This window comes from Phyllostomus hastatus, unplaced genomic scaffold (genome assembly GCF_019186645.2).
Source record: "Phyllostomus hastatus isolate PE091 unplaced genomic scaffold, TTU_PhHast_1.1 phas_scaffold_21, whole genome shotgun sequence".
Taxonomy (NCBI): domain Eukaryota; kingdom Metazoa; phylum Chordata; class Mammalia; order Chiroptera; family Phyllostomidae; genus Phyllostomus; species Phyllostomus hastatus.
The window spans coordinates 3034801-3106889 of record NW_025334017.1 but is presented as its reverse complement, the minus strand read 5'-3'; the positions used below and the strand labels follow the sequence as shown (position 1 = coordinate 3106889).

General features: G+C 36.5%; 1 protein-coding gene across 1 annotated transcript; it reads left to right on the top strand.

The window, feature by feature from the left end:
• The first annotated feature begins 32669 nt into the window (after positions 1-32669).
• On the top strand, positions 32670-64153 carry LOC123833198 (short-chain dehydrogenase/reductase family 16C member 6-like). Its single transcript, XM_045861330.1, has 7 exons — positions 32670-32709; positions 35663-36009; positions 39623-39754; positions 44756-44855; positions 45310-45454; positions 61628-61753; positions 63718-64153. Exons 2-7 carry the CDS (start codon positions 35689-35691, stop codon positions 63836-63838), a joined length of 945 nt encoding a protein of 314 aa, XP_045717286.1. The 5' UTR covers positions 32670-32709; positions 35663-35688; the 3' UTR covers positions 63839-64153.
• The last annotated feature ends 7936 nt before the right edge of the window (positions 64154-72089 follow it).

Below are 72089 nucleotides of genomic sequence, written 5' to 3'. Positions count from 1 at the left end.
CTGTTAGCTAATGGGCCACAAAACTCTGGAAAGCAAACTCATTTCTTGCCTGGCCCTTTATCATTTAATTAAGAGCATTCTTAGCAAAGCAGGTTTCACAGAAGTTTATGTATTCTTTCTCAGTCCTGATTACCCAGGGAACCTACCTTTTCAGCACAGGGCTACACCACCCTCTGTCATTGTTTCAGGATTAAGTCAGGCAAGGGAAGCAAGGCGGTTGAGAGATAGGAGACTTCTCACAGACAGAATGAGGACTCAGGCTTTGTCAAAGCCAAGGAGTGAGAGTCCATAACCCCCTTTTGCTGTAGCCCCCCCAAGTCCTTTCTTGGGGGCCTCCCACGTGATCATACCTGTCTTAGATCATTCCCCCCTTGGGGCATCTTACCCGTCATTGGTTAACTGATCAAGTATTGGTGGCCTGTTATGGAAAAAGGAGCAGGAAGATAAGCTTTGTCTCCTTAGAGGCTTCTGGTCCGAAGGTTGCTCACTCAGCCTTAGCCATGGGGGTGGTTACAAGTCGTGAAACCAGGCAGGGCGGCTCCCAACAGATATCCTTAGTTACTCTTTTGCTTTTCAAATGTATTTTTCAAGTTATAGATCTGAACTATCTTCTGCTCTGTGGTAAATGGCCTTAAATCATGAAATAAGTGCCTAAGTTTTTTAAAATTCTAAACTACCCTCAGGAGTCATGTTTTAAATCTCCCTATTAAAATCTATACAAAACTGCCAATGACCTTGCCTTTAGATTGATCTAAAAATTACATTGCTAGCCAAATACTGGGTAGGCTGTATGTTGTTCCTGCATGGCCAGGAACAGTGTTTGGTAGACCAGGCCTATGCAACTGGTGCCTTTTATTCTCCTGGGTCTTCCTGCAGGCTCCGTGGGATTAGCAGAACTGGCAGGTCCTTCCAGGACCATCCTCGGCAAGGTGAGGGGGACAGTCCATTTTTAAGGGGATTCATAAGATTTTTTATTTTATTTATCAATTACAGTTTATATTCAATATTATTTTGTATTAGTCTCAGGTATACAGCACAGTGGTCAATCATACACTCCACAAAATATTCCCTGTGATATTTAGCACCATATGTAGTTATTACAGTATTCTTGACTATATTCCCTGTGCTGTACATTACATCCCTGTGACTATTCTGTCACTACTAATTTGTAATTCTTAATCCCTATGTTTTTCACCCAGCTCCCCAAGCCCCCTCCCACCTGGCAAACCTCATTCTGTTCTCTGTGTCTATGAGTCTGTTTCAATTTTGTTTGTTCATTTTGTTGTTGTTGTTCTTTAGATCCCACATGTGTGGTAAGTGAAATCATATGGTATTGTCTTTCCCTGTTGGACTTACTGCACTTAGCTTAACACTCTTTGTGTCCATCCATGTTGTCACATATGGTAAGGTTTCATTCCTTTTTATGGCTGAGTAATATTCTATTGTACACATGTACCACGACTCTTTTAGCTACTCGTCTATTTAAGGGGAATTCATAGGTTTTGATGATCGCATCCTTTCAAGAAACTACCTGATGCAGACAGGCACCGTCTTCCCTCTACCAGTAGATACTTTCCTCTCACCTCACCCCTAGGGGAAAGAGAGCACTCATTCTTCTCTTCCCAGAAGAACCCTGCAGAACTGGAGGGCCTCTGGCATACTCTCTGCCTGCCACAAATTTGCCTGACCCATTTTAGTAGCAATCTACAAAGAAATTGAAATGGAGAGGGGAGTACAGACATGAACTGAAAGAGCCAAGCTTCCAGAATTCCTCCTTTAATTTATCAGTCGAGTACATCAGGCCCCTGATAACATTACTTTGTTCAGTGGTTCATTACAATGTTGATGAGATACTGTAGAAATTCACCTCTTGTTTATATCAATTAGCCTATGGTAACACTGGTTTATTACACATTGTTTCACTCAAAGTCACAGAACTTATCAACGACCTCAAGTGAGGACTTATAACAGAAGAAGAGATCTTTTAGGGATAGAAAAGGGCTAAGAAAGAGGATAGGTCATCAGGAAGTCATGCAGTTTGAAATCAGCATTGAGGTGATAGAAGACCAAGCTCTTGCTAAAGAATTGGCTGGTAGAGCAAACTTCGCATGAATGCGAAATGGGAAGTGGAGGACTTACCCAAAAAGACATTTATTTTTCTTTTCATTGCTTAAGTTATTTGTGGAATAAATATTTATGGAGCATACACTGTATGCCATATACTATTCTAGGCCCAGGAGCTATAGAAAATGAAATGCCCAATTCTCTGCTGTCTCAGAACTTAGATTCTAATGTGCAGAGTGAAACAATAAACAACAAACAACAAAGACAGAAGGCAATTCTGAGTAGTTCTAAGTGTTATAGCACTTGTCCTTCAGAGGCATCTGTGGCTTGCCCAGCTAATCACCCAGATGAGGTTAGAAGGGATTATAAGGATGCTGCTGGAGAACACAGCAATTAACACTTAATATATAGTTCTTATTATATATTTATATATATTTATTCTCAACTATATATATTTTGAGAATAAAATTATCTCATTCTCTCCTCATCTATCATCCTCCTCCAAACACACATATAAAAAAAAGAAACAAACAAATGCAGAACTATATGGTGTTAAAAGTGAAATTCCTCTTTCATCTTCAATATTTTCCACAGAAGTAACCACTATTAAAAGTTTGGTGTTTACCCCAAGAATTTATGTGTCATTAGTGAATATACACACATGCATGCATGGACACACACAGTTTGATTTTTGTTAACATAAATAAATAATGTTACACATACTATTCTGCTACCTTTTTTTTCACTTAATATTTCTGGGCACTATTTCAGCATCAACACAAAAATCTGCCTGTTGTTCTTTAACTACTGCATGGTATTGTTTAACATGTATACATTGCTTCTTTTAAAACAACCCCACTAGCTACTAATTTTTTACACTATAAATGACACTGCATTCTTTTTAATAAGTGTATTTGCACTCTATACCCTATAATATATAAAAAGTGTGTGTGTGTAGTTATTGTCAAGCAGAGTACCACAAAATTCAAGGGGAGGACTCTAATCCAAATGGTTTTTAATTTTTTTCATCTCATGGCACACATAAACTAATTACTAAAATTCTACAGCACACCCAAAAATATATTTTTTGCCAATATGACACTGGATGACTGTTTCACTTTTTTATCTGACAATCTAAGGGAAAAAAGGCCAGTTTACCTGACTAAATAGTCAAGTGTTACATTTTTTAAAAATTTTTGCACCACACCTGTTGCAAGTCACCTCTCTAAACACTTCTGCCCATTGCACCAGTATCAGAGTCACCAATGAAAACACAATGCAGTCAATCACTGCATGGAAGGAAAATGGTCTATTTACAAATAGAAGGAACAGGGCCCAATCAGCTTCAATAGCAGGCACCAGCCCATGAACAGCAGGTCTCGCCCATTGGTGTGCTTGCCTTGGCCAGCACAAGGCAATTCACCTACCTTTACCCCTTTAGTGTGGCAATAGAAAGAACTCTGTCCTCTCCCCTCAGAGGATAGATTTAGCAGTAGGGTTGGCCAGGTGTCATATTACACACACCACACTTTAAGCAGAGACAAAAGAACACTCATTAGACATAAAACAAGGAGAGCTTTTCCCACACAAGGTGATGCACCCAGCACAGGCCTGTTGGCTCTTCATCACTTGGTAAGGAATCCAAGCTCACGGCCCATTCTTATGCAGCTGAGTGGGAAGGGGGTCCAAAGACCCCTCCTGAGACTGCATTTCCTAACAGTAGCGTATATAGCAACTATTCCATCAGATCAACTCCTGAAAGTGGAATTGTTGGGTCAAAGGATATGCATATTTAATATTCTATGGTTATTGCCATATAGCTTTCAAAAATATCATACCAGTTTATTCCCATCTACAACATATATGAAATCTGTTTGATTATTTGTATTTCTTATTGATTCATGGGTAACCTTTTAACATATTATACTAAATAATTCTTTTTTCTGTATATATTGAACTATGTAATTTAAAAGTTGAAGTTTTTCATTATTGTATATCTTAAGCTATAAATGTAATGCCTCAAATTATAAGTCTCTGGAAAAAAGTTCTGAAATTAAATTTTTCTTAAAACTCTAGGAACCATATAATTGCATTTTATGTGGGAAGTTACTCCAAGTAGAAAACAAGTCTAAATGTCTTCTGGTGATAGGCTTAATGTTAAATCATCCTTGGTATGATAAATCACAAAAAATGTTGAATCTTTTGAAAGTTGGAATACATCACGTGGACATTATTTGTACACAAATAATCTCGTAAAACAAGCTGTCAACCACTACTTCATGCATTCAAGTTTTGACCCAAACAGCTTTCCAGAACTGTACATGGTCTAGTAGCAGCTGCCATAACGAATAGACAGCACAAAGCCTTTGAACAGAAAGATACTGAGCCCTGAAAAGAGAGCCAAGAGAGACTGTTGGATGTGATCTAGAATCTCTGAATTGGACCCTGTAATCTTCCCAGAAGCAGCACAGGAAGATTTGTCCAGTTGAAAGTCTTCTATACCTGAAAGTCTCCAAATGAAAAAAAAAAAAACTAACTAAATTTTATATGATTTAACTTCTTGCTCTACAGGGTCTTAGAAGATAGTCTAACAAATTCAAAGCCTCTATGGAATTTTATCAGGGTTTAAACAACCCTAAAACAAAACACTTCACTTCAGGTCAATCGAGCATTATAAGTCAATTGCACTAGAAAGCTAGTTGCTGGTTTATCCTACTATGATGACTCCCAAGTGTCTACTGGAAGACCCCTCCCTGCTTATATTTCTCCTTACTTAGACTCTCCAGATTTATCAGGTTCTTTTATTATAGCTCTCATAGAACACTCTTTTTTGTCTCATTGTTTGGGCTTTTTTCCCCTTCATAGCCCTTGTTTCCTTTTGTAACTATTTTGTTGAGTTGTGTGATTGATTTCTGTCTCAATAAGTAGGAAGTAGAAGCTGTCTCTGGTTTGCCTGCCATAGGCATTCAAAAATATTTTCATTACAAGTCCATGCTCCCACCTAAAATCATAGCAAAGATATGTAGATTTTTAATTTATAGGATACAATTATGCCCAAGAAAAGATGAACCTATGTGCAGCCTAGAATTAGAATAGAAACACAACTGCACTTAGCAGGAGCTGAAATGGTGGGCTCTTCGGCTCTGAGTCTCGAGTCTGGTAAAGGCAACCTCTTACTTCACTCCTTCATGGTAACTGGGACAAAGTGGCAAGGTACAAGAGCCAGGTACATTATCTTACCTATCTAATTAAAAACACGGCAAAAAAGTCAAGAATGCTGACCAGGACTACTGTTTTCTTGAGATAGTAGGAGTTAGTAGAAACAGTTGAAGAACCAGGATCTAGCAAAAGCCACATACCAGCTTAACCACTAGATTTGCAATATGATCAACTTCATTATGGGGAAGTGGCCCCAACTCTCCAATGCCAATTCTATTTCTGAACCAAAGCTGCTAACAAGTAAGAATGAGGAGAGAAAGAGAGAAATATATTTGATATGAGTAGCAGTATAAAATTTGAAAATATGTAAGGAAGATAACTTTAAGAAAGTCAACAAATGCAACAATAATTATTCAACTCATGATGAAATGCAAATATTAAGATCAGCTAAGAAGAAAGTTTAAGACAATATTTCAAGGTTTTCAAAGAGATAAAGGCAAGAAGGCTATCCATTTAAAAATGGAGCAGGAAATTATGAAATTAAAATGTGTTAGCAATAAATGAGAAAAATAAACAGCATAAATTCTAGAGCTCAAAATTGCATTAGCTAAGAGAGTGTTAATAATGAGGAATTCATCCACATTAAAAGAAAAAATATTTTAAAAAAATATTTTGGGAAAAACTGATAAGAATAGATTGAATAGCTTCAACAATTATCTTTTAGAAGTTCCAAAAGGTGAGAAGTTCCAAAAGGTATTTGTAAGTATTACAAACAATGAAAGGAAAAAAAATCGCACCCACCAGAATGCCTATAATGAAAATGATGGCAATAACAAGTATTCTCAAGGACATGGGAAAGTTGGAACCCTCATATTTTCTGGAAAACAGTTTGACAATTCCTCACAATGTTAAATGTATGATGACCATATGACTCAGCATTTCTACTCCAAAAAGTGGAAACAACCCAAATATCCACCAGTTGATGAACAGATAAATTAGATGTGTTATATCTACACAATGGAATATTATTCAACCATAAAAAGGAATGAATCAGAGATACATATTGCAATGTGGAAAAACCTTGAAAACATTAAGCAAAGTGAAAGAAATAAAATGTAAACTGTCACATATTGTATAATTACATTCATATTAAATATGCAGAATAGATAAATCCATAGCATCACAAAGCAGATTAGTTTTTGCCAGGGACCAGGCAAGATGGAAGACAAGGAAGGACTGCGGATGGTTCTGAGGTTTCTTTCAAGGGTGATACAAGTGTTCTGCTATTGGATAGTGGTGATGGATACACAACTTGGCAATGCACTGAAAGCAACCAAGGTGTATACTTTTTAAAAGTAAATTTTATGGCATGTCAATTATGTCTCAAAAAAGCTGTTATTTTAAAAAATTCAATAGCCGAAATTTAATGGCATTGAAGAAAGACTTCAATCCAAAGATAGAAATCATGAAGAGGATACCAAGCAGGTTACATAAAAGTAAATCTATATCTAACTACACATTAGGGAAATGTAAAACATCATTAGTAAAGAGAACTCTAAAAAGGTCTACAGGAGATAAAAGACAAACTACCTACAAAGAAAGAGCAGACAGGCTGAAAATGTTGTATCAGCATTATATATGCTAAAAGACATTGGAAAATATCTTTTAGAAACAAAGGACAGTTGGGAAGGGTTGGAGAAGTTCAAGCCAAAATCTTATATTTAGTTAAATTAGTATTTAAGACTAAAATTGAGACATTTTGAATGGTACAAATATTAGGAATATTTATAACTCTGTGGAAGATATACTAAAGGATATCCTTCAGCAAGTATAGAAATGGGTAAGGAAAAGATAAAAGGAAAGAAATAAGACAAATCCAGAAACAAGTAAACAAAAAAGTTGTTAAGTATAATTAACATTGTGATTCTTTTAGAACTTATCTCTTCTTTGCTCCTAAAATGTTAATATTAATTAGCATGGACTATTTGAAAAAGTAAGTAATATATTTTTTAAAGTGAAATAAAAATTCCAGATAAAAGTGACTAGAAAAAAAAGAGGCAGAAAATTCAATGAGTGAATAGTGTTGTGTTTCTAACAGTTTTCAAAAATAGCAAGAGGAAAACAAGCTATTCAACTCTTTTTATAGGTCTAGTAAATCTGTATCAACTTTCTTACTGTATAATTAATATACAATGAGCTATACATATGAAAGGTAGAAATTTTGATAAGTTTTTATATATATATACAACTGTGAAACAATTACCATAATCAAAACAATAAAGCTTATCATCCTCTAAAAAATTTTCTAGTGCCACTGTGTGATATTTTTTCCTTTATAACCCTGCCTATCCCATCCACCATGTTTCTTTTAGTAGGCATTAGTTTGAATTTTCTAGAATTTTATGCGAATGGAATTATACAGAATAGTCTTAATATATTCTTTTTGTCTAGTTCCTTTCACTAAGCATAGCTTTTTAATTTTCATGCTCTGAAATGATTGCAAATAAAGCTATCAGGGACATTCATATACAAGTCTCTGTATGGACATTGATTTTATTTCTCTTGTAGGATAAATTCCTACAAGAAAAATGACTGGGTAGTATCAGTAATGTATATTTAAGTAAACTCTTAAAACATTTTCATAAACTCTTTTCCAAAGTGATTGTATTATTTTACATCTTTCAGATCTAGTAAATGTAGATTTCTTTGGATTATTTCACATGGACAGTGATGTTATCTGTAAATAAAGATATTTTGGGCTCTTACCTTCAAATCTTTATGCATGTTATTTCATTTTCTTGCTTCATTATACTGGCTACAATCTCCAAGGATTGGTAATAAACATACTTACCTTGATCCATATCTTAGAGGGAAAATATTGATATTTAGTCTTTCGGCATTAAGTATGATGTTAGCAATAGATTTTACATAATTATACTTTATCATATTGAAAAGGGTTTCCTTATTGTCCTAATTTGCTGAAAGTTTTTAGTGGGAAGGATGTTTTATTTTGCCAAAATCATTTATATTCCCTTCTAAGAACTGTTTTATCTGCATCTCAAATTTTGATGTCATGTTGTCATTTTTATTCAGTTCAAATTTTCTTTGAATTTCCCTTCTGGTTTGTTTTTGCTTCTACTTTTGTTTAATAGGTATGTTATTTAAAACCTGAGGATCTTCAAGATATCTTTTTGTTACTGACCACTAAGTTAATTCTATTGCGATCAAAGAACATATTTTATATGACTTGAAAATTTTATATTACTCAAGACTTATTTTATTACCCAATATAATGGTAAATGGTATAATGGTAAGTATGGTGTATGTTGTACACTTGATGAATAAAGCATCTCTAAGTGTCATTTACATCATGTCTGTTGATAGTGTTGTTAAGTTAGTATATCCATACTTATTTTCTCTTTCTTTGTTCTATCAGTTAGTGAGTGGGGTATTGAATTTCTGATATAATTTGGCTTTGTCTATTCCTCCTTGCAGTTCTGTTGGGTTTCACATCATTTATTTTTGAAGAGCTGTTAATTAGGTATATAGCATTTAGTGTTATTATACCCTCTTAGTTAACTGGTTTCTTTTTTTACTATGAAATAAACCTCTTCAGTCCTTGTTCTAACATCCGTTCTATATTATTATTATAGCCATACTTGCTTTTAAAAACTAGTATCAGAATAGTATATATTTCCCCTTATCACTACTACCCAATAGTAAATAGTAGAACTTTTACTTGCAATCTATTTGTATCTTTATATTTAAAGTATTTATCTTATAGACCAAACAGATACTTGGACACTATTTTTCTTTCTTTCTATATTTTATTGATTATTCTATTACAGTTGTACCAGTATTGCCCTCTTTGCCCCCCTCTACCCAGTATCCTCACTTCCTCAGGCAATCCCCACACCATTTTATATATCCATGGGTCATGCATATAGGTTCTTCCACCACTCATTTCCCATACTGTACTTTATATCCCCATGGCTATTCCATAACTACCTATTTGTACTTCTTAATCACCTCACCTCTTCACCCATTGCTCCACAAACCACCTCCCATCTGGCAACCTTCAAAATGTTCTCTTCAGTCCATTATTCTGTCTGTTCTTTTTGTTTGTTTGGCTTGTTTTTTAGTTTCAGTTGTTGATAGGTATATATTTATTGCTATTTTATTGTTCATAGTTATGATCCTCTTCTTTTTCTAAAATAAGTCTCTAACATTTCATAGAATAATGGTTTGGTGATGATGAACTCCTTTGGTTTTTTTCTTGTCTAGGAAGCTTTTTATCTGCCCCTCAATTCTATATGATAGCTTTGCTGGGTAGGACAAACTTGGCTGCAAGTCCCCACTTTTCATGACTTTGAATATTTCATGCCAATACCTTCTAGCCTGCAAAGTTTCTTTTGAGAAATCAGCTGACAGCCTTATGGGAACACTCTTACAGGTAACTAATTGGGGGGATTATTTTTTTCTTGTTGTTCTAATTGGTTGTTTTTCTGCTTCTTCATGTTTCAAATCATTGATTTGATCCTCAGTTTCATCCACTCTACTCTTGATTCCCTATAAATTGTTCTTTGTTTTGACTAGTGAACCCTTTGTTTCTGACTGGATCCTTTTTATGCTGCTAAATTCCTCACTAAGTTCCTTGAGCACCCTTATAACAAGTGTTTTGAACACTGCATCTGATATATTGCTTATTTCCATTTTGTTTAGTTCTTTTTCTGTAGTTTTTGTCTGTACTTTCATTTGAGCCATGTTTCTTTGTCTCCTTATCTTGGCAGCCTCCCTGTGTTTGTTTCTATGTGTTAGATAGAGCTATTATGAGTTACTGTCTTGATAGCATGGCATATTGTAGTAGGTATCTGGTAGGGTTCAGTGGCACAGCCTCTCCTATTACCCAATCTGGGTATCAAGGTGTACCCTTCCTGTGGGCTGAGTACACCCTCCTCTTGTAGTTGAGCCCTGATTGCTATGTGCCAGTCAATTGGAGGGATTTTCCCAGGCCAGTCAGATGCAAGGACTGGCTGTGATGGCTGACCACCAAACTCTGCCCTCCATGGAGGATCAGCAGTGCAGGGGCAGAGCGATGGTGCTCTGACATAGTCTGTAGCTGTCCACTGGGTAAGCAAGTTCTGGTGTTTCCCAGGTGGTACAGGCCAAGGCCAGCCCCCACCAGTGTTTTTCCCAGGGCCACCCACCTGAGCTATTAAGCAATCTGAGATGGCTGCTGCTTGTGCTGGGCTTGGAGATTCCCAGGTGAAGCCAGGCTATGAATCTAGTCTGGCTGCTGCTAGTGCCAGGCCTGGGATCACTTAGCAAGAGATATAGGGGCTGGGATCACTGAGGCTGGCTGTTGCTTGTTTGAAAGGATTTAGGAAGTTGTGAAGCATTAGCCAAGACAAGCCATTCATATGGAAAAGTTACTGTTAACAGCTTGGGTGAGCCCAGATGTTGGGTGGGATGGAGCCTTGGGAATCTCCAGGGCAGGGTGAACAGTGTTAGCCAGGTTGATGGAGTTTCAGATATGGCACCTGCCTGCTGGCTCTATGGCTCTGTGTGTGGTCGGGGGGGAGGGGTTGGTTTAGAAAAGGGACAATGGCCTCTGCCCGCCTTTCTGTCTGGAAGAAAGATGCGTGCCCAGCTCTTGCATTAATGCCAGATACTTCACTTCCTCCCTCTCTGCCACTGGTGCCTTTCAAGCTGCTGGCCCAGTGCTGGAGCTGAGGAGTGAGTCTGAGTAAGTCCATGTGTGGGTTCTTTAAGAGGAATTGCACAGGACTCCAGAAGTTTCTTCCAGCAACTCCATCCCCACTGGTTTTGCAGTCAGAAGTTATGATGACTTATCTTCCTAGTACTGGAACCCTGGGCTGAAGGGCCTGGTGTGGGGCTCAGACTCTTCACCCCTGAGGTAACCCTCCCAATTTTTATCTGCAACATGTGAATGTGGGCCAATTCATTCCACATCTGCGTCCTTCCTACCAGTCTGGATGGGTGTGGTTTCTTTAATTCCGTAGTTGTCAGACTTCCATTCACCTTGATTTCTGACAGTTCTACATGATGATTGTTCTATAGTTTTGCTGTAATTCTGATGTGGTTGTGCTACCAGGCAAGCCACGTTTACTTATGTTGCTATCATGACCAGAGGTCTGTGTTTCTTTTCATTTGGGATGTTTAGATTATTTATATAAATGAGTTTATATTTGCCATATTGCTAGTTGTTGTATAGTCGTCTCATTTGTTCTTCATTCTTTTTCTTTCACTATCTACTTTTGGGTTAACTGAGAATCTTTAATTATTTTATTGCTTTTTTGGCTTATTAGCTAATCTTTGTTTTATTTTATCTTTAATAAAACATCCTTTTTTCATTGCTTTAGGGTTTATAGATGTTTCTTTAACTTGTCACAGTCTACTTTCAAGTAATATTATATCACTTCACATATGGAATACATGTCTTCCATACCTGTGCTTTGATTGCCCTCCTCCTAACCTTTAATGTTATTGTTGTCATACATTTTATTTCTACTTATAAACCCCACAACATACAGTTATTTTTTGTTTTACATGATATTATCTTTTTGAAGATGGTTAAATATAAGAAAGAAAAGTATTTATTTCCCTAGAATTCATTCTTTTGTGTAGAGTTATATTTTTACTTGGTATCATTTTCTTCTCATATGCTAGACTTCCCTTAGAATTCACATTTCTTATTGTGCAGGTTCAGTGGTGATGAATTCTTTCACCTTTGGTATTTCTGGAAAAGTATTTTACCTTCGTTTCTAAAAGATATTTTAACTTGGTTTAGATTCTAGTTTGATGGGGTTTTTTGCTTTCTGTGTTTTATAGATATTGCTTCACTGCTAAACTGCATGCTTCTTTCAATAAGTATGCTGTCATCCTTACTTTTGTTTTTCTTTTATATAAGATTTCTTTTTTCCTCTAGCTATTTTTAAGACTATCTCTTTATTAATTGTTTTTAGCAATTTGATTGTTACATGTCTTGGTGCATCTTTCTTCATTTTTCTTGTGTTTGTGGATTGTTGCATTCATTGACACTATGGGTTTATATTTTTCACCAGGTTTGGACAATTTTTGGTCAATGTATATTCAAATAATATGTTTTGTTCCTTCCCTCTTCCTTTCAAGACTCCAAATATACATACGAAGTCTGTGCAGAAGATACCAAGCCATGTAATATGAAATATAGAGATATTTATTGAAGAAGATACAAGAAACATTGTACATAGGACAATGATGACTCAGTCCCCTTCAAAGTTGGTGCCCTGGGACCTCACACAGTTCTCCTGATCATCATCAGATGCCCCATTGTATTTTGCTGAATCTCATCAATGGTCTGAAATCTCTTCCCTTTCAAGGGTGATTTTAGTTTTGGGAAAAGCCATAAATTGCAGGGTGCCAAATCTGGGCTGCAGGGGGGCTGAGTCACCTGGACGATTTGACATTTTGCCAAAAAGCCTGCATAAGATGTGATGCATGAGTGGGTGCGTTGTGATGATGAAGCTGCCAATCACAGACTGCCCATAGCTGTGGCCTTCTGAATCATGTGAATAGTTTCTGTGGAGGAGTGTTCAAGCTTAACACAAAATGTGATGCAGATTCATTGTTTGCCTCACTCATTCATTGTTTGTCATTCTGAATGCAATGGCCACATAGTGTACATGGTCACTCAGCGGCTTCTATTATCCCCACTAACTAATACAGTGAAGTTGTCATTATTCATGCATGTGCATTCCAGTCCACTCTCCTTGACTGCCATGGGTGTTGCACAAACCATTCTCAGTATGGTAACAATGGCTGGACTATTTCCAGACAGACCTTGTATGCACTCCTATGTTCATTGCTGCATTATTAACAATCACCAAGATTTGTAAAAAGCCCAAGTACCTATTAATAGGTGAGTGGATAAAACAGCTGTGGTACATTTTCACAATGGAATACTACTCAGCCATAAAAGGAAGAAAATCTTTTTGCAACAACATGGATGGACCTGGAGAGCATTATGCTAAGTGAAATAAGCCAGTCAGAGAAAAACAAGTACCATACGATTTCACTTATGTATAGAATCTAATGAACAAAATAAACTAACAAGCAAAATAGAAACAGACTCATAGAGATGGTCAGAGTGAAGGAGGATTGGGGTCTGAATGAAGAAAGGGAAAGGATTAATCAAAGGGGAAAAAAAACCCTCCTAGATACAGACAATAGTATATGGTACTTACCAAAAGGAAGGGGAGTTAGGGGGAGGTAGCAAAGGATAAAGGGTGATTGAAGAAGACTTGACTTTGAGTGATGACCACAGAACACAATATACAGATGATGTAATATAGAATTGTACACCTGAAAACTATAATTTTATCAACCAATCATCACAATAATTTCAATTAAAAAATTTTTAGATTTCATTTTTTAACACACTGAGTTGAAATTAGGTTTATAAATTCTCATGTATATTTGTATCTGTTTCTAGGTTTTTATTATGTTTCTTGGTTCTTCCATACTGTTTTGGATATTAAGACTTTGTATTTTAGTTTGTTGTCTTGCAGGCTCACTCTTTAATATTTGCCCTTCTTTTCCACTATTTTGTCATTGATTTTTTTTCTTAACTTTAGAATCAGCTTGTTTAGCTGCAAAAAGGTAACTGGTTGCTGTTTTTACTGGGATCAAGTGAATACCTTAACATAGGAAGGACTGACGTTCTTATGTTAGATCTTCTTATGTAGAAACCTGGTATTTCTTTCTTGATGTTCAGGTCTAATTTTGCATCCCTCAGCAATATTCGTAAGTTTCCTAATACAGATTCCTCACATTTTAATCCTTTTTTAAACCTCTGCAAGTTTGTCTGTGCTATTAAAAATTAGGGCCAAAGTGGTCTCTCACTCATGTAAAAACCAGTGCAGGGAAGGTGGCTCTGAGACTTGACTCGGGAGTCCAGATCCCTTCTGTGTTTTTGTGTCACCCTCCGTGAGGTGACCTCACAGTTGACCTCTCACTAGAATCATTCACATGGACTTCCTAGCCTGTCAGTGTTCCTGTGTGCCACACAAGGGAGGTAAGCAACAGAAATAGATGAGTATTATATTCTCTTCTAACTAGTTGTTTATATGTATATTAGGGTATTAATTTATCTGTTAATTTTATATCTTATCGTAATTTTTTTACTGTAGCGTTTTAGTTGACAACATATATATTACCTGTAAATAGGCATAGTTTTATCTCCTCCTTTTCAATTCTCACACTTGTGATTTCTCTTGTCAAATGCATTGACTGATGCCTCCAGGGCAGTGCTAAATAGCAGTGGTAATAGTGAGCATTCCTGCCTTGTGCTTTTCCGTTAGATTTTATGACTTACCAAGAGTCCTTACCTGTGAAGGCATGCCTTTTGTCTAAATCAGAGATCACCTGCAGTCATTCTCCATCCCACACCATGACAAATATTGTTATCTGGTGTCTAGTGAACCCTGACATGTTCTGTCAACATGTACTAGAGACTAATCACTTCCAACAACTGTTGGAAGTAAACTCTTTGTGCTATCCCATACCTGAACCAAAATGTAGCTTTAAAAATTATTAGTGAGTCATATCTTTAACCCAGAAGACATACTGAAGTATAATTTTGAGTATGATACACCTTCTAGATTTATTTAAAGCATATTAACTCATGGTGTTGTTCGGGTGTTCTGTAATAAACATGATATTCTTGTGGATTTCTATGACTGAATATATATAAGACTCAGTTATACCCTTGAAGGAAGATTCTCTCATTAGTATCCCCTTCCACCATGCCTCTACACCACATCCTGTGTCCTCTGTTCAGTCACAGCTCAGATTCCATCTCTTTCGTACAGCATGCATGACACCACTTACTCTAAATAATGTGCATTGTCCTCCCAACTAATTTGTAAGCTATTCATGTATTCAACACATATTTTTCAGATACCTACTTTGTTGAGACCTATGTGATAGGCTCTAGGATATAGCTATGACAAAGCACAAAGGATTCTTTTTTCTTACAAGTCTAGTGGAGACAAATAGAAGACAACTAATTGAGCAAAAATATTTAATTTAAATTATCTATGATGGAGAAAAAATGCAGTGTAATTGGAGAATCCAGATGTTATGTAGTGAGATGCATATACTTTGTTACCCTGTAGCATTTCTCACACAATAATGTAATAGGTATTTATTAAGTGATTAATCAGCACATCAGGATTTATGTCATCCATAAAGCATATAAAACCAAATTCTTGTTTTTAAATGAAGGGGAAAAATTATCACAGATTTAAAAACAAATACTAGGGGAGTTTCTTATACTTAAAGAAAATTTTAGCATATGTAGCTATGTGGCTTCCTTTTAACCTCTGAAATATACTAAAATATGCCCCATGATTCTGAAATGGAATCATAAGACAGTGGTGGAATTTTGAAGTTATTTAGTCTTTTGCTGTAAGTGTGACAATTAGATTAAAGTTCAGTAGTCAGATAAAGCCACACATGAAGAAAGAACATTCACTGTTATGTTGTGTCCTAGAAAACTTGATAAAATGATTCATGTTCTGAGATGTTCTGAAACATTGTTAATTGCACAAGTCACTTTTGAAAAATCTTACAACACAATAGGTACAAAGTTGATTATAACAAATGTATTTTGCTTGAACTGGTTAGACTAAACTACTAATTGTAGCAGAGAATTGAATAAAATTCATCTTCAAGAAATATTTTTAGTTCAGAGTAGAAATGTATATCTGATCCACTTTAATAAAATTTATAAAGGAGCTTGTCAGAACACCAGGCTTTGTATTTACATAGTATTCTATTTTATGCAGAGCACAAAGAACTGATAAAACTAAAATAAAGTCATTGATTGTAAGAATCCACAAAGTGAAGCCCTGGCTGGCGTAGCTCAGTGGATTGAGTGCGGGCTGCGAACCAAAGTGTCACAGGTTCGATTCCCAGTCAGGGTACATGCCTGGGTTGCAGGCCATGACCCCCAGCAACCTCACATTGATGTTTCTCTCTCTCTCTCTCTCTTTCTCCCTCCCTTCCCTCTCTAAAAATAAATAAATAAAATCTTAAAAAGAATCCTCAAAATGACCATGATTGCTACCAGCCCTCCCTAAATGACCGATCAATAATCCTGAGCGTGGGGACATCTTTCATGGCGACACTGGTGGCCCAAAGATGGAGCCAGTCCCCTCACGCAGAGCCTGGCACTCTTTCCACCACAATGCATCTGAAGAATTAACTTAACAGTTAAGTACCTATAAAATTTAAAGCATACCTGTAGGTAAAAACAACTCTAACAAAACAATACCCTTTTAAGAGAAACAGGGGTTGTGGAATGTAACATTCTACAGCAATTGAGATCTGATAAATTCCAAAGGCTTAAGGGCACTGGAGAGTTATGTTTCATCAAAATAATCCACTAAAGTCTCAGCATGTGTGTTTTTATTTAAAAATGTGACCTTTTTTCCTAGTGAAGTATTCCTCCCATTGGCCAGATTCAAATGTTGGTATAGTGCATTTTGATGCCCTCTAAGAACTAAAGGGTTGACCCAGCATGGATGTCTAATGAGGGGCCTTGTTCATTATAATGACAATGTATTTTGAAATGGTCACGATTCTGGGTGTATCAGGGAATTCAAGTCCAGTCTGGCCCCACAGTGGTCTCACAAGTCATATTTTTCTAGGCTCCTAACAATCATGATGATGCAAATGGCTAGCCATCCACAACAATCTGGTGTCAGCATAGCTGCCAGCCCCACATGGGAGCTGCTTCTCTGCTGTCCTTTCTTCTCCTCCAGTCTTGAAGGGTTTTCTTTCTTTGTTTCTTTCCCCAATACATCACTTTTATTTTTATATTTTTGTGTATTAGGGATTTCTAATTTTCTCATCATTGCATGCTAGATACCAGCAACTATGGCTAGGACCCCAGCTAGGAAACACTCGGATTAAGATCATTCAAGTGGAGCTGAATAAAGAGACCATATACAGAGGCACAGCCAGGGTTTGAGAAAACCACGTAGGAAAGTGCAGAATCCAGTGGCTGGAAACAGCAGGCAGGTTTGCCCCAGGTCTAAGAGAGTAAAGGAGGGAGAATTACCAGAACAGAAGGCATAGAGCAACATGCGGAGGACTGCCTTCTGGAATCTGAGATCTTTGTCTAGGGGTCCAGTTAGCCTGTAGAACACTGGAGGGAGGAAGCCTTTGGTGCTTCTGCTCAGTGAAACCCAACAGGAAGCTGGGAGCAATGCATCCCATTGATGTAATCCTTTTAGGTAGCCTCCTGCAGCACAGAGCAAAGTGGAGAAGATGGAAGGGAAGATAGGAAATATTCAACGCAGAGGCTATTTCTCAGAAGTCACTCACAAGCCTGTACAAAACCTGGTCACTTAAGAGGCAAGTTGTGGTCACCTGGTTGAGCAAAGCTTGACTCTTTTCTGAAAATGGCTTCCGAATTCTGGTACACTTTGCTTTGCCTCAATTCCCAACTTTTCTGGTCCTCCTTTGCCCTCCTCTCCCAATATTTGCTAAGCAAGCTTGATTTTGGTATTGTGACCTGGTATTACCACTTTGAATACTTTCTCCAGTAGGAGTGACTTAGAAGAATGGCCAATAAATGCTCTTTGTTAAAGAAACAGGTGGGTGTAATTAGTTTGGGCCTGTTTTAAATAATCTGTTCAACCTGTCACTCTGGTTTGGTCAGCACTCCTGCTACCATAACCCAGGTTCGTCATTGGCTGAGGGCTCTCACTGCTTTTCTTGGATTATATGTTTCATTCTGACCTTATCCTAACTGGGTGAGACACACCCTAGAAGACCAAAGTACTACAAACATTAACCTTTCTACCTTTTCTTTTTTTCTATTCTTTTAAGAATTTTTACCTCCTCCCCCAGATTCCCAATTTTGGAAGCATATTTTCAGTGAAGCAATTACATTAATGAGTCTTTATATGGCAGATGGTGTGGCTCATATTTAACCCTTTTCTACACATTTTGGAACCATCTTAGTACTTAATTCTTTCTCTTGCCAGGAAATCCTTTCTGAACTTTCAAAGTTCACAAATGTCAAAGCGTCTCTTAAGAGGTGAAAGACTGGGACATAGACTGTAATATACAAGCCTCACATCTTTTCATACTGAATTTCTCGTTTTAATGAACTAGGTGAAAGTTCTAGGGTAAACATGGTGGATTGGTTCATGGACTAAGCTAAGCTCCAGTTGTTCTTTCAGCAATTCCTAGACCCTGTAGATGTGTATCACGGAAGGTTTAGAGTTCATGGTTGATGCCATTCAACATTAGATACCTTGACTGTTGTTTTAGGAAGAGCAGTACAAGGACTTAGAGAGTATGCTTGTGAATTAAGGTCACCTATCATTTTTGAGATATGTTGAGATATCCCTGACTGAAGCCAGAGAAGGAGAGGTGTACTGGTCTCCATAGGTATCTCTAGATGCTGTCTGTGTTCTTTTTTTTTCGCTATGGATAAGAGTCCTGGAAGTAGACTACCTAGGTTAGAAAGCTGGCATTCAAATTATTAATTACATAATCCATAATATAGGCAAATTGTTTAATTAACCATGTTTGGAACAGAGGTAAAATAATAAAAAAAAAATTAACAAACCATCAGTGAGCTGGAGAACAACTTCCAGGAGACAAATATCCAAGGCATGTCCAGCAAAAGTCCAGCCATTGTTAATATAATGAGAATGGTTTATGTGACATCAATGTAACCTGGCAGCTAAGGAGAGTAGGCTGGCATGTACATGTGTGAACAATGATAACTTCACTGTAGTAGTCAGTGGGGATGGCAGACACCATTGAGTGAGCACGTGTACTATGTGGTCATCACATTCAAAATGACTGAGCAAATAGAGTAACAAATCTGCATCCAATTTTGCGTTAAGCTTGAACATTCCACCACAGAAGCTATTCACATGATTCAGAAGGCCTCAGCTTTGGACACTGGGGATTGGCAGCTTCAGCACAACAATGGGCCTGCTTATGCACCACATCTTGTGCAAAGCTTTTTGACAAAACATCAAGTCACCCAGGTGATTCAGGCCCACTACAGCCCAGATTTGGCACCCTGTGACTTCTGGCTTTTCCCAAAACTAAAATCACCCTTGAAAGGGAAGAGATTTCAGACCATTGATGAGATTCAGCAAAATACAATGCGGCATCTGATGATGATCAGGAGAACTGTGTGAGGTCCCAGGGCACCAACTTTGAAGGGGACTGAGTCATCATTGTCCTATGTACAATGTTTCTTGTATCTTCTTCAATAAATGTCTCTATATTTCATATTACATGGCTGGATGCCTTCTGGATAGACCTCATATATTATTTTCACTTAATGTTTTGGGCTTCCTTGTATATATTCCCAGAAGTGGAATTGCTGGGTCATAAGGCAGTTCCATTTTTAACTTTTTCAGGTAACTCCATAATGCCTTCACAGTGGCTGCACCAATTTATATTTCCACCAACAATACATGAGGGTTTCATTTTCTTCACATCCTTACCAGCACTTGTTGTTTGCTGATTTATTGATGATAACCATTCTAACAGGTATGAGGTGATATCTCACTGTGGGTTTTAATTGCATTTTTCTAATGATTAGTGACATTGAGCATGTTTTCATATGCCTATTGGCCATCTCTCCGTCCTCTTTGGAGAAGTGTCTATTCAGATGCTTTGCCCATTTTTAATCAGGTTGTTTGTTTTTTAGTGTTGAGTTTTGTAATACTTTATAAATTTTGGATATTAACCCCTTGTCAGATGTATTATTGGCAAATATGTTCTCCAATTCAGTGGGTTGTCTTCATTTTGTTGATGGTTTCCTTTGATGTAGTCCCATTTGTTTATTTTTTTGTTTGTCTGTTTCCTTTGCGTGAGGGGATATAACAGAAAAATATTGCTACAAGAAATATCTGAGATTTTACTGCCCATATTTCTTTCAGGACTTTTACGGTTTCAAGTCTAACATTTAAGTCTTTAATTTTTTAAAAATGACTTTTTAAAAGAAATACTGTTGGTATAACTGATAATCATGTTAAATGATAAAACTGAACCCACACTTGACACCACAAACATACTAATTGGAGACTGTTAAGCCAAAGGGTAAATGCAACTCTGTATTATTAGATATTTCTGAATCCTCTCACATGGGGTTTATTCTACTTGATGTAAATGAGCAATGATCTAAAAGTGAAAAACAGAAAAACTATACAGTTATGACAAGAAAACATGTGAATTTCTTTACTTTTAAACTTGGATTGTGGAAGGTGTTCTAATTATGATTTAAAATTCAGAAACCACCAAAGAACACCTTGATAAATTCAAATACTATAAAAATTTTTATGCGTGACCAAAAACATCACAATCAAAAGAAAAATAGCAAGCTAAGAAAAATGTATTATACTTGTCACAGTTAAAATGCTAGTAGACCTCAAGAAGTAAAACCAATATCCTATAGAAAAATAGGCCAAGAGCATAAATAACAATTCACCAAAAAGGAATTATAAATGGTACCCAACTCATAATCAGAGAAAGGAAAATTAAAACTTCTCTTGGACCCTGGTTTTCATTTACCAGATTGTTAAAAATCTGAAAAGTTAGCAACACAGACTGTTGGGCACACTAGGAAAGCAGCCCCTTCACACATGAGAACAGAAGGAGTACCAACTCCAGACACAGGCATTTGATAACAAAGGCATTTGCATTTACCTGTTGACCACCAAGCCCATGTCTAGTATCTTTCCTATAGGTCTGCCTGCAAAAAGACAGACTAAAATTTACTTAAAGATTCTGGCTTCAACATTGTGTGTAGCACTATCCACACAATAGAATACTATGCAGATGAGAAAACAGCGCAAAGTCTCTATGTACTGATCTGTAAATGTCACCAGGCTATATTTCTAAGGGAAAAAAATCAAAGCATCAAGCAATATATTCAATGCTATCTGTGTGTATGGAGCAAGTGAGAATGAAGAACATGCATATATAAATACACACATGCAAACACCAGTGTTTGTATTTGTAAAAATAGGCACAAGAATGAGAAATAACAAAATACTAAAAATTATATGTGTAGGTATACAGTCACCCTCTGTATCTGCAGGGATCGGTTCCAGGACACCCAGCCCATGGACACCAGAATCCTCAGATAGCCAAGTCCTTAGTTTCCTAGGAAGAGCATAACAAATGATCACAAACTGAATGGTACTTATTACAGATACAACAGAAATATATTCTCTCTCAGTCTGCACGCCAGAAGTCTGAAATATGCTGTCAGCAGGCCCACGCTCCCTCCATGAGTCTTTGGAGGAGAATCCATTCCTTTCCTTTTCCAGCATCTGTTGAGACTACTTGTTCCTTGCCTTGTGGTCACATCACTCGAATTTCTAGCTGGGTCACATTGCCTCCTCCTTTTCTCAGCTGTTCACCTCTGTGTGTCTGTCTGTCCTCCTCTGAGTGCCTGTCTCAGAACTACTTCTCCCTGTCTCTTAGAAGCATACAGGCACACCTCATTTCATTGCACTTCGCTTTTTTGAACTTTACGGATATTGCACTTCTTACAAATTGAAGGTCTGTGGCAACCCTGAGTCAAGCAAGTCTATTAGTGCTATTTTCCAATGATGTTTACCAGCTTTTAGCAGTAAAGTATTTTTAGTTAAGGTATATACATTGTTTTTAGAAGTAATGCTATTGTACACTTAATAGACAATAGTATGATGTAAGTGTAACTTCTGTGTACACCAAAAAATTCATGTGACTCACTTTATTGCACTATTTCCTTCGTTGCGGTGCTCTGGAACCGAACCTGTAATGTCTCTGAGGTATGCCTATACATTGTAATTGCATTTAGGGCCCAGCCAGGTTAATATAAGATAATTAACTCTTCTCAACATCCTCTCTTTAATAATCTGCTTTGCCAAATTAATATTCAAAGGCTCCAGAAATTTAGATAAACATATTTGGGGGCAGCCACCTTTCAACCCACTACATATTCTAAAAAAGACTTGTCTGATCAACAATAAATATGTGATGTTCATCATTACTACCTGCCCTAACTAAACAATAGAACCCAGGTACAAATTTCATGGCAGCATCTTACCTGCACTAGCAGGGCCACCAGGTTACTTCACATTTATTCATTCACACCAGCTGCTGAAATGGTGAAACCAGACCACACTGGCATAGAGGGTTCTTCTTCAGTCTCCTTGTAATTACTATTTTCTTCAGTGTAGCCACTAACTTCAAAACTTTGGCCTCCATGCCAGCCAAACTGGTTGAGGTTTTCTTTATTAATAGTCTTTATTTCAAGCTAGCAGTAAACACTCTGTTTCAACTATATGCAGCTTTCTATTCATAGTGCAGTTTAAATGAAAAGATGTTAAAACATCTTTGTCTTGTTTCTGTATTCATAAACTGTTTCCATATGGTTTGCACCAGGCTCCAAGGAGGCCCAGGTCTCATCCTATCTTTACTGTCATCATATTCAAATCTTCTAATCACATTTAATTTTCTTTCAATGTTACCAGTTTTCATTTCTTTGCTGTACTTTTATATTTCCTGGCCAATTTCCTCTTTTAATTGTGTATTTATATAAAATATCAAATGGGTTTATCAGTGAGAGGCTGAATAACATATACACAGTGACCCTTCACCAGAAGACTAGAAAAAATGGCATGCTCTGCTATTTGTGTGATGATTTGCAGATTAAAAAGCTAGAAGGAAAATTTGAATTTTACGCAATAATTCATACTTAATATAGCATTATAACTGAAATTTAAACCATGCTTTTGGGGACAAGTGTGACAACTAAAGTATGGTAACTAAAATCCATGTATCTCAGAATCACACTAAGAGCAGTTTGACTATATACACCAGAAAGTCAAAAATTTAAGACAGACAACATCAAGTGTTATTTAGGATCTGGGACAACTGTAACTCTCATACACTGCTGACAGGTCTATAAAATTATATAATTTCTTTGTAAAAGTCTTCAGCAATATACACATACTCTTTAATCTAGCAATTCCATTCCTAGGTTTTTACCCAACATAAATTTACATTTATGTGCCCCAAAAGACATGTACAAAAATGCCCATAGCATTATTTGTAGTATCCAAACCTGGTAATAACTCAAGTATCCATCTATAGTAGAATAGTTCATTGATACATCTGAATGTTACACAGCAATGAAAATTAATAAACCATTGTTACATACAACAATGTGAAAATCATGAACATAATGTTGAGCAAAAGAAGACAGAAACAAAAAGTACATGTTGTAAAACTCCACTGACATGAACTTCAAACACAGCCAAAACTAGCCAATGCTGTCAGGCCAGTGGGGTATGGGAGAGTAGTGATTGGAAGGGGCACACAAAGGATTTTCATGTGCCGGCAATTTTCTTTTTCTTGACTTTGTGTTTTAAAAAAAAATCCATTGAGCGCCCTAGCCAATGGCTAAATTTGTTAGAGCATTGTCTCCTACACCAATGTTGTGGATTCAACCCCCAGACAGGGCACATACCTGGGTTGCTGGTTCAGTTCCACACTGGGTTGTATAAGGGAGGCAATTCATCAATGCTGCTCTCTCATCAATGTTTCTTTCTCCCTCCCTCTCTCTCTCTCTCATCAATAAATATATCCTTGAGTGAAGATATTTTTTTAAAAAAAAGAAAAAAACCACTTGGCTATACATTTGTGATTTGTGTACTTTCCAGTAATAATAGCATAGTTCAATAAATAAGTGTATTATTTTAAAAGGATGGTGCCATATAGAAAATATTAAGGCACCAGCTGGAAGGCACCCAACATGTCAAAGTTGTGACAATTTCAGCATCAAAAAATAATGAGTTGAGGGGAGGGCTGGGTGGGTGGGTTGGGATGGGAGTAAAAGATAGAAAATTGTACTGCAACAACAATTAAAATAAAAAATATTTTTTAAAATAATGAGTTTAGCTGATTTAGGTGTACTTATTCAATAAAAAGTTGTGAATTTATGATAACCCTAAAATAATAAATTTGAAGTACTGATGCACATGACAACTTGGATGAATTACTGAGGATATATGACAAGTGAAAAAAAGACAAACACACAAGGTTATATTCTATGTGATTCCTTTTATATAACATTTTTGAAGTAATAACATTCTGGAAATGAAGAACAGATTAGTGGTTGGGAGGGTCTGGAGATCAGGAGGACATGCTGGGGTGTGGGATTATGATGGGTGTGATTACAAAAGGACATTTCAAGGGACTCTCAGTGATGGAACTATTCAGTATTCCAGACTGTGGTGGTGAATTCACAATCCTATACATATCAGAAAATTGTATAGAACTAAGTACACATTCATAATAAGTACAAGTAAAATTAAGGGAATCTGAATGAGATGAGGTGGATTGTACTGATGTCAATATCTCAACTCTGATATTGTATCACAGTTTTGCAAAATGTGACTAGTATAAGAAACTGGGTAAGGCGTGTATAAAGGAATTGCTCTATATTATTTACTGTAATTGCATGTGAATCTACCATTACTTCAAAAAGTTTAATTATAAAAAAGAATGAACTTGTGCTAGCCAGGTTGCTCAGTTGGTAGAGCATTGTCCCATACACCAAGAGGTTGTGAATTTGATCCCCAGTCAGGGCACAAGTTGAGTCATCTTTCTCTTATCCATCCATCTCTCTCTCTCTCTCTCTCTCTCTCTCTCTCTCTCTCTCTCTCTCTCTCTCTCTCTCCCCCCTCCCTCCCTCCATCTCCCCCCTCTCTTTCCAAAGTCAATAAACATTCCTCTGGTCAGAATTTTTAAAAAGAGAGAGAGAGAAAGAACTTCAAAACAGGTACTATCTGTGAAAGCAACTCTTTACTTAAAAAATCAGTAACTAAAGAGAAATAACTAAGCATTTCCAATAGGCACTGGAAGGGAAGCAGAGTTTGCCATCTGAAAATATGCCCTTTGGGATATTGATTTTCAGCTGGTTGTTAAGGAACAAAAGGAGGAAAAACCTTTGATCTCCCTGCTGACTGACTGAAAAGAATTTAAATAGAAAACCTGCTCCAGGAAGGGAGAGACCATCACAGACAACTACAGCTTAATACAAACTCATGTGTAATAGATGGAAAGGAACCTAGCAAGGCCCATCTGGGCAAAGTCTTCTCAGTGTCCCATTGTTAAAGATAGCCCAGCAAACATTTATTTCTCAAACATGTGCTTTGCCATCCCACTGTGAATTGCCTTCCTGTCCATTGAAGTCTCCAGGACCTTTTTTTTCTCTTTAGTTTCAGAATGACCTATACACCTCAACTGCCCAATCTGTCATTGGGTCTCATTTTTTATTTCATCCCTAATGTGCATTTGTATAATAAACTTTGGACATTTTGTCTGTTAATCTGTCTCTGCTAATTTGATTATTACACCAGCTAGCAGAACTAACAAAGTAGGAGGAAAATTGTTTTTTAAGCCCCCAGACATGTACATCAAGGAAACCAGATGAAGACAGATCTTTGCAGAAGAGAGCTAGCTACCAATGTAGAAGGAATGATTGAATTAGGAAATCATCACACAGTGACACCTAATAAGGTTATTGACTCATACAAAGATTATGTCCGTCTTAAATGTATTAGGTGTATATTCATTACTCATAAATAAGGAACTGTTACTGGCTAATGAAGTAACCAGATGCTCATTACATTAATCCAGCAATCTCAGCATTACAATTTAAATTAATCAGATATTTAAATGTCCTGATGAGATGCAACACAAATTACACATTACTGATCATTTGTCTAAATATAAATGTTGATCGTGTACACTTAAGCTTTTACATCTACTGTCTAGTTTTTAAGAGATATAGGAGTTAGAAGAACAAGCTAAATTGCACCATGAAGAAGAACCAGAAAAATTCAAAGATGTGACAACCTACAGGATCGCACCTGAGCCTCTTCCACATGCCAGTGTCAGGACCTTAAAAATAAAGGAGTTTATGACAGCGACATGAAAACCACAATTTCTGGTGCTCCCCTATAGTTTCCAAATTCCCTTGCTGTTAGGTTGGGACCGTGTAGCCAGTCTGGCCAAAGGCCTATGAGTGTATGTCAACACTGGGCCAAGGCAGTGTCCCTCCTCCATATCTCTCTTACAGCCCACCATCCAGATCCAAATAGATGGCCAAATTCAAGGTGGGAGGGCCACCCCGCCTTTGTTGACATAAGGAAGTGAAATGTCGGGCTTTGTCAACTGCAATATCCAGCATTAATGATTCTCCACCAATACAGGAACTGTGCTAGTTAAAAGGAACTCAAGCATAAAGCAACAGATGTAGTGCATGCTTCTGGATTGGATTTCAATTTTGAAAAACTTCTGAAAAAAATATTTGGGTGTCAACTGGAGAAATTCAGTTACAGACTGGGTGTAAAATTTTGACATGCAAAGTTGGACATTAACTTAAAAAGCAAGTTACAAAACACTTCGTAGTATGATATTTATGTGTGTGTGTTGTGTGTGCATGTATGTGAGAGGGAAAGGGAGGGGAGAAAGAGAGAGGAAGAGAGAATACACACATCAACAGTTATAATATTGGGTTGACCAAAAAAGTCTTTATGTTTTTTATTGTAAAATAAAATACATTTTTCTTTTCACCAATAACTTTACTGATTTGGATATTTTGAGTATGTTGGCTGTCTCCCATGTGGTATAACATTGATTGTTCTGATAGTCCTGATTTGATTGCTATCCATTTCAACTGGTCTACCTGATTGTGGACCATTGTCCAGCAAAAAATCTCAAGCACAGAACTTCGCAACTTTTGACCTGTTTGATCAGTCACAGCACCTTCTCCATACACTGCACAAATCTCTTTTTTTTTGCATTTCAGCTGTGTTTTTACCTTTCTTTAAATAATAAAGCATAATATACCAAAAATGTTGCATATTTTCTTCCATTTCAACATTAAAATGGCTATACAAAAATTCACCAATTTTGATGTTTTATTAAATGCATGCTGATATGACAGCAGTCACAATACAATCTAACAAAATTGTGTCAAATGAAGTTAAAGACAACTAAGCACTACTAGAGCCATTGTATGGAAAAAACAAATGACCTTTTTGGCCAACCCAATACATGGAAGTGTGAACAGTGATAAACTTTAGGTGTTAGGAATATAGTTGTTTTATTTTCTATTTTTACTAATCCACAATGAAACAGTAACTGCTTTTCTAAAAACAGTTTACATAAAAAGGTTATTTTTAATTGAAAAAAAAGCTTACTGGCAAGACTGAGGCATTATGCTTGGTCACAAATACAGATAGGGTATGCGTAAACTAAGTTTTAATCAAAGGACAAATTCAGAAACAACAGAGCTAAAGCCTAAGAAAAATACCAAAAAGAAAAAATCCAAGAAGCCTTGTGTTGCTAAAATTGCTTAATATCAGAATCAGCCTTTTCTGGAGGCAATTACAGTCTTCCCCAGCAGCTTGCCCTATTCTCATTTGGCAGGTCTTCCATGGGTTTAAAAGGCCCAAAATCCATTCTATCTCTGTAACCTATATGGTACCATAAGCACATGCAATGATCAAACATTTTTAATGTGGCTGCTGCAACTGAGAACTGAATACAGTCATACCTTGGTACTCATGGGCTTCAGAACTTGTCAAACCTTGTACTTGTTTCATTTTGATAAGAAAAAAATGTTTCAGCATTCGATGCTTGCTCAGGACTCATTCATTGCACTTGCTAGAACTTGTATGAGTTACTACGCCACCCCTTCTTGTTTTTCCCACAAGAGAAAATCCTTCATCATTCCATACTCGTCAGTTTCAGCATTCACACAAGTTCAACAACAAATTACTGATGAGTCCCGAGGTACTGTTATGGAAAAGATGACTCAGATGGCCTGGGAGTTTGAGAAGTGGGGTTTATTCACGCATGTGGACCCAGAGGAGATAAATTCCAAATTCTGGGCACCAAGCTTAAGCTGGAGTTTGCTTATATTCTTGTTACAAGGCAAAAAGGGGGTAGGGGGAGTGGGGAACAACTGCTAAAAGCAAGCATACAGAAGCAGAAAGTGAAGATTAGTATATGACCTTGAGATAACTGCTTATCTGGGAAAGGCTGCTGTCTGGGAACGACTACTGGTCAGCTCCTACCTAAGAATGGCTACTGCTCAGCTATGTCCTGTCACAGTACCACTGTATTTTATCTTTTATTCGATTTGATGTCAATTACAATTTAAATTTTAATAGCCATAGATGCAGATCCCAACCCTTCCTTACTTAAGGATGTTGAACCTTAACCCAACCACTGAGAGAGCCCACTGTGTGGGGTGGAAAGACAGCGGAGTTCTCAGGGATGTTAGCTCCTCTTTGACCGGACAGGCTCAGCTGGGTTTGGACTTACCGTCTCTCGAACTTTTCTGCCCTCTGATACGTCATCTCCTGCATCCCTCCCTCAGTGCTAGGGCAAGGGTCCTCATAATGAGTCTTTAATAGTGTTGCTTCTGGAATTTTCTTCACATGTAATTTCTCCTCCTAAAACATTACTTCTGTAATATCACTTTCCAGGAAAAAGGGAAAGGAAACAATTACATCCGAAGGCATTCATTCCACTGCTCTTTGAGTCTGGAGCCTTGGCCCACTGATGATCCCTGATCCCAGCAGCTGTAACTGACAAATTCTCCAGGCTGCATTCTAGGTAGGAGTTTCCATGCCTCCAGGTTTATTGCCCAAACAAAGGAGGAGAAAACAATACTTCTTCAGAACAACAAAGAGTCAGTCCAATTCAAGGCTTTGAGTTTCAAAACAGGGCTTTGGAGGCTACAATTGAGACATGAATTTAGGGGATAAAACTTTTTTTGAGCTTCCCAAAATTGAGCCTCATGAACTTTGTGTAGGAAAAGAAGAGGCTTGGTACCATGCAAGGAAGACGGACCCACTACAGGGGAGAATGTGACAGCTACTTTTTGAGGAAAAGGCCTACAGAAACTTAGAGGAGAGTCAGTTAGGAAACCACTGATGGGCGTAGGAGACAGAGTACAAGTTTGACCTGGCCCCTGAGGTGGAGAACCTAGTGAAAAACTTGCGGGGAGCACAGTGGGTGAAGCTCACAAGAAAAAAATGAGAGTTGCATCAGCAGCAAAAACTATGGAGAAACTCACCCACAAAGGTGTTTATTCATTCCAAGAGGAGCGAAGTCCACCAATAGCAAAGGTGATAAAAGGAGTCCAGAAAACCCATAGTGCTTTGCTGTCCCTCTTCTGGTCAGCAATGGTTAGAGGCAAGAAAGAGACCCCCTCAGTAAGCTGAGGCAGTTTCTGGTTTCTCTAAGTACTTGTTATATGCAAGGTCTTGAACTAAGATTTATGGGAAACAAAAAAATGATGCAGTAACAATCAGTCTTCATGTAGCTTTCTGTGAGTCCCAGGGGAGTACAAAGTATGGTAAATCCACATGGACAAGAAAGTCATTCTTCTCTTTAGAATTCCCCATTATGAGAGAGATTGTTTTTAAAGCAAAATGTTTCCTGTTACAGAAGAAGGCCAATTATTATATGTGGAAAGAATGGTAAATAAGAAAATCACCATTTTGCAAGCCCCAGCATAATCATCAATTTGGGCAAGGGTCATGGGTGGATGTTAAAATCATTGGGTGTGCTACACACCTAAGAATGACTAAAATACGAAACACTGAGGACATTCAGTGCTGAGGAGGATGTGGTACAACAACTTTCATTCACTGCTGATGGGAAAGGAAAATGCAACAGCTGCTTTGGAAGAATGTTTGGCAGTTTCTCACAAACTACATATACTCTTATACAATCCAGCAATCATGCTCCTTGGTATTTGCCAAAAAAATTTGAAACCATGTCCACAAAAACCTGTACACAGATGTTTTTAACAGTCTTCATATCCTTCAACAGGCAAATGGATAAACTGTGGTACATTCAGACAAATAAATAGGTATATTCATAGATAAATAAATTGTGGAATATTGCTCAGGTACAAAAACAAATGAGCTCTCAGGCCATGAAAAGACATAGAGAAAATGTAAATGCATATTACCAAAACACCAATCTGAGGATAGGAAGATGAGGTACATATATATGATAGAATATTACTCAGCCATAAAAAAGAATGAACTCTAACCATTTCCTACAACATGAATGGGCCTAGATGGTATTACACTAAGTGAAATAAGTCAGACAGAGAAAGGCAAATACCATTTGATCTACTTATATGTAGAATCTAAAGAACAAAATAAAATAGGCAGAACAGAAACAAATTCATAGATACAGAGAACAAAATGATGTTGCCAGATGGAAGGGGGTTAAGGCACTGCCAGGTGAAAAAGGTAAAGGGATTAAGAAGTACAAATTGGTAGTTACAAAATAATCATGAAGATGTAAAGTACAGCATAGAAAATATGTTCAGTAATATTATAATAACTATGTATGATGCCAAGTGGGCACTAGACTTATCAGGGGGATCACTTTATAAATTACATAAATGTCTAACCACTATGCTACATACCTGAAGCTAATATAAAATAATATTGAATGTCAACTATAATTGGAAAGTAAAAAAAATAATTAAAATAAAAATATTTGATGATTGTGATTAATTCAGTTCAGGATACCTGGGTGTCAAAAAGTAAAAGAGCATTTGATTACTCCCAAGTTCAGTGAATTATTGTACTAGTTTGCACAGATGGAAAACAAATCTCAAAACATTTTTTTCAATAAAATCTAGATAGTTATAAAAAGAAAAAGAAAAAAGCCTGAATAATGTATAATTCCAATTATATGACATTCTGGAAAGGGTGAAACTATGGAGACAATTTAAAAAAAAAGTCAGTGGTTTCCAGGGGCTTCAGGAGGGAGAGAGGAATAGGTAGAACACAGAGGACTTTTAGGGTGGTAAAACCATCCTATATGACACTATAATAGTGCCAGACTGTATGTGTGTCAAAACCCAAGACTGCAATAAACCCTAAAGTAAACTGTGGACTTGGGGTGATAATGACCTGACAATGTAAGTCCATTAACTGTACCATCTGGTACAAACGTACCATCTGGTTGGAAGTGGTGGAGGCAATGGGTGTGATAGGGGAGGAACTTCCTGTGATTTCCACTCATTTTGCTGTGAATCTAAAACTGCTCTAAAAAATAGAGTCTATGTATTTATTAAAGTCACTAGTTGAAAGATTGTGGGAAGCAATATAGATACAGGGTGCCCAAGTGCCATCCCACAGACTACTAATAACTAGTAACTGTTGAAAGGTACAGTTTACAATGGAGAAAGCTTGTGGTTTCTGCCTTCTCCTAGGGACTAAATTTAGCATCTTAATAGTGGAACAGTCTGACACCAGACCTTGTAACAGGTTATAATATGAAGTGTTCCAAAGTATATATGATATTTTCTTTCTAAAGAAATGTTTAATTAGAACATAATCAAGGCTCTGGATCTAACTGAAGTTTGCAGAAGATACAGGGGAGAAAGGTCCTGTTAAACGACACCATGGAAAAATCAGTCAGAAAAAGAGAAAATATAGGACATTGTATATGGCATTTGGCCTACGCTTTTCAAAAGGTCATTGATGTGTATCTTTTTTAATGTTTTTGAGATGGACAGAGCTGTTTTAGGCAGAAAGTTATTAAGAAGATAACACAGCCAAATGCAATATATAAAATTTGATAGGATTTTTGAGACAAATTGGGAAACTTGCGTAGGGATTAATATTACACAGTATTGTAGAATTAATGTTAGTTTTATTGGGTTTAGTACTTTTCCTTATGTATGATAACTTCCTTCTTCAGAGATGAGAGATGGATACTTTCACTTCATCCAATTTGCAAACTTTCTTTTAAATAGTTCTCCAAAAGAAAGAAGATAGAAAGCAAATATGGTAAAACATGAACATTTTTGTTTGGTCTGAGCATAGGTTCCTCGAACATTTATGTGTTATTTCTTCTGGTTCTAATGTGCTGCAAAATTTTCATAATAAAACATTGGGGAAAATAATGTAAGCTGATCAAGTTCAGATGAGTTAGCAGCTGAGTTTCACATTTTCCTCACGCAGCTAATGAAGTATTTCTTATTTCTGTTCTCCTAATGTGAAGAGTTCAGTGTACCCACAGGAGGACTGATGGTAATGGCAGTGTTGCCAGTATCAATTACTTTAAACATGTGCTTTATGGGTCACACCTTCACTCCAGGCCACTGTGAGGATTGAAAACACAGGAGTTATGTCACACGTTGCAGTAATGTCAACATGGGTGAAAGCCAGGTAACTTCTCACGGTTGACTCCACTATCTGGCACTCAAACAAAAGGTGTGGGAGGACACACCAAACTGAAGGCATTTAAGAGACTGCTTCCAGCAGCTGACACAAGCTCTGTTTGCTTCATCCCCTGTGAGAACCCTTGTGCCTCCAGAGTGCAACATTTCTGCAGGTAAGATTAAGGTCATTTGACCACTCAGGAGAAATTATTAGGTGCCTGCTCCTGGCAGTTTCTCTGGGCACAGTTTAGTACAGTTCCCAAACAGGGGTGGGACATAATTTCATTATCATCTCCAGTATCTCTTTTTTCTTCTTTTTTCATTGTTCTTTCTCAGTTTGCTGATTTTGGGCAGGGTGAGGGGAAGAGGTGGTGGAAAGACAGGGTGATAGGCAAGAAAGACAGGATGAGACATGCTTGGGGGCCCAGCTGAATGAAGGTGAATGTGTGGATTTGGCCTCACAACAGGGTCCTACGTTCACCAACAGCTCACAAGAAGAATGAGAGTCAGATAAACTCCTGTGCAAACCCTTTTCCCAAGCCCTCCTCAGCAATTTCACAGTTGAGACAAACTCTAAAATGTAAAAAAAAAAGCCTTCCAGGCCTCCGCAAGAGTTATCTTTATGGATGACAGGTTGCAGACTCAGCATCGTTATCAGAGAGTCTCTAGTACCATGGACAGAATCAATATTTGCATGGCATTTTACAATTTACAAAATGTTTTATTATATTTGTTGATTTGATATTTTTAACATTCCTGAAAATTGGTAATTTTTACAACATTCTCAGTCACCTTTTAACCTGAAGTGCTCTGGACATGCTTGAAAAATGAAAGGAGGTCCTTGTGACTTAAAGCCTAGTTTATTCAGGTTTTTTAATGTGTAGGGATCAAAGGAGCAGGAGCTCTGGAACCATAGTGTGGCCTCCAGTCCCACTTCTCCATAAGCACCACATACCCGTTGGCAAGTTACGTGCCTACCTGAATCCCATACTTTCCCCACAGGGCTATTTGGGGGATCAAATAAAGTAAGGCATTTAAAGCACATAATACAGTTGAGTACTTATGCTCGTTGTAATGCTTAATGATTTTTTTCTGTCTTGTTGCCATGAATGTCCAAGGACCCACCTGGGAGCAATCTGGTTTCCTGGCCAGCAATTCCTACATCCAGGGCTTATATGTGTACTTTTCTCCTTTGTTCCAAAATTGAGTGCTTTTAGCAGCCTGGGAGTGAGGTCTCTTAATTCAGGGAATGTTTAAACAATGAATAGTTGGAGACATGTCAAAACTCTTGTCCTCAGAATGGTCCCAAAGTATAGTAATATATTGCTAAAATTGAATAAGTTTTATAGAAAGCTACTTGAATTTTTTCTAGATAAATCATCTATTTTGAGAATAAATTTTCTCCTACCAAAAAGTATGACAAAAGTTGTAATCTTCTCTTGCTCTCCACATAAAAATCCTGTGACCCAGAATTCCTTCTCCATCCCACTTGTATTTACTTTTAATAGATGACAAGATATCCTTTCTTCTCATAATCACAATACACTACATGTTGCCAGGATTGTGCTTGAGCCAGAAAAGTTTATATAAGCCTGTAGAAGACAGTGAATTTTCTCTAGCTTGATGTCTTTCCTGATTATAAACTTGAGATGTGCATTAACTCTTAGTGAACATTAAGGTAAGTGGAAGTCCCTAAAATTTTCCCAGGAAAATATCATTAGGGATATGGTCGATATTCTTAATAAATCTAAATAAATTAATGAAAGACATTAAGATAAGATAGATAATATTCTTTTTCTGTCTTATCTCTGTGGGAATTTCTGGCAGATCAGGACTACCAGCAAGATGAAAACAGCCTGGGTCCTTCAGAGTCCTCACTTGGGTCTTCAGGATATCTCAAAATGAACTCTTGACTAATATGAAATTAATGTAATGCAAAGATCATTCTTTTTACCAGACTCAGTGTTTGCCTTCTTTTTTCTTTTTGCTACATCTCTTAGCACTTGAGAGTTTGGAGAGTGAAGTCACCATGTAGGTAGGTTTAGCTTCCATCTTCCCTGTATTTACCTGTGTGACCATAGGATAGTTTGCTTAGCCTCTTAGTAACTCTGTTCTTAACTATAAAACAGGACAACACTTGCAAGAGTTAAATGCACACAGAGCACTTAGAACTTGCCTGAATTGTAGCAAGATTCGATATATATTGTTTTATGATGATGATGATGATGATGATGATGATGGTGATGATAGAAGCTGTAATCTGTTTCAAAGTGGGTTCTATCAATGTCCACATCTTATTTCTATAGGAAATGATTGTGTAAGAATGTTCAAGTGTAACAGATTATGATTATCAAAAATCAAGGGTGTGTCACAAGAAACAAAAAAAATGCTGTATTATTTTTCTTGAAGGTGGGTCTGGGAAAAGTAGCTCCACATTAGCTAAAAAAAAACTGTCTATTCTAATGGTAAAAGCCTGGATGACAATTCAGAAGACCTCTGACCATGATCCTAATGTTGCTGGTTAGCTAGCTATGTGACCTTGAATAAAGCTACTCCATATTTCTTGTCTCAGGTCCCCACTATAAAATAGTAATAACTGTATCTGGCTTGACTCTCTCAGAGGGATATTGTAAGGACCAGGTGAAAACATATAAAAGCTTTCATTATGTTACCATGTTATTTTTATTGTATTGAAAAACTACCTGATGAAAAGCAAATTTCTATTGGATATGAGATCATCAAGTGAGTTTATATAATAGAAACATAACCAGATTGAGAATCTAAAGTCTTGGTTTACTAGTCATACAAGATTGGGCAAGTCAAGACTCAAGCACCTTATGTCTTTAATTATAAAGCTGCCCTAGTAATCTGTGATCTACCTATAGGTCAGATTGGGTTATATGTAAGAAGGTGATCTGTAAATTGGAAATATTTTTGTTAACATAAAATACTTTATAATCATTATTTATATAATTTAAAAATTCAACAATTTTAGCAGTTGTTGCTAAAAACCATATTCTGGATAATTAATGTCTCAAGGGTAAATCCTCTTATACTAAATACTCCATGTATATTGCAATTGTGATCATGTAATGAATTTACCAGTCACCTTTTTTTCTCAATTAGGATATTCCCTTCTTCTGTGAATCAACATGGATTTGATTTTTGAAACCTCTGCATTTTTGGCAAAATTGTCATATTATTTTTTAGAATCTTTGGCTTACAAGATAATTCCCAAGAAAAAAAAGAATGTTGCTGGAGAGGTTGTACTTATAACAGGAGCTGGAAGTGGACTTGGGAGGCTAATGGCCATAAAATTTGCCAGCCTTGGAGCTATTTTAGTTCTATGGGACACTAATGAAGAAGGCAATATGGAAACAAGTAGGCTGGCCAAAGAAAAGGGTGGTGAGAAAGTATTTGCCTATAAATGTGACTGTAGCAACAGGGAAGAGGTCTACGCAGTTGCTGATCAGGTAAGTTGATTGGTGCCCTTCTTAATTTCTATGCCCAAGAAAAAATATTGCATCTAGTATGTGCTTTTACAAAGCAAGGAGAAGAAAAGGTTGTCATAGACTTCTTCTAAGATCTCTCTGTGCCTCTTTCTTCAGTCTACATGTAAGAAATCTGACTTTGTAGCCTCCACAAAGGGGCATAGAATAAAATGATACAAGTGGGAATTTGATGAGCTGTCTGAGTAGTTGCCCAACTGCTTTCTTGGCAACTCATTTGCAATCAGGTGCCAACACAAGCTAGGACAAGTCCTGGTGCTGTGACTCACTGGTTATGCAACTTTTACCAAGTTAACTGCCCTCTCTAGAGCTTGGGCACAGTGACAATGACCATTAGTTTTTTTCTTATATAGCCAAGAATGTCTTACATCAAAGATTACAAAAACAGTTTCTGACTTCCAGCCAAGATGGAAGTGTAGGTACATATGCTTTGCTTCCTTGCACAACCAAAAGAGGGACAACAACAAATTTAAAAACAATATAAAACCAGAACTGCTAGAAAATTGAACTGTATGGAAATCAAACAACCAAGGAGTTAAAGGAGAAACATTCATCCAGACTGGTAGAAGGTGGGGAGATGGGCAGCCAGGCAGAGAGGCTGCACTTAAAGGTAGCAGCTGGCAGACCAGGTGATCCCACATTCACATTTGGATAAGTGAGGAGGAATAACTGGGGAGTGAGACAGACCATACAACCCAGAGTCCCAGTGTGGGAAACTAAACTCTCAAAAACCTCTGGCTGTAAAAATCTGTGGAGGTTGTGGTGGTGGGAGAAACTCCTAGCCTCACAGGAGAGTCATTGGAGAAACCCATGGGGTCCTAGAATGTACATAAACCCACCCACCTGGGAATTAGCACCAGAAGGGACCAATTTGCTTGCTGGTAGTGGGGGAAGTGACTGAAAGCAGGACAAGAACCAAGTAAGTGGCATTGTTCCCTCTCTGATCCCTCCCCCATAGAGACCAACACAAAACAGTGAGTTACCATGCCTTGGTGAATACCTAAGTCTCTGCCCCTTACAATGTAACAGGTGCACTGAGACAAAGAAATATGGCCCAAATGAAAGAAAAGATCAAAACTCCAAAACAAGAACTAAGTGACGAGGAGATAGCCAACCTATCAGATGTACAGTTCAAAACACTGGTAATCAGGATGCTCACAGAATTGGTTGAGTATGGTCACAAATAAGATGAAAAAATGAAGGCTAAGCTAAGTGAAATAAAGGAAAATGTATAGGGAACCAACAGTGATGGAGAGGAAACTGGGACTCAAATCAACTATTTGGAATAGAAGGAGAAATAAACATTCAACCAGAACAGAATGAAGGAACAAGAGTTCAAAAAAATGAGAAGAGGCTTACAAACCTCCAGGACATCTTTAAACATTCCAACATCTGAATCATAGGGGTACCAGAAGGAGAAGAACAAGAGCAAGAAATTGAAAACTTATTTGAACAAATCATGAAAGAGAACTTCCCCAATCTGGCAAAGGAAATAGACTTCCAGGAAGTCCAGGAAGCTCAGAGAGTTTCAAAGAAGTTGGACCCAAGGAAGCACATGCCAGGGCACATCATAATTACATTAGCCAAGATTAAAGATAAGGAGAGAACCTTAAAAGCAGCAAGACAAAAGGAGACAGTTACCTACAAAGGAGTGCCCATAAGACTGTCAGCTGATTTCTCAAAAGAAGGGGCTGGAAAGACATATTCCAAGTCATGAAAGGCAAGGACCTACATCCAAGATTGCTCTGTCCAGCAAAGCTGTCATTTAGAATGGAAAGGGCCAATAAAGTGCTTCCCAGATAAGGTCAAGTTAAAGGAGTTCATCATAACCAAGCCCTTGTTATATGAAATGTCAAAGAGACTTATCTAAGAAAAAGAAGATTGAAAACTATGAACAGTAAAATGACAACAAACTCACAACTATCAACAACTGAACCTTAAAATGCCAAAACAAACTAAGCAAACAACTAGAACAGGAACAGAATCATAAAAATGGAGATCACATGGAGGGTTATCAGTGAGGAGGGAGGGGAGGAGAGTTGGGGAAAGATACAGGGAATCAGAAGCATAATTGGCAGGCACAAAATAGACAGGGGAGGGTTAAGAATAGTAAAGGAAATGTAGAAGCCAAAGAACTTATATGCATGACCCATGGACATGAACTAAGTCAGGGGAATGCTGGTGAGAGGGAGAATGCTGGGCAGAGGGGAATAAAGGGGAGAAAAAATGGGACAACTATAATAGCATAATTAATAAAATATAATTTAAAAATAGATTCCACCTTCTTGGGCTCATGTTCCTTCCTTGCAATTGATATGAGAGAGCCCTTGCTTACACCAATCCTCTTGTCAAGTCAATGGGATGTTCTTCTCTAAAAGTTAGACTCCTTTGGATGTCTTTCTCTGTCTTACTTCTCCCCAAAGTAGACTAAGTAATCCTTCATCCCAACCTCATCTCAGCAATATTATTAACCCATCTTTCAAAACTTATTTGACTTGACTGCATCAGGAGCAATATTTACCTACAATCTCATAATCATATTATCTGGAAAGCTCAACACAAAGCAGTGCATGGACCAAGAATTAGAAAATCAAGTCAAGACAGGTAGTACTTCCTGTTCAAAAACAAAGAAACAGATTGTTGTATCAGCTCAAAAGATTCCACTACATGGCAAAAAAAGAAAGTCTTCAAATGGTTGTTAAACGTGCATCATGCTTTCCCCCAGGGTCAGCTTTATCAATGTCACCTACAAAGCTTTACTTTGAGACAAAACTGTAAGAGAGAGGAACAGTCCCCATGGTTTTTATTCTGGAGCATGCTTGCCTCTGAGTAGGACAGGTGGTACATTTTGGATTATGCAAGCAAGTAAGGTGGGCAATGCAGAAGGGAAGGATGAAGGAAAAGGCTGTAGCATGGCTGTGGACCACAGGGAAACATCATCCACAGACAGGAATTAAATCTGGGGAGGTCTTTTGGACAGAAGTGCACAGGCTTACAGAGGTAGCTGGGAAGTGGGCCAAACACATCTGTGCCTCGAATACCTTCATGCCAAGCACTGGCCATGGGCCAGGCTCTAGAGGGATGGAATGTGTTCCAGCCAGCTGATTCACAGAAGAGTCAGGAAGGAGATACGTGCAGAAGTAGTAACTATCAGAGCCACCATGCTGAAGGGAAACCTAACTTCCACCTGAAGGAAGATATTTGGAAGCATGCAGAGAGAGACAGGATCAGACATCACCCATACACTACCCTCGGCATTATTAACTGGCAGGGGGAGGGCACAACAGAAATAGGAGGTACAGAAAAGATGTAATATTAGGTCATCTCTACACCAAAAAAAAAGTCAAGATTCTTTAAGCAAAACTGACAAATCAGTGGTTTTATTTAATATAGTTCATCGTAAAGTTACTTTAAAATTGCTGATGTTCTATCTGCAAGATCAAATACCTAGTTTTAAAGAAAATACCTGAATAAATTTTTTAAATGATATAGAAATGTATCATATGAAACTGATATGGAAACACATATGAAAATGTAAACACCTCCAATGAATAACACCTGCCTCACTTCTGTCCAGGTTAAGGAAGACGTTGGTGATGTGACCCTCCTCATTAACAATGCTGGTGTGGTCACAGGAAAGCTGTTCCTTGACACTCCAGATGACATGGTGGAAAGATCATTTCGTGTAAATGTCCTATCTCATTTCTGGGTAAATCTTCATTCTTTTTCGTTTTATTTTATTGATAAGTGGGGAAATTCTATCTATTTCTATAAACAACTGTTCAGTCATTTATCTGTATATATACCCTTTGTGAATCTACCATTCATAGGCCCCTGGCCTCTCATCCAGGTTTCCCCTTGTCACACACACTCGGTTTAGTTATTCCTATTCTTGCCCTGTTACAAACGCTCAGCAAAGGGCCCTTCCCTTTATCCTCTCTAGTCTGATCCCAAGATTTTTTAGGCTGTTCAGAAATCTCCCTACCAAAATAAAAACAGAATGTGACAGCCATTATACAAAAGAGATTTAATTTGTTCATGAGTGAAAGAGAAGTTTGTGTAGAAAGAAAGTGGCTATTTTTAGAGTCATGGTTTATATGAGTGTGTGATTGGGCATCAAAACAAAGGAAATAAGCTGTGACTGTCCCAGGCACTGCTCTAAGTTCTTTTCCTGCACATGGTAACCATGGTGCCATTTTCATTCTCATTTTACAAATAAGGAAACTAAGGCTTAAAGGGTTTTAATGACTTATCCAAGGTCCTGCAACTGCTAAGTGATGGCCCATGCTTAAAAAAGGAGGAAGCAAAAGAGAAATGAAGGACTCTTCACAGAAGGACAATTAGTAAATTTATAACTCAAGGCTGGCTTTCTTGAAGCCTAGAGTGTTTAGACCAGTGCTATCCAGTAGAACTATCTGTGATCATGGTAATGTTCTTTTTCTGTGCTTCCCAATATGGTAGCCACTAGTCAACCACAGCTATTGAGCACTTTAAATATGTTTGGTGGGACTGAAGAACTAAACTCTCAATTTTATGTAATTTAATTCATTTAAATGCATATTTAAATAGCCACATGCCTAGAGGCTACCATCTTGGATAACACAACTCTGGAAAACAGATAGGAGGCTGAAGGAGACTTGCATTACCAAAGGAGTTTCCACCAAGAGAGCTTATACTTGAAGCTGTGATGAAATAAACAGATACAAGAAGGTGTGGGGCATGTGGGAGGCATGGAGGGCTGGAACTGGGCCTTAGGAGTCATGAAGAAGGGAGAGAGGCACAGGGCCTCAGTCCTCTGTAACTCCAATCTAGGGCCTTGGAATGCATTTGCTTCAGGTGTCCCAGGCTGCTCTTTCTTTCCACTCAATGCTTCTATATACACTCTCTAAGGTCCTTAGAACTATTTCCTTGACCTTCTTTTTTGGTCACTGGAAAGCTCCACCTGAAACCCAACAAACCTCTTTCAACCAATACTTAGTGAGCACTTAGCATAGTGCTGACATACAACAGGTGTTCCACAAATATTTGTGAAATGACATTTTCTTTCCCTCTCCCACTCCATCTAAAATGTCTTTGGGAAGGGGAAGTATCATCTTGGCAGATAGAGCTAGGGGGTGCTCATATCTAACCACATCACAAACATAGAAGTCATCCTTGATTCCTCCATTGCCCTAATGCCAACACCCTTGGCTCTCCCTAGGAAACATGCTCAAGTACACTCATTTTTCTCCTCTGCTGCTAGCCCAGGACCAAGGTTTTGTAATCTCTTGCTAGCAGTTCAGCATGGCCTTCCATTTTCTAACCTGCCTTGAGACAAGAACAAATTGATCTTTAACCAAATCATCTCACTCTCCTGCTCAAAAATATTCAGAGCATTCCAAATACACTTGGAATAACATATAGTTATCTACCATTGCCTGTAGGTCCCTACATGATGTGGTAATATCCTCCTATATCTGTCACCCACCTCTCATTTTTCTCTACATTCTGCTCACTTTCTATACTCTAAGGATCCTGAAAAGACCCAGAGCACATCAAGCTCTTACCTATATGAGGGTCTTTGCCAAGCTCTTCTCTCTGACAAGAATATTCTTTCTCCCGACTCTGACATGGTGGCTCCTTCTCATCATTCAGCCCTCATGCAGTCTCTGAACTTGCACCTGTATATTGTGTGTTCTAGTCTGTTGGGCTTAATTCACTTATGTAGTAACAAAAAAGGTATTAATAAACACATACATTTATTTTTGCTTATTAATTTTAACATGCATTCATATATGACCTTAAACATACAAAATATACATAGTTATATAACAATATCATGGTTAGTTTTCAATCATAGCTTTAAAATATCAACTTTACAACCATATTAGAAGATATAGTATATACCATATTAAATTTACCTTCTCAATTCAAGCTTTACATAAACAATTCAAAATTATGTTAGCTGACCCCATACCTTTGCTCTACAAATTTTAATTTTTAAAAAAAACTTATGGATAATCAAAGATTTCTCAGAAATTTACCCAATTTGATATTATCCTAAAGTATTCAAGTCATTTAAGTTGACACTACAGAGTAGCACAGTCATTGGAGATATTAAAAGGCTGTCAAAAACATAACATGGAAAAATTGTAAAAGACAGTGCAAGTGGAGAAGCTAAGTTCAAACAATTGGCAGAACTGTCTGAAGTTCAAAAACGCCAACCCTTTTTCTTTACAATAAAGTTTTCACTTGTTGTAATTCAATTTAACTGAACATATATTTGCATTCATCATAACCTGAAATATTTTGTAAAACAACAATAACTCTTTGGCCCACAACCAGTGTGAAAAAAAATTAGGAAGCTCATTAATTAGGCTTTTCTGTGAGAAAAACCAAGTCTTACATCAAATTCAGTGAAATAAAATCAAGCAGATCTGATTGATGCTTGTCTGCATTACACCCCACATTTGATAAAATTAGTAAAAATAGATATAGTACTTTATCAAACAAGTCTCATTAGTTCACAGATTTACCTTGATTATGAATAATGTATCAACCTGGATCAATATATAATTCTCTAGTAAGTTCCCTGGTTGTAAATGCATTTTACAAGTTTCATTAATTGCTCACTGAACAATTAATGCATTCCTTTTTCTTCTCTTTAATGGTGGAAATTCTTACAGTGAGAGCAAATCAGTTTCTATGATAAACTCATCTTCTAGAATGTCCTAAAATGCCCTCACTGACACCTAGGGCTCAAACACAAACAGACTCTTGAAATACCTAGTCACTTTTCTCTTTGCAAGAAAATTTTTCTCAACTGGACACAGAAAATTTAGTAGCAACTTCAGCCTTAGCTCAAAAGCAAGTACACATATAGATACATTTGGTGGGAGGGCAGGTGGCAGGGGGGTGGGGGGTGGGGGGGAGGGGTGAAGAAAAACAATTCCCACGCCTGCAAGTGATTAGATCCCTGTGAGTAGACAACTGTTTACCCTGATTCCTTTTAAATTTCACCAGTGTTCAGCCATATAACAAACTGCTATAGGCCACTACTTTCACCCTTTCATCTAGGGAGTTTCATTGCCTCAACTCATGAAATTCCTTATCAAAAATAACACTGACACACACCTTCAACTCCGTTACTCAGCTTCACATTATTGAAAGTTTACAAACTGTCAGAGACCCATAATGATGCAGCAGCTGGACCTCCAGTCCCTAAGTCCTACAAGGTCTACCAGATAATCACTCTCAAGATGCCTTCTGGGTCCCAGGCTGGACTTTTTATACACTTGTGCTGAAAGGCAATATACAATTCTTGCCATTTACAACAGCCTGCAGTAATGAGTAATGCAACAATATTTCTGAATTTTGAATTTTTGAACAAAAAAGAGGTAATTACCACAATAGAGATATAAAATGCTATCACATTTGAACATGAGATGTCAAAAAAGGCCAATTATCTGTATCTAAGCAGAAACTCACCAATTAATTCAATAGTTCTGGAATAAGATTAGTGAGATCTAAAGACCTGACAAGCAAAGGTGACATTCTCTGAACCAGTAGCTACTGGTTCTGCTGGGTCCTTGTATACGTAGTCAGCAGACTGTGCAAAACTCTTAACGCAAAATTCTGATATCATTAAAATCATAAATCTCATAGAAATATTATGAGGATTGCCTGTCAAGGTTTTAGTTAATTCACTTATGGGACAATTAGCAGAATAACACAGCTAATAAATTGATGATATGAGGAATTTGAATTTGTACAGTCAATGAAAAAGAATGCTGAAATTAGTTCACTAAGCTCTTACCTCCGAGATTATTTTAAAAATTACACCTATTAGTTTTCTACATGTTAACCTCTAATTTTACAGAATTGTGAAACATCTGAGTCCTAATAATCAGTCTAAGTTACATTGCCAGAGAGTTAGATAAACCTCAGGCAAGATTATTAGAAAACATCCTAGTATGTTGAAAGTCACACAGTTATCTATTTGCTTTATTTCCAATTTTTGGATTATTATTTCTGAACAGATGTTAGATTTAAAATCCCAGTATTGGAGGAAAGGAGAATGGACAAGCTCCTTGGGAGAACCTAGGAAGCACAGAGTTAAGAGAACTGGAACTTTTTCATGACATGGGATCTTAGCATACTGAATTAATATCTCAGCTGAGGATGAATAAGAGGATTTTACCCAAAATATCAATAACTAAAAATATATCTAAACCATGGTAGACAATTGCAAAGCACTTCATTTACCAGCCTGTCTTCCTTGCCTTGAAATGCACCTTTCTTTGAGCAGTTTTCCTAATTCTGTCAGTCCACTGATGTGCAGAGGAATCTTGTTCATCATAAAGCCAGGAAGGTGAATGGGATTAAATTTTAATACAAATGGCTAAAAACTACATGGAAAAGCTCAGCATATTAGAAAAACTAGGTTTTAAGGGGTTTTTTAAAGCAAAATATAAAGAAAATGTTGATTTAATTCAATTGATATAGTTAACTTAAAAGGAAAAACAAATCAAATAGTATTTCTTATAGATTAACACATAATAAATTTTAAGATCCTTAAGGACAGTAACTACATGTACCACTACAGGGTTTAACACACAGTAACTCTTACGTAAATATTTACTAAATGAATCTGAAAATTCATCAAATACTTATTGAGCAAATAAAATAATAAATGAATGAAATATTGATCCCATGTATTTATATCTTCCAGACTTATAAGGCCTTCCTTCCTGCCATGATTAAAGCTAACCATGGTCATTTGGTCTGTATTTCAAGTGCAGCAGGATTAATTGGTATTAATGTACTATCAGGTGAGTACTTAACCATGTGTCTCTATATTATCCAGTCCATGGCACCTGGAAGTTAGAACTCTTTCAAGGTATAGAAACTCTTCCTGCACCAAGGAGAAATTTCTCATACTATTTATAACACAAGCACAATTCTATTTATAACATCAGCATTACATCCCATTTTCCCATTTAAAATAGCAGTGGCAAGAGGAGGTACTCTCTTATTAAAAAAAAGAGAAAAGTGTGCCACTTGGCCCATTAGTCTTCTTAAGAGAAACTGAAATAATGTCCATCTCCTTTTGGGGTATATAGTGTGGACATACAGGAATAGAGTGGCCACAAAAATGACTTTAACAATGATGCTTTGTCCACCAAGATAAACCATAGAAAAGAAAGAGATTTTCACTTTTTTTTAAATAATTCTATAAATTAACATGTCCATTTTTATTACTAACAGTTCTTCACTTTGTTTTAGATTATTCTTCAAGCAAATTTGCAGCTTTTGGCTTTGCAGAGTCTCTCTTGTTTGAATTAAAACTAGTACAGAAAAGTAATGTTAAAACCACCATCGTTTGCCCATATTTCATCAAAACTGGAATGTTTAATGGTGCTACAAGCAAGTAAGTGAACACTTAGAGTAATTTTTGCTTTTACAATAATCTTCCAATGTATGTCAATTATCTTTCCATTTTGAATTTCTGAAATATGGACAGTAAAACAAAAGAAATAGCTTAAATGACTAATTAGTAAAAGAAAAAATCAATAGGTATTAAGCTAATGAATTTATTTAATTTAAAAATATTAATATAGGTTATGAAGTTCATGGTATGGTGAAAGCTTAAACCTAAACAGTTAATCAGAGTAATACAATATAACAGAAAAATTGGAAGTCAGATGTTAATAAAATATTTAGCATTATAGTATTGATAAGTTCTTTCCTAAGAAGTATACTGAAGTAAAAGTAATCTAAATAATAAACTATTTTGTAAGATTAATTAATATATGTGGGAAGCATTGGGGAAGTGTGTTTTGATATAAAGGTTGTATTTGGTAGAGCAGTCCAAATAAGGATGCAAATGAAATATGAGGGCTTGTACACAAAGAAGCCAATCAGTAGAATATATTGAAATGTAGAAACATGACTGAGAGCAAGTATAGCCACCACAATTGCTAAAATAAGACGGACATGACACAAATTACACTAATCAGCTATTATAATAGGAAAGAGAGATAGTCAACAAAAAGCCTGGATAGAAAGCAATGAGGCTATTTACAGTCTAGTAAAACTATAAAATTAAATAGAAAGTGCCAAAACAGGTAGTGAAGAGTTTACAGAATATAAACAGAGAAAATCTCTCACAAAGACACATCTATTTAGCTGGTCAAAATTAGCAAAAACAATCATTCAAGATCTTTGGAGGTTGATCAAAGGGCATGCAACAAATTGAAAAGTATTTATTCAAAAAATCTACTGGGAGACCATAACATTGAGGCTATCCACCCAAAGCTCTGCCTTGTAGAACAATTGTTTCGGTGAGTTTGACAACCAAGTGGCAGTTTCAATTCACCCAGTTCCCTAGGGCAGAAAAGCTATTCTGGATAGTTTGACAGCAGATGAACATCAGATCTCATTTTCTGTGGAAGGCCTATATTGAATATATGCTCAGCAAGACTATATTTGTTCCCTTTCCCTCAACTCCCACTAGGTAGGAAAGATCAGGGAAGAGGTCGTTGGTGAATTCCTCTTTCCAAAACAGCTCTTTGTTGTTAGAGAGCCACAGTACTTATTTCAGCAGTCAAGTGGTAAGTCCTATCTCTCCCACATTTTTAAGTTAGAAGACTTATTTTGGGTTGATTAACCAGACAGTAAATATTGGAAGATCCCAACCTCTGAGGCTCTCAGTTGTGAGATATCCATGCAGGGTGATAGCAGCATCCAGGTGGTGACACTAATCCCTGCCAACTCTCAGATCCTGCTCAACAAAGAAAATTCATGCAGGGCTACCAGTGAAGAGTGAGTATCTCATCACACCCAACTTCTGTGTTGTAACACTGAGGTTCTGCCAGGTGAGGGTCAAAATCAGCTTCAAAGATTAGAATCTCTCTGGCTCTGACTTGGGACCTAACTTCAAGTGGCTAAGACCATAGATCAGAGCCTTATCCAGAAAATAGTGCAACCAACCAGTATACCAACCAGTATATTGTAAAGGTTAAGAGCTGGATGTGAAATGAATATAGGCAGACCAGTTGGAAACTTAAGAGAAAAAGGCAGTCAAATATTGCCTGGCTAAAATTACACTTATCCCTGAGAGTCAGGAAGACTGGACACATGCCCAAGATGGCATTCTCCAAGAAATGACATTAAAAACTACACATTGCAGAAGAAATAGACTTCACTTAATTATTCCAGCCAAGTCACTAAATAAACAAACAAACAACCCTAACAACAAACTCCATAGAGGACTACAATACATTATATAAAATGTCTATTTTTAACAAAAAAAAAAGTATATGATATGCAAAGCCATAGGTAAGTGTGACTCATACATAAGAAAAAAATGTAGACAATGTCAATTACCATGAAGGGGACCCAGATGTTGGACTTAGCAGATAAACTTCAAAGAAGCTATTATAAATACATTCAAAGATCTAAATAAATCCATATTTTTATAATGGAAAGAAAGCATGATGACAATGTTTCATCAAATATCAATAAGTAGAGAGAAATTATTTTGGGATAAAAAGGAACCAAATGTAAATTTGATAGTGGAAAAGAGCCAATGTAAATTTTGGAGTGGGAAAGAAAATAACTGAAAAGAAAAATTCACTAGACTGTCTCAACAGTAGAACTGAGCTGGCAGAAAAGAATATGTGAACTTAAAGACAGATAGATAGAGATATGCAATAAGATGAAAACAGAGAAGAAAAATGAAGAAATATAAACAGAGCCTCAGAGAAATCTGAAACACCATTAATTATATCACATCACCAGATGAGTAAAGAAAGAAATGAAAGGACCAGAAAAAATATTCAAAGAAATTATGGCTGAAAACTCCCCAACTTTAATTTAAAAATAAATAATTTACATATTTAGGAAGCTAAATGAGTCCCAAGTAGGATAAACACAAGGAGTTAAACATTGAGACACATCATATATAAAAATGTTGAAAAACAAAAGGAAAACTTTGAAAGGGCCAAGAGGTGAAAATGGCTCATTGTGTACAAAAGAACCCAAATGCAGTAAATAACTAGTTTCTCAATAGAAGCAATGAAAACCAGGAGGCAGTAGATTATACATCCTAAGTGCTAAATTTTAAAAAATCATCAGCCAGCAAACACAACAAGGCAAAAATGAAGTCAAAAATTAAAGCAAAACAAAACTAAAAGAATTTGTTGCTACACTTCACCCTATGATCCAAAGGATGTAGAACACTAGAACACTATAAACTAAGTATACCTAATATACACCAATAGTACAATCCTCCTAACAACAGCAAGATTCACTGTCTCACATAAACATACAATATTATCCAGAATACACCATATGCCAGGCCATGAAATAACCATCAATAAACTTGAAAGGAACTAAATCATACAAAGCATGTTCTCTGACCAAAATGGGATGAAATTTAAAAATCAAACCCCAAAGAAAATTTGATTTATAAATATGTGGAAATACAAGATACCAAAATATATTTGATGCAGCTAAAGCAGTGCTTAGAGGGTAATTTACAGATGTAAGTGATGATATTAAAAAAGAAAGACTTTAAAAGCATAATCTTCCACCTTAAAAAACTATAAAAAATAAGAGCATATTAAGTCCAAAGCAAGGAGAAATGATAAAATTTGTAGCAGAAATAAATGAAATAGTAGGAAACTACAGAAAAAAATCAATGAAACAAAGTTGACTTCATGAAAAGATCAATAAAATTTAAAAAACTTTAGCCAGAGTAACAAAAGAAGAGAGAAGACTCAAAGTGCTAAAATCAGCACTAAAAGGAGGGACATCACTTCTGACAGAAAGAAAAAATCATTAAGAAAATACTAGATAACTTAGATGAAATAGGCAAATTCCTAAAGAAACAAAAACTAGCAAAACTGGCTCAAGAGGAAATAAAAAAACTGAGTTGACTTAAAGAAGAAATTGAATTAGTAATCTAAAACAAACTTCCTAAAAGGAAAATTCCAGGTCCAAATGGATTCACTGGTGAATTCTACCAAACATTTAAAGACGAATTAATATCAATCTTTCAAAAATTCTTCTAAAAATAGAAGAAGACTTAATACTTACCTACTCACTCTATAACTCTGTTACCAAAATCAGACAAACATCACAACAAATTACAACTAAAATTCAATTTCCCTTATGAATGTAAACATAAATATCCTCAATAAAATGGTAGCAGACTGAATCCAGCAACATATAATAATTATAACACACCATGACCAAGCGTAATCTATCTGCAAGATTGGGTTAATATATGAAGATAATTTAATGTACACATCACATCAATAAAACAAATAATAAATGCCACATGGTCATCTTAATAGAAAAAGCATATGATGATCTAACACTTTCATTATAAGAATACTCAAGAAAAGAGGAGAAGAAGAGAACTTCTACAACCTGATAAGCAGCACCCATACAAAACCTACAGCTAACATTATACTTAAAAGTAAAAGACTGAATGCTTTTACCCTAAGATTAAAAAAAGACATGGATGTCTGCTTTGCTTTCAAAATTCTGATACAACTCCTGTTTAACAGGACAATTCAGCAAGACTATAAAACAATAGATATCCAGACTTCTGGCCAAGATGAAGGCATAGGTAGATACACTGTGCCTCCTCACCAAACCAAAAGAAGGACAACAACAAATTTAAAAACAAAAAAACAACCAGAACTGACAGAAAAATGAACTGTATGGAAGTCCCACAACCAAGGAGTTTAAGAAGACACATTCATCCAGACTGGTAGGAGGGATAGAGACAGACATCCGAACAGAGAGGACTGTCAGCAAGGCAGCAGCTGACAGACCTGGTGGTCCCATATTCACATGCAGGTAAACTGGGAGGAACAACTCAGGAGCAAGACAGACTGCACAAACCAGAGTTCCAGCATGGGGAAATAAAGCCTCAAACCTCTGACTGAAAACACCTGTGGGGGTTGAGGCAGCAGGAGAAACTCCTAGCCTCAGAGGAGAGTTCATTGGAGAGACTCACAGGGTCGTAGAACATACACAAGCCCACCCACCTGGGAATCAGCACCAGAAGGGCCCGATTTGATTGTGGGTAGTGGGGAAAGTGACTGAAAATCAGCAGACAGCTGAACAAGCAGCACTGTTCCCTCTCAGGCCCATCCCCCACATATGGTGTCACAATCCAATCACCTGGGTTGCCCCACCCTGGTGAACACCTAAGGCTCTGCCCCCTACTATGTAACAGATGTGCAGAGACTTAAAAATGGCCCAAATGAAACAAAAGATCAAAGCTCTAGAAAAAAACACAACTAAACGATGAAGAAATAGTCAACCTATCAGATGTACAGTTCAAAACACTGGTAATCAGGATGCTCACAGAATTGGGTTGAATACAGTCGCAAATTAGATGAAAAAATGATGGCTATGCTAAGTGAAATAAAGGAAAACATATATGGAACCAACAGTGATGGGAAGGAAACTGGGACTCAAATCAACAATTTGGAACAGAAGGAAGAAATAAACATCCAACCAGAACAGAATGAATAAACAAGAGTTCAAAAAAATGAGAAGAGACTTAAAAACCTCCAGGACATCTTTAAACATGCCAACATCCAAGTCATAAGGGTACCAGAGGGAGAAGAACAAGAGCAAGAAATTGAAAACTTATTTGAAAAAATCATGAAGGAGAACTTCCCCAATCTGGCAAAGGAAATAGACTTCCAGGAAGTCCAGGAAGCTCAGAGAGTTTCAAAGAAGTTGGACCCAAGGAAGCACACACCAAGGCACATCATAATTACATTAGCCAAGATTAAAGATAAGGAGAGAACCTTAAAAGCAGCAAGACAAAAGGAGACAGTTACCTACAAAGGAGTGCCCATAAGACTGTCATCTGATTTCTCAAAAGAGATCTTATAGTCAAGAAGGGGCTGGAAAGAAGTATTCCAAATCATGAAAGGCAAGGACCTATATCCAAGATTGCTCTATCCAGCAAAGCTTTCATTTAGAATGGAAGGGCAGATAAAGTGCTCCTCAGATAAGGTCAAGTTAAAGAGCTCATCATCACCAATTCCTTAAGGCCATGTAGCCAAAAGAGCTGGATTCCCGAATCACACCCAGCAGTTTGAATCTAGAGCCTGTACTCTTAAATACTATGCTAATGTATATGTAAAAATAAAAAGTCAAATAAATTGGGAGACAATATTTTAACATACATAACAGAATTATCAGCCTTAGTATTAAAAAGGGATAAAAAAAGATAATTTATGACAGAATTATAAAAAGCTAGTAAGTATATATCTCCTTCAATGAGTCATGAGATTTTGATATATAAAATGTACCAAGCATATTGGCAAGAATTTTTAAACAGTAATATATAGTGTTAGTCAGATATAAGGAAAATTTCCACATCCATAAACCATGAGAAAGCAGTGTTCTTCATTTTTGTAATATTTTTGGCCTTAGAAATGGCTTATATTTTGCCCAACTTTACAATTAAGATTTATGCCAAGAAAATAATTGTAGATAAAACTAAGATTTATCCACATACATGATCATTACAAAACTTCTTTTATCCCATTTTATTAAGATATAATTGACATATAGCATTGTATTAGTTTAAGGTATACAACATAATGGTTTGATATATGTTCATATTAATAAATGATTACCACAATAAAGTTAGTTAACACCCATCACCTCACATAGTTACAATTTTGTTTTCCTGTGATGAGAGAGCTTTTTTAAATCCTCACCTAAGGACATGCTCATTGACTCTAAAGAGAGGGAAGGGGAGGGAGAGACAGAGAGAGGGAGAGAAACATCGATCAGTTGCCTCTCACACATGCTCCAACCAGGACTAAACCCACAATCTAGGCATATGCCCAAACCGGGAACCAAACTCATGACCCTTTCGACTTACAGGACAATGTTCTGACCAACTGCACCACACCAGCCAGGTCCTGTGATGAGCAATTTTAAGATCTATTCTTTTTGCAACTTCCCAATATAAAATACCATATTGTTAACTACAGTCACCATGTTATACGTAACATCCCCAGAACTTACTACTATTTTAACTGCAAGTATATACCTTTTGACCATCTTCACCCATTTCCCCCACTTCCGCCCCACCTTTGGAAATTCTCAGTTGTTCTCTGTTTCTCTGAGTTTGGTTTTCTCCAAGTTTGATGTCTGAGATTCCACATGTGAGATCATACAGTATTTGCCTCTCTCTATCTGTCTTATTTCACTTGACATAATGCCTTCAAGTGTCATGCATGTGATTTCAAATGGCAGAATTTTCTTTTTTCATAATTGAATACTATTCCACTGTATGTGGTTACACCAATTTACTTCTCCACAAACAATGTGCAAAGGTTCCCTTTTTTCCACATCCTTTCCAACACTTGTTGTCTCTTGCCTTTTTAATAATAGCCACTTTAACAGATGTGGTTTTGCTTTGCATTCCCCTGATGATTCGTGACTTTGAGAATTTTTTTATGTACCTGTTGGCTATCTGTATGTCTTCTTTGAGAAAAAGCCTATTCAGTTCCCCTGCCCATTTTAAAAACAATATTCTTTGTTTTTTGTTATTGGGGTGTGTAAGTTCTCTCTATACTTTTGATATTAACTCTTTATTAGGTATATGATTTATAATAATTACCTTATATTCTTTATGTTACTGTTGTATTTTGTTGATGATTTTCTTTTGCTGTTCAGAGCTTTTGAATTTGACATAGTTCCACTTGTTGCTTTTTGTTTTTGTTGCCTTTGTTTTGGGTGTCAAATCCAAAAAATCATTGCCAAGGTTGATGCCTTATATTTGTTGTTCTTGGAGTTTTTGGTTTCAGATCTTACATTCAAATCTTTAATCTATTTTGAGTTAATTTGTGTATGTAGTATACACAAATAGGATAGGAGTACACAAATAGTATAGGATAGGAGTTCAGTTTCATGCTCTTACAAGTGACTTCCATTTCCCCAGCACCATTTATTGAAAACATTGTCCTTTATCCATTGTATATTCTTGGAAATTTTTTTGTAAATTGACCATATATGTATGGGTTTATTTATGGGTCCTCTATTTTTTTCCACTGACCTATGTGTCTGTTTTTATACCAGCACTATACTGTTTTGATTACTGTAGCTTTGTAATATAGTTTGAAATCAAGAAATGTGGTGCCTCTGGCTTTGTTCTGTTTTCTCAGAATTACTTTGGCTTTTCAGGGTCTTTTGTGGTTTCATACAAATTTCAAGATTGTTTTCTATTTCTATGCCATTTCTGTGCAAAATACCATTACAATCACGATAGGGATACCATTTATTTGTGTCTTCTTTGATTTCTTTCACCACTGTCTTATTAGTTTCAATGTACACATCTTTTACTTCTTTGGATAAATTTCTTCCTAGGTGTTTTATTCTGTTTGATGCAGTTGTAAATAGGATTTTTTTCTTAATTTCTCTGCGATAGTTCATTGTTTAAATACAACTAAATTTTGTATATTGATTTTCTATTGTACAACTTTACTAAATTGGTTTATTAGTTCTGTATTTTTATGGAGTATTTAGGGTTTTCTCTATATGTTATCTGAAAATAGAGTTTTACTTACTTCTTCCTTTCCAATTTTGTTTGTTTTGTTTTGTTTTTGCCTAATTGTTCTGGCTAGGTCTTCCATTGCTATGTTGAATAAATGAGGCCAGAGTGGGCATTCTTGTCTTTTTCCTGCTCTTAGAGGAAAAGCTTTCAGCTTTTCACAATTGTGTATGATGTTAGCTGTGGGTTTGTCATATGGCCTTTATTATGTTGAGGTAAGTTCTCTCTACAAAATTTATTTTCTTTACTTCTTTGTTTCTAACATTATTATTAAAATAATAATATGTGTAAGAAATGATAATATACAGTTAAGTTCTATAAAATAAAAATCTTCCTCTGTTATGAGGGAGATAAGGGGCATATAATTTAGAATTGGGTGGGGTGGTCAGTGATAGATTCCCAGAGGAAGTGACATGAAAATGAGACTGCAAGAAGTAGGAATTAACTAGGTAAAGAGTAAATTGGAAGAACAGATGATCAAAGAGAGCTGGAGATACTAAAGAACCTAAAAGAAAACCAGTGTGTCTTAGTAGAGTTGTTACTGAATCACCTCCTAAATTCAGATTTGTAAACCTGATGCTCTAGTAGGCCAAAACATTGAGACACTGGTTCTTGGGGACAGAGAATGGTTTATTTTATTTGATCAAAGGGAGAGGATGGGAGAGCAAGATCTCTCAAATCCATCTCTCTCAAAAAGCAAAGGTACAGAGTTTGTGTGGCTGGGAAATAAGGGAGGTGTTGTTTCAGGGATCTGAGAGAGAAGTCTGCTTCTTTGGTCACAGATAACACTTCTTAGCAACAGCCTCCTGGGTGTCAGCTGCTGCCACAGCTACCTTGAAGACATTCTTTTTTTCTGCAAAACACTCTCATAAATTCTCCTGAAGACCCTGAAGTTATCCTCTTGCTTGACAAAGAAATACCACATTAGCAACTTGTGACTACATTCCTGATAACAAAAGAAGTTGAGCAGGAAGATCAGTTAACATGTGAACAAAGGCCTAATTAAGAATTAAATTATTTAATTCTACCTGAAAATTACTAGGAGCATTAAAATTACAAGAGGCTTGGCTACAAGTGAGGAACCTGGAAAGTTGGATAAAGTTGAAAACTATATGTACAGTTTTTCTCTCCAGAGGAACAATTTAATCTAAAAATAAAAGGACTTTTCAAAGGGAGAGGCAACAAGCATTTACTTAAGATCAAAGAATAGCTATTCAGTAAGCTCTAATTAGTGTTCTGATTAGGAGGCAAAACAAGGGGCATTTATGATAAAGGGAAGGGAAATGTTACTTTTGCTGCATATGATGCACACCCACATTTTTGGCCCCAACTTTAAGGGGAAAAAAACTTTAATTTTAATTTTTTAATTCAATGTTTAATTTATATATAGATACTTGTTTTGTATTATAAACAAATTTTAGCATTTATTTTTGAATACGTTATGGTACAAGAAATCTTATGTAACAAATAATTACAAAACACAAAAATAGATACCAGGTATTTCAGGAACTACCCATGTATAATGCGCATCCTTATTTTTCCCTCAGAAATTTGGGCAAAAAAGTATGCATTATACATGACAAAATACAGTACATCAATAAAAGGAAGACATTTCTATTGGTGTAAATAACACAACACAGTGATGTTTATTATAAGGAATATTTTAAATTTTCAGTCCAGCAACTACCGCTACAGAGGTCATAATTCCTGCTTTCTTGTTTTCTTTGCAAACAATTCTTTGGCTTGCTTTAGGCTATATAAGTTTGCTTTAGGCTACATCCAAAGGTTATTTTGCCTTGTTTAACAATCCAAATGTTTACACCCTAAAATGTGCAGGCAATTCTGCTGGGATGTCAATCTGTCTCCGTTTTAAAGTGGCTCCACTATTTTTTTAAGTTGTTAACTATTTCCCAGAATATCACTGTTTATTATATGCTTCTTTTGTTTCATCAAAATTCTTCATAATAAATATTTTTAAATAAAAATAATAAATCAGGAAATTCAAGATGGTGGCAGGGTAGGTGAAAGTTACACTAACCACCACCCAAGACCAAAATGAAATTAACTAATTATAAAAATATCATCCTGAATAATCAACTGAACACTAGCTGGAGAGAAGCCTTATAACCAAGGACTTATGAAAGGAACCACAGCACCACAATGAGAGTGGTAGGAAGTGCAGAGGTGGGAGAAGGCTGGCTGAGTACCCATGGACAGCAGCTGAAGTTCCAGAGGAATATTTCAGCAACTGGGGGTTTCCCCCTGAGAAGTGTGGTATCTAACCCCCAAGTTTGGATCCCCAGCCTAGAGCACCAGAACCGGGAAAGGAACCCAAATAACATCTGGCTATGAAAAGCAGCATGGGTTTTTTCTGCCAGGGAGAGATGGCTAGAAATGCAGAGAGCCTCTTAGAGGGCCATGCACAAAATTAACCTGGGCTCCAGAAGATGGAAGGCAGAGAAGACTAGAACCACATGGGAAGAGTCTGGGATTGGTGGCTCTGGGGAGAGAGCTGAAGGGTCAGCTGCCAGGATCCCTGTGCTCAGTCATCCCCCATACTTCAAAAGCCATCTTTCTCAGGCAGATTTCTCCCCTCCAGGTGGCATCTGCCTGGGGGAAAGCAATAGCCATCTTTAAGAACCCCTCTCATCCCATCCTGTAGAGTTTAAACCAGGCTATAGAGGAGTACAGTTGGAGGCTAACTCAGTGATTAGCCTAACAGAAAGCCTGCAAGTGAAGGCACAGCTCTGGGAGCTCTGAGACTTTTCCTGACCCTCCCCCAGGCCCAAGGCTAGTAGAATCCAGTCCTGGTATGCAGCTTGGTTCTTTCTGTATATATCCAGACATAGTAGATGGAGCCACAACCTGTAGATCACTGATAGTTCCAAACAGATTGCCCAGGGCCAGTGACGAGCAGCATCTGTCCAGAGGCTGGTCTTTGCAGATATACCAGAGTCTTTGCAGACCTACCTGATACATAGAAACAAACCCAAAGAGGAAGCCCAAATGGGAAGACAAAGAAACAGGCCTCAAATGAAAGAACAAAAGAAGTCTCCAGAAGAACTAAATGAAATGGAGGCAAGCAATTTAATAGATATAGAGTTTAGAGTAATGATAATAAGGATGCTCAACAGCATGTAAAAAAGTTATTAATAGACTTTTAAGTCATAAAAGGATTAAAAGTCATAAAAACAATTAAAAAGACTAGTCTGAAATAAAGAATGCAATATTTGAAATAAATAATATGCTGGAAGAAATAAACAGGAGGTTAGATGATGCAGAGAATTGAATCAGCAATTAAGAAGACAAAGCAGAAAAAAACAACCAAGAAGAACAGTTAAAAGAAAAAAATTAAAAATGAGGAGAGTTTAAGAAACCTTTGGAGCAACATGGGAACACCAGAAAAAAGAGTGAGCAAGGAACCAAGAACTTATCTGAAGAAATACTGACTGAAAACTTCCCTAATGTGGTGAAGGAAAAAGATACAGAAGTCTAGGAAGTGCCGAGTCTCAAACAAGATGGACCCAAGGAGGCCCACTCCAGGACACATCAAATTAAAATGACAAAGCTTAAAAACATAAAAGCCATAAGAGAAAAGCAGGTAGTTACCTACAACAGAGTTCCCATAAGACTGTCATCTAATTTCTCAACAGAAACATTTCAGGCCTGAAGGGATTGGTATGAAATATTCAAGGTGAAGAAAAGCAAGGAATTATAACCAAGGCTACTTTACCCAGTAAGGCTATCATCCAAAACTAAAGAAGAAATAAACAGCTTCCCAGACAAGAAAAAGATAAAGGAGTTAGTTACCACCAACTCAGTATTACAACAAGTATTACAAAGCTTGCTCTAAGAAGAAAAACAAAAACAGAGAAAAATAGTAGAGAATAAAATAGCAATAAATACATATCTATCAAGAATCACCTTAAATGTAAATGGCTTTGCTGCTCCAAAGTCATAGGGTAGCTGAATGGATAAGAAAACAGGACCTGTCTCCAAGAGAACCACCTCAGATTGAAAGATACACATAGACTAAAAGTAAAGGAATGGATAAAGACATTTCATGTAAATGGAAAGGAAAAAGAAGTTAGGGTAACAATATTTATATCCAACATAATGGAGTTTAAAACCAAGGCTATAGTGAAGGACAAAGAAGGGCACTACATAATGACAAAGGGAATAATTCAGCCAGAGGATATAACTCTAGTAAACATTTATGTACCCAATATAGAAGCACCTAAATATGTAAAGCAAATCTTGATAGACCTTAAGGAAGAAATGAAATAAATACAGTCATAGTTGGGGATTTTAACATCCCATTGACTTCAACAGATACATCTTCCAGACATAAAATCAACAAGGAAACAGTGGACTTAAGTGACACACTAAACCAAATGAATTTAATTGATACCTACAGAGCATTTCACCCCAAAGAAGCAGAATATACATTCTTTTCAAGTGCACATGGAATGTTTCTAGGACAGACTACATGTTAGGACACAAAAAAAGTCTCAATAAATTTAAGAAGATTGAAATCATATCAAGCATCTTCTCTGACCACAATGCCTTGAAACTAGATATCGACCACAACAAGAAAACTGAAAAGTGCACAAAGACATGGAAGCTAAATAACATATTATTAAACAATGAATGGGTCAATAATTAGACCAAAGAAGAAATCAAAAAATACCTTGAAACAAATTAAAATGAAAACACAACAGCCCCAAATCTGTGGCATATTGGAAAAGCCATCCTAAAAGGGAAATTAATAGCATTACAAGCCTATCTCAAGAAATAATAAAGAACTCAAATAAACAATATAATTTTTGTACTTAAAGGAACTTGGAAAAAACCAACAAAGCCCAAAGTGAATAGAAGGAAGGTAATAAGAAAGATCAGAGCAGAAATAAACAAAATAGAGTGTAAAAATGATGCAAAAGATCAATGAATCAAAGAGCTGGTTCTTTGAAAAGATAAACAAGATTGACAAATCTTTAACCAGACTTATCAAAACAAAAAAGAGAGAGAAGTCAAATAACTAAAATCAAAAATGAAAGAGGAGAAATAACAACTAACACTGAAGAATTACAAAGGACTGTAAGAAAATATTATGAACAATTATATGTCAAAAAATTGGATAACCTGGACAAAATGGATAAATTCCTAGAAACATACAGTGTTCCAAAACTGAATCAGGAATAATCAGAGAATCTGAATAGACAGATTACACCTACTGAAATTGAAGTAGTAATCAAAAACTCCCAACAAGCAAAAGTCCTGGGCTTCACAGGTAAATTTTCTGGGAACTAATACCTCTTCATCCCAAAGTTTCATAAAATTCGAGAGGGAAGACTCCCAAATCCATTTTATGAAGTAAACATTATCCTAATTCTGCAACCACCTAAAGACATTACAAAAAAAGAAAATTACAGGCCAATATCCCTGATGAACATAGATGCTAAAATCCTCAACTTAAAGATTAGCAAACTGAATATAACAATACATCAAAAAGATTATACACCAAGATCAAATAGGATTTATTCTGGGAATGCAAGCTTGGTATAACATTTGTGAATTAATAAATGTGATTCACCACATAAACAATATGAAGGATAAAAATCACATGTTCATATAACTAGATGCAAGAAAAGCATTTGATAAATCCAGCACCCATTTATGATCAAAACATTCAGCAAGGTGGAAGTAGAGGGAACATACCTAAACATAATAAAAGGCATATTTGACAAAGCCACGACCAGCATCATACTCTATGAGCAAAAACTACAAGTATTCCCCTTAAGATCAGGAACAAACAGGGATGTACATTTCACCTCTCTAATTCAACATATAGTACTGGAAGTCCTAGCCACAGCAATCAGACAAGAAGAAATAAAGGGTGTCTAAATTGGAAAGAAGTTAAATTGTCATTATTTGCCGATGACATGATACCGTACATAGAGAACCCCAAAGATTCCACCAAGAAACTACTAGGCCTGATAAGTGAATTCAGCAAAGTACCAGGATAAAAAATTAATGTCCAGAAATCTAGTTGCATTTTTACATGCCAATAATGAACTAACAGAAAGGGAAATTAAGAAAACAACCCTATTCATAATTACTTCAAAAAGAAATAATCGAAGATGTAAAAGACCTGTACTTGGAAAATTATGAGACACTGAGAAAGAAACTAAAGATACAAATAAGTGGAAGCATATACTGTGCTCATGGACAGGAAGAATTATCATCATTAAAATGCCCCTACTACCCAAATCAATCTATATATTCAGTGTAATTCCTATCAAGATGCCAATGGCATATTTCACAGAACTAGAACAAATATTCCAAAAATGTGTATGGAACAATAAATGCACCGAAATTATAACAGCGATCTTGAGAAAGAAGAACAAAGTTGGAGAAATCAACTTTTTCATATTAAGCTACTTAATATGAAACTATACTATAAGGCCATAATAATCAAAACAGCATGGTATATACACATAGATCAATGGTACAGAACAGAGAGTCCAGAAATAAACCCACACTTTTATAGTCAGTTAACATTTGACAGAGGAAATAAGCACATACAATGTAAAAACATGTTTATCTGATACATTTATATATTACAAAATAATTGTCATGATAGCTCTAGCTGACATCTAATTACCATTACTTTTTTGTTTTAAGAACATTTAAGATCTGCTCTTTTAGCAACAATCAAGTTTTACATAGAGTATTATTAGCTATAATCACCACGCTATACATTAGATCCCCAGCACTCGGTAATCTTATAACTTTAATCATCATCTCCCCATTTTCCCCATCTCTTAGTCTCTGTTTCGCTTTGGCTTTTTACATTCCACATATAAGTGATACAGTATTCATCTTTCTCTGATTCTTTTACTTTACATAGTGCCATAAAGTTTCATCCAAGTTGTCACAAACAAAAAGATTTTCATATCTTGGCAATGTAAATAGTACTGCAAATAAACACAGAGAGCGTATGTCTCTATGAGATCCTGATATATACCCAGAAATGGGATTGCTGGATCATATGGTAGTTCTACTTTTAACTTTTTGAGGAACATCCATATCATTTTCTATAGTGGCTGAATCAAATTACAATCCCACCAGCAGTGTGTAAGTGTTCTCTTTTCTCCATATCCTTGCCAACACTTATCTCTTGTCTTTTTGACAAGAGTCCCAAGATTGTGGGGTGATATCTCATTGTGATTTTGCTTTGCATTTCCATAATAATGAGTGATGTTGTGCACCTTTTCATGTACATATTGGTCAGCTGCATAGTTTTGTTTTTTGGAAAACTATCTTAGTAAGTGGTGGAGCCCCTTAAGATATAGTCCTAGGGAACTTTTAGTCATATAAAATATACATACTAATTACCAACATTTAATTACAGGGAATCAATAATATTTCAAAAATCAGACTAAACAGAGTATCTTGAGAGGGTGTAGTTCAAGTAACAGAGAAACATTTTATGAAAGCATCATATGCCAAAGTAATGTCTTTTGGGAGTTTTATTCATATGTTTACCCCATTTCAACTCCAACTGATTTTTATCAATATCTAATTGTGCTTAATGCTGTAAAAATGGTCTGCCTAAAATATAGACACATTATACATACTCAAGATTTTTTTATAAAATAATTTTTTGCAATTTTGTTTCTTAACAGTAGAACAATTACTTGATATTTGAGTTGAAGGTGAGGGAAGAAAAAATCTAAAAGTAATTGCTTTTGTAAGTCTAGACCATCACATAGCAGAAAATCAATAAGGGCAGTGATTCCACACTAGGAAATTAAATGTACTAGCTCTGGTCTCAAATATTGGTCATGAGAAAAAATACAATGCAGTTCATAATATTTATATTTTGTTTGAATATTTACAGCTATTGTTATAACTCCATATCAGAAAGTTAATAATTAATGCTCATGATGACAACAAAAAATAACACTTTGATTATATTACACTTTCTTTTTATTCTAGGTTCCCACTTCTGTTGCCTTTACTGGAGCAGGAGTATGTGGCCCAAAGAATTGTAAATGCTATTTTAGAGGAACAAATCTACTTAATGATGCCAAGATTTATATATTTTGGAATGATCCTTAAACAGTAAGTTAATAATGACTTCTCTATCATTTTGATTATTTTTAACAAATTATCCCATCATTGCTACATCTTTTGCCAGAAAACAACTTCGTATTTTTTAATGGTAAAAGGAAGAACTTCCATTGCATAAGGACAATATATTGGACTATGGCTAGTTGTGTTTTGGTTTTTCCAGACACTGAGAAAATTTAGCCATATATTATGCCTCAAAGAATATAAAGTATTTACTTCAAGAGAAACAAATAGCACCCAAATAATAATAATAATAATAAAATTATATTATCATTTATTATATTATTATTTATTATTTATTATATAATATGATTATATATTAATTATAGTACAATTGGTTTTGCAATTTATTATGTATTGTTTATTATTATTATTATATTAATTATTATTATTATTATGGTGGTTGTTATAATTGGTTAATTCTTTTGGATCAACTAATATAGAGTTCTATTTTGAAAACAAAAAAAAATCTGAATGTTTTGCCAGAAAAAATATTAAGGATTTCTGGTAAGTTCACTGTTTCCTTTAGCAAAAGGGCACCTACAACTTCATACAAGCCAATGCTGTGAGCTCCAGAGTATTTGTGAATGCATTTGGCCCAGGTCCACTGTCTGCTCTGGAGAGAAAGGAGAACACCATTTACCAGATGCCTACATGTGCCAGACTGTGTGATAGTTTTGCATGCATTTTATCACACTTAGAGAATCTAGGATTTAATGAGAATAAGTAATTTGTGCAGAGTTAACGAGCTAAATCCTGGAACAAAGTTGCAAACAAAAATTTCAACTTCATAACAGATCTTAAACTCTGACCATCAGGATATACTCCTCCCCTGCTGTAAATTACTGACACAGTAGAAAACACAACTGGTGCTTCACTTTTATAAAATTATTAATAAATATAGTACTTTTGTTACTATATTTATACCTTATTCAAAATAGTTTTGTGACATGTTAGGTTTATTCATGCATTCACTGAACATGTACACACATAGGAAGTTATAACATGGTACCTGCTATTCATCCACACTTACGAGCTGCCTGGACAAATCAGCTATGTCAAAGCTTCTGATGCCTTTTTTAGCACTCACCACACCTATGGTTACTTGTATAACAACTATCCTTACTGCTAGACTGCATGCTCCCTGAGAAGAGGACACATTTTCTGAATTGTTGCCAGTTCCAAGCTCCAGGCTTAGTATAGCACCTAACACAGAATATGCACACAATAAATATTTGCTAAGTTGAGTTGAGCAGAACTGAGCTGATCTAAGCAGAACTAAGCTGAAGGTGCAGCTCCTCTGTTTCAAGGAACTAAAGCAGGGGTATCAAACTCATTTTCACCAGGGGCCACAACCTCACAGTTACCTTCAAAGGGCCAAATGTGATGTTAGGACTATATAAATGTAACTACTTCTTATCTAGGGGCAAGGAGCTCAGCACTGCCATGGGGTAGAAATAAGGTACCAGCAGGATAAAACAAGGTGGAGGAGGGCTAGATTCAGCCCACAGGCCTTGTGTTTGCCACCTGGGAACTACAGCAATCAATGGTTCTCAGCCTCAGGTATACATTGGAATCACCTGAAGAACATTGAAAACTGATGCCTGGACCCTATCCGAAGAAATTCTGCTTAAACTGGTCCAGTCTCCTTTCTCATTTTTGCTACCATTTGTTAGACTAGTGCATAAGGATGTGTATAGTCTTTCTACAGAACTCAGTGAGTGTAATATATGAATAAACCGTGGCCTGAGCACTGGGAAATTTCCAGACTCCCCGGATGTAGGACAGCACTCAGCACAGGCAACACAGCATTCCTTTGTTCATCCCTTTTGTTTAATACACATCCACATCATGAATCAGGACGTCACACTTGGTGCAATTTGAAATTAATTATTGCAAAGAAGTGTCTTTGAATCCTCTAACAGCATTATGATTTTTCTCATGCTTTTCCCTAGAGTATTATCTTCAAAGATGGTAATTGCCCTCATTGAGTACCTTGGCATAGGTGCTTGCATGACCTCTTTCAGAGGGCATGAGAAAGTTCAGAATGAAACTGAGAAGCAGCACCAAAGCTGAAGCTCAGATGTGGTAATAAAAGAACGTGTTATGAGGACAGACTCTCTGGAACTCCTCCTAATGTGAAATCATTCCAGCGTACCGAGGATTTCTAAGGCATTTAAATGTGCCAACCTTATGCCCAGGACATGGTTTACATATCAACAATTATTCTAGCCACTCAAATTATGTATGCAGTTTTTCCTATTACTTTTTAGTTTGGTAGATAAGGACATCACAGCCATTCCAATGAATTTAGTAAATGTAATGTATTGATAAAAACATATTAATGTAAATTAACCCTAATGTAATTTTTAAAGACATAATACTTTTAGAAAAGGGGTTATTATAAATAATGATCTTATAAATCAGTGTCTTATGCTGATAATTTTTTAACATCTGACTTAAAGAAACATTAGTTTTCTAATTAGGAAAAAATGTTTATCTCACAAAGTGAAGGGTTTTTTGTATTATTTATTAATTCCTACTGGGGTTGGATGATTATATTAAGTTCCTTAGCAGGCTCAAATCTCCTTTTTCAATAAAATAAATCCATAACTAATTATGTTTGTTTGCATCTGAATTTACCAAACAATTCATAACTTCTTTACTCCATAAGAAAAAATAGTACACATTAGATTTATATATACTGCAGTTTCCAGAAGAAAACTTATTGTCATAATTCAGTTAATAAAATGCTCCTAGTATTGATGTACTTGAATATACAATAAAAACTCCCCTTTAAAAACAGTGTATGCTCATTTGAATGTGCACCACATATGACAGCCGTTTGGCCAACATTTCTAACAATGAATTTGGAATTCATTGGTTTTGGAATGTTCTTGAGTTTCTGGGTTTGGAATGGTTCTTTAGCTGTAATCACTAAACATCAAATCTGGCTTTGCCTTCATCGGGTTTAAGAGCTAGTGAGTAACGGTAAAACCAAAAAATCAAATTTCAACTAAATTGAAGTATATAGTTTGTTAACCAAAGAGTGCATACTCAATACATAAGATCTATCCCATCATTTGGGACATAATGTTTTACATTGATGCAAAGAAACCATAGCTTTACTTGAGATGAACAAACTAGAGAAAAATTTTTGAATAGAGGAATAAAACATTCCAAAATGCAATATTTTTAGGATATGAGTTAACTTTTAACAGGTTTGTTAGTACCAACTTTATAAAATGTTGACACCGCTTTGCTTTCTTAAACCAAATGTTCAAAGAACTATTCAAATTTTCCTTAATGCCTCAGGAGAATTAACACATTTTGGTTTATCTGGGTTGACAACCAGCAATGGCTTTTGAGGGGCCATTTGTCTCTAAGTACGCTGGTCCACACCCTTTCACTAGGATATCAGAAGACCTGTCAGCTTTCACTGCTTCAGCCAAGAACAAATCCTGCTTCTTGAGGGTTGGCCTGTGTTATTTCTCATTTGGATAGCCTAAGGACAGTCTTTTACACTTTCACTATTCATTCATTCAACAGATGCACTAGAAATATAGTGATGAACAAGATGGTCACTAAATAAGGCCCAAGATCTTTGTGGCAGCTATGAGCAACATAGGGGCTTTGATTTGCTTTTGCCTGTTTCCTGATTGTTGGAAGTCTGGCTTCTCATCTATTAGCTTTACAATGTTGAGAGACCACATAGTCTGCTCCTCTGTTATCTTTCATTTGTATAGCCATATTATGGGTAAAGGTCTAACAAAACCTTTTTCTTTTCTGCAAGAGAATTTTGTCTTAGGTTAACTTCCTTGCTCTGTTCCCCTGGTAAATTGGAAGGAGCCAAATGCCAAATGTGGTTCTAGGCAACATTGTTCATGAGAAAAAAAATCACTGAGTGATAACTTGCATCATACTGAGAAAAATTATAAATTATAAATGTTATATGGGGAGGGACACCATACTTTCAGCTTCCCTGAGCTAGGGGATCCTGGTAACTGGGATCTTGGAGACTATGCCCATGGATTTGTGGGCTCTGTGGAGTATGAGACTTTTAAGCTCAGGTATGTCCCTCACTTGCCCTGTGTACATCACTTTGCTCCAGAGCTGAAACATAAGAAGTTTCCTGTGCATCTGTTGAGTGCTGCATGGACACAGGCCAGAGGAATGCCTGCACTGCTTATTGGCACCTGTGGCTCCTCACACTCTCTGAGTGGCCTTCTGCCAATGGCTGTCTCCTGAGTCTGAATGTTGAAATGATCCTAGATAGACTTCCTGGTAGGCATTGTGCTTTTTCTTCCTGCTTGGGTATCATTGAACTTTTAGAATATACAATAGCTGTCCATGCAACTGTTTTAAATCTTCACATACAGTCATGAAATCTGACCAATAAAAGCAACAAAATTGAATTGATTATGTCCAAAATTTTGTCATGTCTATTATTTTTTGTCCATCAAAGTTTCAAAAAGCACCCTAGTTACCATAGCACTTTACATGTAAAGTCCCACCTTACCTGCTCACTGTACTTGAAACACTTCATGGGAATGTCAGTTTGGGGAAGGGAAGATTCATTTATGCAACAGAATGATATTGTAAGTCATAGTCACTGTCATCCTACAAAAGTTTTCCTAATCTAATGCAATAACAAATAGTCAAAATTTTAAAAATTAAAATATGTGAACAGCATTTATTAATGATTAGACAATATTAAATCAAATTTTTGAAAATATTTAAAGGATGAAAAGACAAGAGAAGCTTGTGGGGACTCAAAGAATCTTCCAAGGGCTTTGGAAAATGAGAGCTCTTTCTTTTGCATAAGCCCATTCTTTAAAGTAGGCCTTTTCTTTTCCTCGATACTGGAAGAGGATATATTTTGGTTTAACAGAACTTTCTAATAATAACAGCCTAAGATTAAAATGACTCTTGAATAATGGAGTTTTCTATTTCTGAAAATCAAAGGTTAAATGACTAAATTATCTGGAGCCCTTCCAATCCTAAAAATCTATATTTAGGGTTCATTCTTGCAATAAATCTTTATTGAGAATCTAAGCACAGAGCATAAATATTTGTACAACTACTGGATGTACTTTGGACTCACAAACAGAACTTAGTGGAAGAAAAGGAAACAGCATCTGAGCGTAACTTTGCAGAATCTGGAAGAAAAACAATGAAAGCTAAGTGGAGAAGCCAGAAAGAAAATGGAGAATTATACCCTAGGACGAAACATGCTTTTGCTGGAAGAAATTTTAGAAACTCCTTGGAATGCAGAATGAGCCCTCCCTGGACCAAGAGGCAAGTCTGAGAGCAGCAGGTTCTCACAGCCAGGCTCACCGCTTGCCTTTGGTTCCCATGGGTATGTAAGCTCAGGGCTAGACCTGAATTGTTTAGGACTTCAGAGGGGCTCTTGAGAAACCCTGTGGAAAAAGAAAATTGTGATAAACCAGATGGACAAAGAAGGAACTTTCATGGCAAGGACAAATCACTGATATAGGAAATTTTATTGTATCTTTTGTGTGTTATATGTAAGGATTATCAGTCCCATCTATTCACATTTCACTCATTCCTCTGTGAAAATGCCTCTGTCCTGGGTAGTGCTGTTAACATACAGTGTTAACTACAGCCTTTAAGTGCATTTAGGATGGAAGCAGAGTCAGCCCAGGAAAGCCTCCTATACCTAGATCACATGGATGAAAGGGGGAAAAATTCTGAAAGCAGATCAAAGAAAATGATAAGGACAGTACATATTAATTAAAATTAGTTAATATTTTGTCATTAATATCAATTAATAATATTCATTATTCTGTTGTTAAATAGTATAATGAGTAACAGTATTGATTAATTAATTAGAAATATTCTTAAAAATGAAGAAGAGATGTCCCCACCAATCACCCCAGGTTCAGGAGCAGGAAATGGGTTCCTGAAATACCATGGGCCCAGTCAGTTCTGAGGAGCTCCAGTGAAGAGCCATCTGAGTGTGGATGTGTACAAGACTGGGGTGGGAGGAACAGGACTCATTCCAAATAGGAATCAGGACCTTCTATCCAAAAAGCAGGGGGAAAGTGCCATAAATGGTACCAAAATATAAAGATCTTTTAAAAATATTTTATTGCTTATAAAACATAGTGATAATTCTGATAGATGGATAAAAACAAACTTACAAGTTACAAAAAATACAAAAATTTTGGTTTCATAATTTATATAATACCATAAATAATACTTTACTAGTATAATAATTTGATTGGTCATAAGATTTTTCTTACTTTTTGCAAATTCATTCATTAGATCATCAAAATCTCTCCCTTCAGCAACTTCACTTTTGATCAATATAAATGAAAGTGACATCTGGCAGTCTAAACAAATAAAAGATTACAGATAATTTCTAATAACTTTTTTAACATTGAGAAGGAAATTTCTGCTGATGCAATTGCTAATGGAACTATTAAGAGAATGTTATTAACAATGACACCATTAAGATATATTCCCAATAAATTTTTTGAAGCATAAATTTGAGTATATCTAGAGCTGATGAATCTCATGAAACAATCTTTCCAAAAATATTTCACCCCCACACAAAGTAGATGTATGTAAGCCTTTATTTATTTTAAATGCAAATGTATGCAATGGCATTTTAATGTTTCCTCTGACATTTCCTATAACTTGTGAATATTTTATAAGAAACCAAAATGTACTTCATGATTTTGTACATAATTCAAAATGTTTGTTTAGGGATTCTGTCACTGTATCTTCAATTACATGGAGGAAATTAATTAAAAAATTGTCTTCCTCACAATAATTGGTTCACAAGAAACTTCAGTTAAAAAATGTTTTTTTTACTGACCTCCCCACCCCACCCCTGTGGCAACCATCAGTTTGTTCTTTGTGTATATGGGTCTGTGTCTGTTTTGTTTTATTAATTTTTTGGTTTGGAGTTTTTTAATATTCCACAAATAAGTGAAATCATTCAGTATTTGTCTTTCTCTGACTATGTATATGTCTTTCTCGACTTAATTCACTTAGTATAATAATCTCTAGGTCCACCCATGTTGTCATAAATGAAAAGATTTCATTCCTTTTTATTGCTGAAAAATAAGTTTTTTACATCCAATTTAAATTTCTATTTCTAAGCTTGTGAATGTTTGCCTTGCAATGTAGCAGCATTTTTCACAGCCAGAAATTCTAAATCTTTAAAGACTGAATAATTCTTTGATGTGCTTTATTACAATGTCCATGTGTATGCTCTTATTTTTTAATGGTTTGCTGTTATCAATTCACTGTCTGAGCACTGCAATTCCTGTTCTGGTGCTCAGAGACATCCTAAGGGACAAGGGGCAAGCCAGCCTTCCCCCGGGGGTCTTGGTGCTGGGACCATATGGAACTTACCTAGCTCCTGTGGCCACAACCACTGCCACCTCCACTTCTGCTGCTGTTGCCACCTGTATCACCACCAATCTGAGTGCAGGGCCAGGCCCAGCCACTCCCTTAGGACCCTGTGGCATCCCGCTCTGTCCCAAGGCATGCACATGCACGCAGAGCCAGCTGCTTTGTGTGCACCACCTGCTGCATGCATGGGTGGGTGCTGGACGCCAGTCCCATGTGTACAGTGCCACCCGGCTCATGCTTATGCTCCACTGTCCTATTGAACTCAGCTTACAAAACACAAGTTCAAACATAAGCAATGATGAACTTTAGGACAGCAAAAGCAGAGCATTGCACTAAGTACAGGTTCCTTCTAAGCATAGGATCCTGTGCATCCTCAAAGCTGTCTCTGCTGCTGTGTGACACATACTCTGCTTAATCTCCTGCAAGAGAGGCCATATGATAGCTGGTTCAAATTAAACTCCCAACCTACAAACTAGCTGACAATCACCAAGGTCACAGTTTTCTTATTTGTAAAATAAAAGTAAATCATAACATGCCACAACTCAAAAGATTTGCTATAGGTAATACATTACAATAATCCATGAAAAGCTTTAGGCACAGTGCCTGGCACATAGCAAAAGCTCAATATATTAAGAGTTCCTGATATTTTACCACCTGTGACAAAAGGCAAGGGAGCACTGTGGTCAAGACTGTGGCCCTGTTTGGAACCCAGTCCTGGGGCCACTGATTGCCAACTGTAACTCTGGGCAAGTCAACCTCTCTGTGCTTCGGGTTTCTCATCTGTACTAAAACATCAATTAGTACATGCAAAGAATTCAGAAAAGAGCCTGGCACATTGCAAGTACTCAGTAAACGTTGCCTATTGATATTTCTTCCATTACGGTGATTTATTCCTCACAACAACCAACATAGGTATGTGTTGTGATGTTCACTTTATGGATAAGAAAACTGAAGCTCCAAGAGGTGAAGTAGCAGCTTACACAGCACCAAAGAGCCAACACGAGGAAGTCCTAGATTTCAAAGACCACTGCACCTCTATCCAGCATAAGCTGATTCCAGGGCCTAAGCCCATAACCATTTGCTAGTCCCTAATATGGAAGACATTCATATCAGAGCTAAACTAACTGGGTGTTGAGGCTCCCACATCACCTAAGTTACTGAGTTGGCCAAAAAGTTCATTTAGTTTTTTTCTGTAAAATAAAAAACACATATTTTCATTTTCACCAATACCTTTATTAATTTGGATATTTTGAGTATGTCAGCTATCTCCTGGGTGGTATAACATTGATAGTTTTCAATTAATGTTTCAATCTGATCACTATCAACTTCAACTTGTCTACCTGACCACAGAGCAGCATCCAGTGAGAAATCTCCAGCATGATACTTCGCAAACCACTGCTGACATGTTCAGTCAGTCCCAGCACTTTCTCCATCCACTGCACAAATCCTTTATTGCATTTCAGTTGGATTTTACCTTTCTTGAAATAATCATAGTATGCCAGAAATGTTACATATTTTCTTCCATTTCAATATTAAAATGGCCACACAAAAATTCACTGATTTTGATAACCTTTTTTTTAAATGCATGCTGATGTGACAGCTGTCACAATACAACTTAACAAAATTGTTTCAAATGAAGTTAAAGACAACTAAGCACTACTAGAGCCATCTTACAGAAAAAAACAAACAAACTTTTTTGCCAACCAAATACTTCTGCAAAACCACAGTTAAAAAATTTCTGGGTCTAACTAATTTCCAGAATGCTTCCCTGCTCTAAAATCCTATAAACCCAAGTCAAAATTCTGTTCCATCACCTTTTGCCTTTTCTATGTTTGAATTTCATCACCTGAGGTTTTTACACTGACATATCTGAACTATCCTTGACAGATGGAACAGATCAACACACAGGTGATGACTGTGTGCTGTTATCACATGCTGGTGTTGCCTGTCAGCCTCTGACCACAAGCCAGCCATGCAGTTTCCTCCTCAGTTTCTGCAGAGCCAGAAAACTGCTGGAATATTCTGAATACAGTAGTCACCCCTTACCCATAGGGGTATATATTCAGGTAGATGCCTGAACCTGTGCAAAGTAACAAACCCTGCCTATGCTATTTTTTTCCTATATATAGATTCCTATGATAAAGATTAATTTATAAATTAGGCACAGTAAGAGATCAGTAATAACATAATAAAATAAAGCAATTCTAACAGTATATTATAATGAAAGTTGTGTGAATGTGGTCTCTCTCAAAATCTTACTGTGTGGTACTCACCTTTTGTGTGATGCTATGAGATGACACAATGCTTTATTAAGTGGAGAATTTTCACCTTTCCCTCTTTGGCATATCTGAATTACCAGCATCACTACTTGTGCACTGTGGGGTCATTATTAAGTAATTAAGTAAAATAAGAGTGACTGGAACACAGGCACTGCCATACCCTTACAGCTATCTGATAACCAAGAGGGCTACTGAGTGACCAGCAGGCGGAGATCACCTACGGCATGGAGATGCTGGACAAAGGGATGAGGTACATCCCAGCAGGATGCAACAAGATAACTAGAGATTTCATCACGTTACTCTGACTGGCAGACAATTTAAAACTTGTAAGTGGTTTATTTCTAGAATTTTCCATTTCACATTTTCAAACTGTAGTTGACCACAGGCAACTGAAAGTACAGGAAGCAAAAACCATGGATAAGGTGGGACTACAGTATTATTTTAAAACTGAAAAAAATGCTTTTATGAATGAATATGACAGCTTCTATTTCTGATTATATGAGGGACTAGATGTCCAGAGAACATTTTCCAGGGTGGATCTAAAAGTTCTAAATTAAAACAAAATTAATCTTTTAAAAAATTAGCAGAACTATTTGGAAAAGGAGATAGATAACAAGTAAAAATCCTGAGAGTTAATCCTGTCTTGTGCTGTTGTTTGTCAG

Coding starts and splice junctions, on each gene's coding strand:
- LOC123833198 (XM_045861330.1), top strand. CDS start 35,689: ATGGATTTGATTTTTGAAACCTCTGCATTTTTGGCAAAATTGTCATAT. Junction 39,755..44,755: donor ATGTCCTATCTCATTTCTGG/GTAAATCTTCAT, acceptor TATATCTTCCAG/ACTTATAAGGCCTTCCTTCC. Junction 45,455..61,627: donor TTTAATGGTGCTACAAGCAA/GTAAGTGAACAC, acceptor TTTTTATTCTAG/GTTCCCACTTCTGTTGCCTT.